Here is a 72,089-nt window from a genome sequence, read left to right as displayed (position 1 = left end):
GAGAGACTTATAATAAATGCAAAACTTAGGGGAACACCCACCCTTTTATACCTTGTCCCAGTCATTGTGCCTATGATCCAGCAATCTGATATAGTGACAAATGACTGACAGGGCTTTTTTCCTTATATACATGACTGGTGAATGGCTCTCTTGCAAAAACCGCTATCTCTAGTCCAGTTGTCTGTTTCCAGCACTAGCGATGTCAATACATTAGAAGCCTTTGAAATTGAATAGGACATTTCCCTTTGTTTCTTCTCTACAGAGAGGTGCCCGGGAAAAAATGAGGCTTTTGAGATCCATGCAAGAAAGAACCAAAGGAAATTCAGTTGGTGTTATAAGGTCAAGGTGATTAGTTTAAATACAGGTATCCGGCAAACACCTGACCTGCCCATATGTGCACAGCCAGAGGTCCTCACTACAGACTATAATATTGACTCTGCTCAGTTCAGAGTGAAAGGAAAATGGGTGCCTGTCCCTGTTTTCCAAAGGAGAGTAACAGTTGTTGTCCATTAGGAGGAGACATAAATAATACTTACGTTCCTCTCTGTTTCATTGGATTTAGGATTTAAGCACCTACCTTAGCAATTGCGGAGAATTATATGCCACTGTGTGAAGTTAAGAGAGCCAGGCTGATTTTGAGGCTACATTCCTTGCTTTTTATCTATTCCCTCTTCCAGTAATTGCTGCTAGCTTGAAATTCTGTCATTCTTCAGACACTAAAATGGGCCACAGAAGTTTTAAAAGACTGTAAAATTGTGCAGGCCGTGACCTCTTCTCAAGACAAACACTCCTCCTTAAAAGAGAGTAAAACCTGAGGAAAACTCTCAAAGACCAGTCTTCCTCTTGCTTGCACAGCACAGAGCGTGCACTTACTCAACAAGTGCAAACGACTGAGGAATTTCATACTGATGAAAGTGCATGCCCAGGGAACGGTTATGTATAACTTATGGGAAGGTGTGTGCACACTGACTGCTTTAAAGGGTTACTCTGTGTGCTGCTCTTTATATGTATGTATGTTTGTGTATACACACACACGTCTGAATTTTTTTCTTCAGCTACTTTATCCACTCAAAACACAGGAACCATTTTAAGTACATTAAGGTAGCTGATCTCTGTAATACCATTGTCCACCCATTCACACACTCTCATTCCAGCGCTCCTTTTTCATCTGTGTAGATTCATAATATGTACATAATTTAATCCATTTTATAGGATTTTTAAGCCCCATACAATAAAAAACCCAACACAAATAAAAACAATTTCAATCCAGCAAGCCAAATACAACACACAGCCAAGTGGGAGTTTTGTAAGAAATCTGGCATAAGGACAAACCGAGTGAATTGGGTAAGCCACCCAGATAGAATGGGGGAAGGGCAGGGAAAAGGTTCAAGATGGGAGGGAGGGAGGGAGGAGCAGGCCAGAAAGCAGGAGTACTGAGCAAAATAAAAGCAGAAGAGCCAGCAGAAAACTGGGAGTGGTTTTGTTATGTCCTAAAAAGAGAGGGAGAAAACAGGATGGAAACACAGAAGTTGTGTATAGGAATGACATTGCTGATGTCTGTGTTAAGCCTCCGTGCATGCCTGGTGTCCATTATGTCTTCAGAAACCCAAGCAGCTTCAAACTGAGCTGAGTATTCATGCAGTTAATAAAAGTTCTGGGCCTTCTCACCCACCTGCCTCCTGAGCACTCGCTGAATCTTATAAGGGGAAAAGTCTGTCTTCAGTAGACCTCAGCTGGTGCTATCTGTCTTCCTCTAAGCCCCAGCCCTGTCAGAGATCCTCTGCCAGTCTGCTCTACCCCAAACACCAGCTCTGTCTAAAATTCCTGGCCTGAGTGGGCAGCAGAGCTCTGCTGAACTGAGAACCCCTCTCTCTGCTTATTGCATAGTAGCACCTCTCTGAGAGATGCTGCATTCCCCGTTCTGGCCATGTCTTTCCAGGGTAAGCCAGTGAGCAGAGGGACTGAGGGAGAAGCACATATCAATGGGATTCACACTGGGAGGAGATAAATGAGCAGGATTGGAGGGTGCAAATTAGGGGAGAAGAGACAAAAAGAGAGACAACAACCAATAGGAAGAAGACAAAAGCAGAGACAAAAATCCAGATCTTCATCCTAGTCCAGTAAATCTCCTTCCAGCAGCAAGAAAATCTCCCTGCAGCCTCTGGCTACAGATTGGCACCTCCCAAAAAGGTCCATGGCCAGGTCTTCCACTGGGAGAAAAGGGAAGACATTCCATATGAGTAGTAGTTGGCATTGGCTGTAGTCATTCTTCCCCTGTAATGCAACATGGGTCACCATGCTAAGAGAGTGGTCATGGATGGTCCTTAAGGGATAGGCACCCATTCACAGTAATATGGCAGTGGAGTTACACAAGGGGATGGACTTTGGCCCATACAGTTAATTTAGATCATGTTATATGGGACACAATATCTGAACCCTACAGAACTGCAGAGCTCTACCCACCAGCAAACCATTTGAATCTTACTTTATAGCAACAAGAAAAACTAGACCAGCAGACCTTGTTATCCCTATTGATGAGGCACTAAATCCTTGTAAGTAGTGCAGGCTTGTAAGTGCTCCATCCATTACCTTCCAGCCAATCAACATGATGTGCGGAGAATGCACATCAGCCGTGGGCCCGGTTCAGTGAAGGTTGTGACTGCCATTTCATCATGCTAAACGTGATAGCTGTCACTCCTATGATTAAGTGACCTTTGTTCTCCATTAAGCCGTAGCATGATTTTTAGATTTCTGTATCTGACTTTACAGTTCCAGTCTCGACGAGCAGACTAAAATGTGTGGGGAAGGGATTACTCGACTGCAGGCCTGATGCATAGTACAAAAAATGCCTGTAACACCAACTATGGACACCTATATAGCCTATGCCAAACTCACTCAAATTAAAAGGCTCTTTTAGGATATGTCTATGTGTATGCCAGGTTCTATTTGGAGCCGCTGAATTTTGCCATAGTTTGATTAATGTCATAATCTTCAGCAAGTACCAGGCTAAATATGCTGCTCTTTAAGGGGCTGATTCAAAGCCCACTGAAGCCAGCAAGTATTGGTTTAGGCCTTAAATTCCATCCAATTGCAGTGAGTTACACAGCTATTTGGGAGACAGAAATTAACTGTGGGGTATCAGGATTCCTTGGCTCTGTTCCTAGCTCTGGGAGGGTGTGTGGGTCTAGTGGTTAGAACAGTGGTTAGCAATAAGAAGCACTTTGAATGGGCAGATCAGACTGAATATGTGAAATCTATTTCCTTTTCTTCTCAGCCTCAAAATATCACATAGGTACGTGACTGCTGAACCACACATGCTAAGTTCAGGTTCAGCCCAGATGCTTAATGATGCTTTCTCAAGCCATAATTAAACCTCTCGTATCTATAACATTTGGCTGGAAATCTCAAGAGAATAGTTTTCTTGTGACATTTCTAGTGTTTCTGCTTCTGTATGAGCTGGAAAATCCCTGGGAGAGCTTTCAGCACATCCATTTTCAGTCCTGATAGGGACTAGGAGATGCAGATGTACAGGAAAACTAAAGGGAGTTGGGAGGGGTGGGAAGGCAAAATGTTAACCAAACATTTCAGAACCTCCCCAAGGATTCATGATCAGGTCTATAAATGGGCCAAAATCTTGTGAAGGGAAGGACGGGGAAGTGAGAGGTTATGTTTTCTGTACCAGTTTCCCCATCCCTTCATAGAATCATAGCATATCAGGGTTGGAAGGGACCTCAGGAGGTCATCTAGTCCAACCCCCTGCTCAAAGCAGGACCAATCCCCAATTAAATCATCCCAGCCAGGGCTTTGTCAAGCCTGACCTTAAAAACTTCTAAGGAAGGAGATTCTACCACCTCCCTAGGTAACATATTCCAGTGTTTCACCACCCTCCTAGTGAAAAAGTTTTTCCTAATATCCAACCTAAACCTCCCCCACTGCAACTTGAGACCATTACTCCTTGTCCTGTCCTCTTCTACCACTGAGAATAGTCTAGAACCATCCTCTCTGGAACCACCTCTCAGGTAGTTGAAAGCAGCTATCAAATCCCCCCTCATTCTTCTCTTCTGCAGACTAAACAATCCCAGTTCCCTCAGCCTCTCCTCATAAGTCATGTGTTCCAGACCCCTAATCATTTTTGTTGCCCTTTGCTGGACTCTCTCCAAGTTATCCACATCCTTCTTGTAGTGTGAGGCCCAAAACTGGACACAGTACTCCAGATGAGGCCTCACCAATGCTGAATAGAGGGGGACGATCACGTCCCTCGATCTGCTCGCTATGCCCCTACTTATACATCCCAAAATTCCATTGGCCTTCTTGGCAACAAGGGCACACTGCTGACTCATATCCAGCTTCTCGTCCACTGTCACCCCTAGGTCCTTTTCCGCAGAACTGCTGCCTAGCCATTTGCTCCCTAGTCTGTAGCGGTGCATTGGGTTCTTCCGTCCTAAGTGCAGGACCCTGCACTTATCCTTACTGAACCTCATCAGATTTCTTTTGGCCCAATCCTCCAATTTGTCTAGGTCCCTCTGTATCCTATCCCTCCCCTCCAGCGTATCTACCACTCCTCCTAGTTTAGTATCATCCGCAAATTTGCTGAGAGTGCAATCCACACCATCCTCCAGATCATTTATGAAGATATTGAACAAAACCGGCCCCAGGACCGACCCCTGGGGCACTCCACTTGACACCGGCTGCCAACTAGACATGGAGCCATTGATCACTACCCGTTGAGCCCGACAATCTAGCCAACTTTCTACCCACCTTGTAGTGTATTCATCCAGCCCATACTTCTTTAACTTGCTGACAAGAATACTGTGGGAGACCGTGTCAAAAGCTTTGCTAAAGTCAAGAAACAGTACATCCAATGCTTTCCCTTCATCCACAGAACCAGTAATCTCATCATAGAAGGCGATTAGATTAGTCAGGCATGACCTTCCCTTGGTGAATCCATGCTGACTGTTCCTGATCACTTTCCTCTCATGTAAGTGCTTCAGGATTGATTCTTTGAGGACCTGCTCCATGATTTTTCCGGGGACTGAGGTGAGGCTGACTGGCCTGTAGTTCCCAGGATCCTCCTTCTTCCCTTTTTTAAAGATTGGCACTACATTAGCCTTTTTCCAGTCATCTGGGACTTCCCCCGTTCGCCACGAGTTTTCAAAGATAATGGCCAATACAGACTTCTATAGACTTCTTTTGGAATAGATATGCTATCCTTACCTAGTCAACTCCAATCACTCAGTATATTCAGTCCTGAGGAGTTAATGCCCAGCCTACCACGAATATGGGGCCAAAGCTGGAGTAGCAGCCTCCCTACCTCTGCACCGGTTGTCTAGTATGTTAGAACCACTACGTCACTGCAGCAGCCTGGCTATCCACAAACCAGCCCCAGTACTGCCCTCCACACCAGTCTATAAGGCTGGTGTGGAGACCTCTTCTGAAGTACCTGGGGTGCAAAGACCACACTGAATGGTTACTCTGGCCACAGCTACCCCTTGCGATGGTGGTGCAGCATGACACCCTTCTCATGATACCCTCTATGCTTGGGCAGCACCATGGGCCAGTGTGAAGGGGGCAAAGCCAATTTCCTCCCCAGCACCAGGGTCCTCAGGGAGGGAGTCTACAGCTGTGTCCAGCGTTCTATGAGGCATGCAGGCAAGAGGGGCTATTTACATAGTCACATAAAAAGCAGGAAGAGTCTGGCCTTACACATTTTGCGTGCCCTCTGGTGCTGAATTGTTCTCACCTATATTTAAAGAATGAAAATCCTTTCAGACAGATGTTTGGCATATATAGTGGAGTGGCGGGTTATGGTATAGTTTGGCAGTCTGTACACAAAGCCAGCAGTCAGGAAGTCTTGGGTTCTAATGCTGACTATGCCACTTGTTTGCTTTGCTTTAGGTCAATTTCTCAATCTTTTTGTGTGTTTCAGTTTTCCCGTCTGGACAGTGGGGACAATGATACTTAGAGGTGAGTTGTGGCGGTTAGTTAGTTAATATTTGTAACATGCATTTTGGACTCTAAATGCTTAATATCATTCAGCTTGGCACAGTTGTCTCTTTCTGCCAGGATTATATTTCTCTTACAGTGCTTACAAACAATGTGTATATAGTTTAAAATGGGACAAATAGCTGGACTTTGAGTTGCTACAAAACAGATCATGAATCCACACAGTTTGACATCTCATCTCTGTAAATCCAGGTTCTTATATCGACAGTTATCACTGCAACCATTGAGAGTCTTTCAATGTTGTCGTGAGAAGATTTAAAATTGTAACATACCTGGAAACTAAGGGGTAATATCTGGAATTCACAAACAGGAAGATGATACCACTATTTCTAACATAGATGAATTTTTATTTGCTTTTGAATCTGGAAGGATTTTTTTTAAGTATTACTGTTGATTTTGCCTGTTTGGACACAAGCAAGCTAAGATTCCAGGGTAAATATATAAATACAGTGTTTGTGTCTTTCCTTTGGAAACATAATGAATGCATGGGCTCTTACACCTCAACCTAGAACAGGACGACTCCTATTTGGTAGCATGATAGCTTCAGTCTCACAGGAGACAATAGTTATTTGCTATTTATTGTTAGAGACGGCTGCATTACCAGAGGGATTTAAGGACATTTAGCACAACACGTGCACTCTATCACTGAGAGAACATGCCCTTTTAAAAATACATCTTTCCCTCTAAGTGCTGCCTAGAGCTGTGGTACTCTCAGCGCTCCCTTTCTCTGAAATTGCTGACACCTGTTATGTGGGAACAAATAATTCTAGAGTCCCTGTCATTTTCTTCTCAGCCTGCCACCTCACCTTCTGGTTTCCTAAGGGCCTTGTCACCCTTAATCACAGCTTTCTTTGTGATGGGCACCAGAGTTGGAGAACTAGACAGGTTCCAGATTTGCCACAGCAGAATTCTCTTAACCTTATTCCCTCAGGAAAAGGAGGAGGAGGGGGAGTGGGTGAAAAATGCAGATGTACTAAAATAGACTACTACACCTAAAGCAATTAAGCATGAGCAAATTTGCTGTCCTATTTTCTGCTTCATGAACTAATTCCTTCCATGGAGGCCGGGCATTCTGATACCCCAAGCAATGTTCGAATGTCTCTGTTGAAATACTGTGTGCTGAGCATTTGTCTTTCTAGAACTGAGGAAGGAGTTTTTCATTCAAACATTTACAGATATTAGAGATCAGGGGTGATATCATGGTTCCATTCAAGTCAATAACAAAACTTCCATTGACTTCAGTGGAGCCAGGATTTCAACAGGAGACTTTATAAAAACCAAGCGCCAGATTCTCAGGTGTCCAGCACCAACAAAACCTGAAAACAGATTTCTCAAAGAATCCCAGCTCCCATTTGGGCACCTAAAAAGGGTCAGATTGTCCACACACACAAAAAAAAGTAGCTCCCATTGTGATACTATTGATCAGATTACAAGTACCCAACATGGTGAGCACTTTGGGAAATCTGGCCCTGGTTACTGACCCTTATGAAAACTCTGGCACTTACTAGCTCTTTGCCTTTATAATATAACCTACCATCTGAAGATATTGGAACGTTCTACAGCTAATCGAGCCCCACCACCTCTGGAGGAAGATACTGAGGTACAGAGAGATTAAGGCCAAGATTTTCTGAAGTGACCACTAACTTTTTTTTAATTGGGTGAGTTCCCTCAAATCTGACTATATCTGAAACCATTTCAGTGTGCAGGTTTTATACTAACTTTTTGGCATGTTCATTGTGGTGACCCAAAGTTTTGTTTGGTTGAACCAAAACCTCAAAGCAAGACTCGGCCAAAGCCACCAAGTTTCCATGGTGGTTCTTGCTACCAAACCATTAATTAGCTCAGGTTTGCTCAAAACTCAAATGTCAGCCCCCTTACCCTGAGCGTTGGGTTTGTAGTGAAAGTTTCACACCATTATGAGCCCTTGTTGCAAAATGCTGTGTTACTAGGGTTCATCAGTTACCTTCCTATTTTTCTCTCCAAGTCATCTTTTAAGGCTGCTCTGTGTTGGCATGGTTCACTAGCTACATGGAAAGCTAAAGGCACATCCAGCAATGGCATGCACCTTGTTAAAGGTACATCCTGTACCTGTGTGTGCCTAATTTCTCAGAAGTCACAGCGGAACCTGCAGTTCCCCCCAATGCTGGATCCACAGGTAGGCTAAAGCTACATCATCCACTTTAAGGGCTTGATCCAAAGCCTATTGAAATCAATGGAAAGACTCCTGTTAGGGTCTGATCCAAAGTCCATGAAAGTTAAGTGAGGGCAGTGTAAATAGATTAGGAGGAAGGTTTAACTGTGCACTGGCCATTTGATAACATCCCTAAACCAATATTTACAACACTTATCATGAAGTGATTCACATTTTAAATTGTTCCCAAACAGACTATTGACGAACTTGCCTTTTGCCTTCCATCTCCACACTCCTGGGTGGCTATTTTGGGCCCTCTCTCTTTTTTTTTATTGACACTTCAACTTTTTCAGCATGGAATGTATATTGACGAAGCCATCAAGAGAGCAAACACATTAAACCTAAAACAACAGCAAAAGCCCTAAATAATACAAAGCTAGACCTGCAGCCAGTATGCTGAAGAGCTTTATATAGCCCCATCAGCAAGTCTCTTCAAGCTTCCATTTGGCTGTAACTAGGGAGCAAATCTTGCAATTAAATTAAGAACAGACAAAGAGCAGGCTAAGGATACATCAGGCCAGATTCTCTGTCCTGATTCCGACCCCTACGCCCCACCTGCATGGCACAAAGGGGCCGGAATCTGGCCACAGCTGCCCTGTTGAAGTCCACCAGCAGAGGGAGGCTCTCAGCAGCTGTAAAATTGGTGTTGCTGGTTCCTCTGACAACCCAGGCCAGTACAGAGGCTTTTTAGGGGTGAGGCAGAACACACAGCTCTGCTCTGGGACAGCCTGAGAATCAGAAGGCCATAACTCCCTGATGTGCCATTTCCTGCTCCAAGAGAACTGTGGTTCAGAAGAGAATGTGGCCAGTCATTTGCGTTGGATTCCTCTAAATATCCTTCCACGCTATAAGAAAGAAAAGCATATTGCAGCTCAACTGTACATGGAAAAGCAGGGCAGCAGCAAGAATCATCTTGACTGGTGCATGCCACTGTGTGACAGAGACCTAAATCCCTGGATTTAAATCTCCCTTTGCAGCACAAGAGGAATGGGGAACCAGAGCTCGAGGCAAAAGCAACGGTTTTTGCACAAAGTCTGAGGCTGAGCAGTAGAGCTGGGTGAATAACGGATTCTCCAGTTCAGTGGCAGGTGTGAAATAGTGAAGAAAAGTTTGGTTCAGGCCTGAATTTTTTTTTTTTTTTTGAATTTTCAGTAAACTGAAAAAGTTAATTATGGGTCTGTGCCAGAGTGGAGATTCACACCTGGGACTCCCGCATCCTGGGTGTGTGTCCTAACGACTGCAGGAGTGGTTGGGGGAGGGGGGTCAAGCACCACGTCCTCCTTCTTCTCCTCTTCTGGACATTTTAGTAATGACCAAAACTCTTTCTGTCAAAATTGCAAATAATTTCAGCTCAATCAAAACTGCATTTTTTTGTCCAATAAACAAGTCAACAAATCCAAAATTTTCCCCCATGTCTACTGAACAGATGTTCACAATCCTCTGTCTGGGAATCTAGACTCTGATTCACCTTCATATTTCCCTTCCTTCACTTAGTTTGGCAACTGCTTTGATTTCAAAGCTCTTATGTTTCCTCTTTATAAATAACCCTTGTCTCAGGAGGATACAGCATTGCAGCCCAGTCATTTGTTTCAGGAAAAGTTTCCCTTCTCCCTGGTCTTCTTCACTCTGGTTTTTGGGACTGGATTTATACAATGATCAGTGGTTTACTCCCTTCAAAAAGAAAATCTTATTCTTGGGCTGCATGGCAAATTCTGGCCTGAACTTAGGTATTCCAGAGGGCTAAAATCACTGTTGGCAGTTGTAATAGAATTCCCCCCTGAAATTCTGAAACATTTTAGGATGATCTCCTCCTCCTGCCCAGAATGTACACTCCATATATCTGAATAGACAAAGGATTTTTGATACCTATTATTCTTATTGGGGCTTTAAAGGGGCCAAAGAGAGTTAAGCACTGGGTACCTATTGCCATTAGCCCCTGTTTTGTTTTATTTTTTCTAGAGTCTCAAATGATGCTTTAGGCTCTGCTGGGTTCTGAGTGTTTCCTAAGAGGTACTGAGTACTTTCCCCTTCCAGTGAAGCAGGTCCTTACTTGCTGGGCCATTTCTTTGGTCCAAGCTATACATCCCTTCTATCACTAATAGCAGATTCTCCCCCACTCCCACCCCCAAATGTTCCAATGTCTTGGTTTTATTTGTTTCCACTCTGTCCTCCAGTCTCTTCTTTCCCACTAGCAGTGTGAGTCACCATTCCTGACAGTTTCACCTTTGGCTTCTAAACAAATTGTTTAGTATGAAACCCCACTGAATTAGGAACTGAGCCTTCACGCTGCATTTCAGACGAGAGCACTTGGTGAAAGGCCTGCGACAAAATCACGTGTGATTTGAAAAAATTGGATTTGATTTTTGTCCCATTAGTCATGTTATAAAATGATCTTTGCCTGGAGGAAGGGGCTCATAGTGTTAAAGCACTGGTATCTAGAAAAGCCACCAGTCTCTGTTCGTGACTGGCTTTGATGGCACAGTAGCCCAACGCTATTGCAATCTCTGATCATGTGATCACAGACCATCATTAGCATGCAAATATTAACTGCCACCAGAAATCTCTGCCTGGTCATAGGCTCTAGTTGGGTCACCTGACTTGAACTACAAGGCCATGAAAAGAAATTTTTCTGACTATATCCTGTCCTCCAGAAAGATCATTGAGACTTGATTCCAGTTCCCATCGTAGGCTTTAGAAAACCTGCCAAATTCATAAGCAGCTCTTCTGTTTCTAAATTTACAACAAAACCCTCAAACGTTCTCCTTTCACTTCAGAAGATTCCATTAAGGATGAAAAAAGGAAAGAAAGGGAAAGGTATTTATGTGGCACCCATTACCATAGTATGTGAGCGCCTCACAGTCTTTAATATATTTCTCCTCACAGCACCCTTATGAGGTAGGACAGGGCTATTACCCCCATTTTACAGAGGGGAAACTGAGGCACAGAGACCAAGTGACTAACCTGTGGTCATACAGGTAGCCTATGGTAGGGAACTAGACCTGGGTCTCTTGAGTTCCAAGCTTGTGTCCTAACCTGTGGGCTGTCCTTCCTTTCACATCAGTAAGGGGAAGAGGAGACAGGGAAGAAAAATCTCCCAACTCAAGTACATGCTAAAGAGAGAGAGAGAGAGTAACCAGTATGTTTTTCCTTCAGTAGCAAATCAGAGACCCAGACCTGAGGCAAAATTACTCTTTAATTCCATGGGAATGAAATCCAGCCCTTGGTTCTGAGCAGTGTCAAGCTACATTTCCATCCCAACTCCCAAATCTTGAAGAGCAAAGGGGCTCTTCCTTCCTGTTCATATGGATAACGTTATTTGACTGCACTATATGGAACAACAGTGACATGCAGTGGCTAGCTGGGTTAATCACAGGTATGTGGTAGCTGGGGCTAGATCAGGGTGTGCCAATATTACAGGAATCAGATCTTACCTAATGGTTTATTTATATGTCCAAAGAGCTATAATGCTGTACAGAAATGACAGATTGGTGAAATAGTGAGTTACATTATACACATAAAAGCAGTCCTGTTACTAATTTACACTTTATCCTGATTCCTTGTATAACAGTGCTATTAAAATATAGCCACTGTAAAAATTACATTTTTGGCTCAATTCCCAAATTAATATTAATTTTTTATTGGCTTATAATGCTTGCCTTGGCTTTGACTGGTATAGCAGACTGAAAACTTCCTAGATTTTCTTTCCACCTGTTTGGAGTCCGTCTCTACCTTTGCCACCTACCTTTCCAACAAGTTAATGATAACATTTGTATGACACCTTTTATCCGAAGCATTTTCACTAGTGAGGCTAATAAATACTAGTATATCAGTTACAGATGGAGAAACTAAGGCATGGAAATATTAATTGAGATGACCACTCAGTGAATCAATAGCTAAATCAGGTATAGAATGCAGAGTCTTCTTGCTCTTATTTTGAAGGAACATACTACTTCCTGTTCTTTAACGTGCCTGCTACACTGTTTAAAGTGTAAGGAGCACTGAGTTACTAGCAGCCTGTGATATATGATTTGTTAAGAGATGATTTCCCTCTACAGGATTATTTAAACTTGCAAACCCTCTGGACCATGGACTGTCTTGTACCGTATCTTTTCTGCAGTGCACAGCCCAGTGGAGCCAATCACAGGGTGAGCTGGCCCCTTAAGGGAAGGGGGCATTAGGATTTAGCCTTACCTCCACCAGGTTTAGCTCACCTTCCCAGGTGGCTGGGATGAGTACAAGAGTCACATGACAGGAAAAGCATGCAATCAAGAACCAGGGCTGCTGGCAGTCGGAGGGAGACTCCAAAGACTGCAGGCCTAGGAGTCCGCACTCCATTAAAGAAAGTAAGACTGGCGAGGAGCAAGGCCAAGGATGGGTGTGTAGGAAGAGGCCCTGGGAAAGAAAGGCAGGGCACCTTGAGTGATGGGGCAGAAATAAGACAATTGTTAGTGTCTCAGGGCTACTCCGCTGCTGGGGTGCTGGAACAATTTGTATAGTGAGGGTGCTGAGAGCCATTGAACCAAACTGTAAACCCTGTATATGATGGAAACCACTTCAAGCCAGTTCTAGCACCTATGGTCAGCTGTAGCAGAGGCTGGAGCCCTTGTGAAAGGGGAGAAGGGATTGATTGGAGCCCAAGATCATCGACCCCCAGAGGAAGGGCTTTGCCTCGCTGTGGGGAGGACTGAGTTTTATGTTTTCTTGTGGACTCTAACTGATCAACTCCAGAAGGAATTAACTTTTGTAACTTAGCTGTAGGATTAAGTCACCATAGTGGGAGAGCTGGAGGAAGACAGTGAGTCAGCATCTGAGAGAAAAGTGAGGCAGCAGATGGGCCTGAAGCCAGACTGGCTAAATCCCTGCTTGTCACAGTGCTTGGTGAGGCTCTGGATGCACCTGTAACAAAGCATGTGTACAATTAAATGTTACAAAATAAACTGTTCAAAAAATCAGACTATGCCATTCAGTTAATCAATCCATCCACTGTGGCTGTTATTCACCTGGATTATCAATACTTACCCCCACCCCCAGGCCCATGAGCCCATTCACGGCATGTCACAGATCAGGTTAAGTGGCTCCATATAGAACTGGATCACTGACAATGCTCTATCTCTTCCACATTTCTGCAATGAAAGTTGGATTAGGCCCCCAGTAAAGTAAATGGGAGAGTTTCCACTTTAATGGGATCTGGATCAGGTCCTGGGTGCTGCTGGAGGGTGAATACTTCAAGAGTGAGAGCAATATGTCCTTCCTTGGGATATGGTTTAGGGTTTGGAATGATTCAAACAGAGGGGGATTATTTAAAGTTGAGTGTCATTTTGAAGAATGTAACTCAATGTTACCCAACTGACAGGGAATGCTGCTGTGTGCATGAATTCTAGAGACTCACCGCAGCAGCTCAAGGGATTAGTAGCAGGGAATGAAGCCATCCTGCAGGTAAAGAAGACGTGGATTTCTGTGACTGGGTCTGGGTTCCAAAGAAAGCATTGCAAAAGCCTTGAGTTCTACTGGCCACTTAGAGTTTTTCCACACAACATACATTTCCCAGTTCTAAATTTGCCATCTTTCAGTTTCATCAGATATCGCTCTTCTTATTTAGCAGAGAGGGCAAAGGGGAGTGTCCAATTTATTTGCTCTATGCTTTTAAATATCATAGACCCTCTCTCATGTCCTCTCCTATTTTCTCCTCTCTAAACCCAGTCTTTTGAATTTCTCTTCCTGTGGAAGCTTTTCCATGCTTTCAAAAACCCTGGTCAGTGGGAATTTTACCTTTAATAGGAATGGGATTTAGCCTAATAGAATTTTAATACAAGTCTCATTCCAGAAGCTGCTGTGGGCATGTTTGCTGTATAGATTAGGGTTTCTAAAGAGGAAGGCACATAATAGACCTTGAAAGGCTTTATTTTTGTGAGTCCTGCAAAGTTTGTTGTTTCCATGGGTTTGTGTCTGTTATAATATTATTTTAATGTGGTTTTGCATAATTAAATTTCCTCTTTGTATAATGCTAGTCAAATGGGAGTCATTACAATAAAAGGTTTATTCACCAAAGGTTTTTCTCAGTGCTGATGCAGTCAATTCCGAATTGTTATGGAAATGAAACTACTCCACAGCGTGGTGCAGCTTCTTCCCTCTGTATGCTGCGTGCATTCTAGAGAATATTACCTTGTAAATATTTGAGGAGGCCAGGTTGGATGGAGAAGCAAGTCTGCTACCACAGCAGCCAGCTGTGTACTCTAGAAGCAGAAAGAAGTCATTTGCAAAATGCTGTTTGGCTAGTGGCAGATATATTCCTTTCAACACCTAGGGATCATTGGCAGATATATTTGGCTTCTGGCAGATATATTCCCAACACCTAGGGATCATTACACTAGGCAAGACCCAGTGCTATGTGATAAGCTACCTTCTGGGCAAAAGAAAAAACAATAAAATAATGAAGTATTAAATCTCTGCAGGAAACAGCTTCCCTTTTTTTAAAACCTCAGCAGCTAATTCTTCCAGCTGGTCGTTTTAAAAATTAGAACGTCTCCCCTCTTCCACCACCCTTTGGGACACTAGGATCCGTGTCTGGTTAGCAGAGTAGACTCGGAGCCCGGGCGTCAGCCTGGGGTAGCAACACAAGTATGTGGCCTGGGTTCCTGGGTCCTTGCACAGCTTGCGCAGAAGCCCACACTGCCACATCCGTGCTGCACTGTTTAGCCGTGCTAGTGTGGATATGTCTATCCATGCTGCAGTTACACCGCGGACTGCACTTGTGGATGTAACCTGAAGGGCTCATTTAAGGTCTGGTGTATGGTGTCTATTATACAGCCTCATGAATTGCGTGTTGCTCCTGCTGTACTTCCAATGAGGTACAGAGTTTAATTGTCCTTCACTTCTCCACATAACTGTTGTGTAATGCAGCTGTAGGCTGTCAATCAGCTGCCATGTTTCACCCCAATGGGGGCTGCGTTTCAGTGGTGCGGAAAGAAATCCCAAAATGTTGCTTGTGTAATATCTTAATTTAAGGCCCTGATCCTGCAAAGCCTGGCGTCCTCTGCAACCACACGCATGCTGAAAGCTAAGCACATGGGTAAGTCTTTGCAGGATGAGGCTTACGTTCCTAAAGCACTTTTGGCTCATTGGGAATGGAAGGTGCAATATAAAAATGGATGTTTTGCTTAATACATATTGCTATTCAGGTTTTATAATTACTCATTATGGCCCATCCAGGTGCCTCAGCTTCTGAGGTGGGTTAGGTGAAGACTTACCCCATAGAAAGCTGTATTTCAGAATGCACATCATGAATACTTACCTATATTCTCTTCGGGGACTTGGAAATAAATAACAATAATACCTACATGGCAACTATTGGCATCCTTTAACTAATGTGAATAAAATACTTTGATTAAATACATACACTTCAAACAGCAACATAACAATAACACTGCATTAACTTGAGGGCCAAATTCATTGAGTTACACTTGTGTACCTGCTGAATCAAATGGGCCAACTCCTGCTCAAGTTATAGTGGTGTAAATGGAGCCCAGTGTAGTTCCTCTGCATTTGAGCAACCATGGTAAATAAGAGCAGAGTTGAGCCCAATGAATTTATTGGAGATTGTAGACCGTATCTAGAGATCCCTGCATAGAACTGTCACATTAGCAGACTCCTGTAGTGTCAATTCCTGCAGTGCATAACTTCACAGAGGCTCAGGAAAGATAACTAAATTAACCAAAGGTGTGAAGTTAAAGCACATTAAAGGGCCTTAAACCCCTTGGTGGACTCTCATTCAGAATTTAAGTGATTTTAGATCACTTCAGCGTAATCCCTGCAAAAACATGTCAATCTTTTATGAAATTTTGCATATAAAAAATTGAAACAAAGTATTTTGATGAGGTCAAAATGTTCTGTTTAGACTTTATTGGAATGGACTTTGATTTTCTTTAATTGACCTTTTGTTTGAAATGTGTTTTATAATGTAATATAAAAAATCCAAAATCAGAAGAAAACACTTCAATTTTATTGAAATGAAACCTTTTCACACACACCAATTTTTTTCAAAAATTTCATTTAGTGGGAAATTTCTAAACTTTTTGTTCTGAATTGGAACAAAAACAAATTTTGAAATATGAGAATTTTCATTAGAATGGCAATTCCAAGTTTTGACCAGTTCTTGGTTTTCTGTTCCAATATCCAAATTACAAGGAACTGCAGGAGAGATTTAGCTCCTCAGATGATCAGTAATCATGAAAGTCTTTCCATCAAAATGCAAGGAGGAAAACCTGTGCCTGAGATGTGGTACCAGTCTATGTAGCAACCTGCCACTGGATCAGAATGGACCCAGAGATCAAATGAGAACTACGGGCAGATCACATCTCTCTCTGACTGATGCCTTGGGTGGGGGTCTGTCTCTTACTTCGGCAACACTTGTGTAGCTTAACATGCCTAGAAAGTCTCATTGCATTGCATTGAAATTGCCCAGGTTTTACAGAATCCAGAACTTTTTATCTGAATTGGTCAGACGAAATCTTTCAACCACTACAGCAGTGGTCTCCAACCTTTTTATGCCCAAGATCACTTTTTTAATTTAAGAGCAGCCCAGGATCTATCCTGCCCCTTCCCCAAAGCCCCGCCCCACTTACTCCATCCCCCCCTCTCTCCGTTGCTCGCTCTCCCCAACCCTCAGTCACTTTCACTGGGCTGGGGCAGGAGTTTGGGGAGGCGGTGTGGGCTCTGTGCTGGGGCTGAGGGTTTGTCAAGGTTCCTCCCCCACTCTGAACTCTAGGGTACAGATGTGGGGACCTGCATGAAAAACCTCCTAAGCTTATCTTTACCAGCTTAGGTCAAAACTTCCCCAAGGTACAAAGTATTCCACCCGTGGTCCTTGGAATGGCCGCTACCACCACCAAACTAATACTGGTTACTGGGGAAGAGCTGTTTGGACGCGTCTTTCCCCCCACAATACTTCCCAAAACCCTGCACCCCACTTCCTGGACAAGGTTTGGTAAAAAGCCTCACCAATTTGCCTAGGTGACTACAGACCCAGACCCTTGGATCTTAAGAACAATGAACAATCCTCCCAACACTTGCACCCCCCCTTTCCTGGGAAATGTTGGATAAAAAGCCTCACCAATTTGCATAGGTGACCACAGACCCAAACCCTTGGATCTGAGAACAATGAAAAAACATTCAGTTTTTTACAAGAAGACTTTTAATAGAAAATAGAAGTAAATAGAAATGAAGAAATCCCCCCTGTAAAATCAGGATGGTAGATATCTTACAGGGTAATTAGATTCAAAAACATAGAGAACCCCTCTAGGCAAAACCTTAAGTTACAAAAAAGATACACAGACAGAAATAGTTATTCTATTCAGCACAATTCTTTTCTCAGCCATTTAAAGAAATCATAATCTAACACATACCTAGCTAGATTACTTACTAAAAGTTCTAAGACTCCATTCCTGGTCTATCCCTGGCCAAGCACAGCATACAGACAGACACAGACCCTTTGTTTCTCTCCCTCCTCCCAGCTTTTGAAAGTATCTTGTCCCCTCATTGGTCATTTTGGTCAGGTGCCAGCGAGGTTACCTTTAGCTTCTTAACCCTTTACAGGTGAGAGGAGCTTTCCCCTGGCCAGGAGGGATTTCAAAGGGGTTTACCCTTCTCTTTATATTTATGATAGGGTTCGCAGTGTCAGAGGGGGCTCTGGGCTGAGCCTGGGGCCGGGGGTTGGGGTGGAGGAGGGGATGAGGGGTGCAAGATCTGGGAGGGAGTTTGGGTGCAGTAGGGGGCTCCAGGCTGAGGCAGTGTGTTGAGGTGCAGGAGGGGGTACAGGGTGCTGGCTCTGGGAGGGGGGTCAGGGCTGGGGTTTGGGGTGCAGGAGGGGGTTCAGGGTGCAGGAGGGAGTATGGGGTGCTGGCTCCAGGAGGGGCTCAGGACTGCGGGTTAGGGTGCAGGAGGGTGTTTGGGGTGCTGGCTCCGGGAGAGGGCTCAGGGCTGGGAGTTGGAGTGAGGCCTCCTGCCAGGCAGCACTTACCTCCAGCGGCTCCTGGTTAGTGGTGTAGCATGGCTGCCGCTAAAGCCGCTAAGGCAGGCTCCCTGCCTAGGCCAGCTCCACGCCTCTCCCAGAATGAGCCAACACGCCCCTGTGGCCCCCAGAGAGGGGCACTGGGCACATGGCTCCACGCCCTACCCCTCTCTGCAAGCACCACTCCCGCAGCTCCCATTGGCCACAGCTCCCCATTCCCGGAGCTGCGGGGGCGGTGCTTGCAGGCAGGAGCAGCACATGGAGGGAGACCCATGCCCCGCAGGGCTGCGCTGGCTGCTTCCAGGTGTGGTGTGGGGCCGGGGTAGGCAGGGAGCCCTACTTAGTAGCAGCCATGCTGCATCACCAACCGGTAGTCTCTAGGATCGATCAGTTGGTGACCATTGCACTAGAGGGTGTATTAATCAGCCACTGAAAACATTTAAATCCTCCTCTCTCTCTCCTGCACACCCCTACTAAAATCTGTAGGGCAGATATCAGAGTCCATCCTACTCAGTTATTACTCAGTCAAACTCAAGATTTGGTCCTAGGGTGCAAAGCTCAGGGCCAGCTGGGGGATGTGGTGGTTTGCCCCAGTTCCCCTGTTTGCAGTGCTGCTCAGTTTGGGGTAGGGTTGCCAACTTTCTAATTGTACAAAACCAAACAGTCCTGCCCTGCCCCCTCTCCGAGACCCCGCCCCCCATTCCTCCATCACTTGCTCTCCCCCACCCTCACTCACTTTCACCAGGCTGGGGCAGGGGATTGAGGTGCAGGGGGGGGTGAGGGGTCCGGCTGGGGATGAGGGTTTGAGCTGCAGGTGTGGGCTCGGGGCAGGGGCAGCGTGCAGAGCATCCTTGCGCCTAGGGGCCGCAGGGACCTAGCGGCCGTTTCCAGGAGCCTCATGGAGCTAGGGCAGGCAGGAAGCCTGCCTTAGCCCCGGGCCCCCACTGCGCCGCTGACTGGACTTCTAACGGCCCGGTTGGCAGTGCTGACCAGAGCTGCCAGAGTCCGTTTTTGACCAGCCATTCCGGTTGAAAACCGGATGCCTGGGAGCAACCCTAATTTGGTGCCCTCTCAATCTGCCATAAAGGGTCGCAGCACCACTCAGATTTGGCCCGGCTGCCCATCCGTGATGGAGAGGCAGTTGGGCCAAACTTAAATGGTGCTTTGACCCAGTGCTTCAGGTCTCAATACCACTCACTCAGTTTTGGCCCAGGCACCCCTTGTGTCCAGGCCAAAGCTGAATGTTTCTGTGACTTTGTGTGCCAGGTGGCAATTCCATGGGACATTGGGGTAGGGAGCTGAGCCCAGCCCCATGGGACAGGAACCAGTGCTTGCACAGAGACTGGGGGTAGTGCAGAGGGGGCTCTTTCTCCAAACACACACAGCAGGCCTCTCTTCAATGGTGTTTTTTTATGGGAGGGGGGCTTAGTTTCAGATTTGAAATCATATAAAACTAATTCAGTCCGAGCTAATCAAATCTTATTTTATCTAATCAGTCTATGTAATTTCTGTAGCACACACCACTGTAGTACAGTAAATGGCTTTAATGAGTTACTATTGATCCATATTTTAAAAAATGCGTGACTAATTCTTCACTGATTCTTAATTCTTAAGTTGAAACTGGATGTCTTTCTAGAAGATCCGCTCTGTTATTGGATTCAATGCGGCAATCAGTAGGTGAAATTCTCTGGACTGTGCTTTTCAGGCAATGTAGGCTTATATGATCACAATGGCCTCTTCTGGCTTTAAACTTTATGGAAAAATTAAATGCTTATGTAACTATGCCCATTTCATAAAATGTAATAACTCTATATAGTGATGTACTGTTGCCACTAGATGTCAGTAGAGACCACTGTTCCTCTCTTGCAAAACAAGTATCAGGGGGTACCCCGTGTTAGTCTTTATCCACAAAAACAACAAGGAGTGCGGTGACACCTTAAAGACTAACAGATTTATTTGAGCATAAGCTTTTGTGGGTAAAAACCCCACTTCTTCAGATTTCAGAGTAGCAGTCGTGTTAGTCTGTATTCGCAAAAAGAAAAGGAGTACTTGTGGCACCTTAGAGACTAACAAATTTATTTGAGCATAAGCTTTCGTGAGTGAAGTGAGCTGTAGCTCACGAAAGCTTATGCTCAAATAAATTTGTTAGTCTCTAAGGTGCCACAAGTCCTCCTTTTCTTTTCACTTCTTCAGATGCATCTTATGCTCAAATAAATCTGTTAGTCTTTAAGGTGTCGCCGGACTCCTTGTTGTTCTTGCAAAACAATTGTACAATGCAAGAAAGAAAGAGGTGTTTAAAGTGAGACTTTTTCTGCTCTCTTAGATGAAATATTGAATGCAAAAAGATGAAGAGAGAAATGACACACAAAACCACTCCAGCAATTAAAAAAATCAATATAGCATTTTTTTTTTTTGTTACCCAAATGAATAAAATACAGTTTTAAGAGAGCTCAGATCTAAAGCAAATGCTTTTCTGGTGGCTAAAGCTGCAGTAAAAGTTGTCCGAATTTTCCTTATAGCTTCCTGTTTTCAATAGCTTTAAAAATAAATTCTCCTGTGGAGCCAAATATTCTGTGCAAGGACTTGAAGCTGATGGGAACTTTTTAGGAAAACTCTTTCCATCCTTGGAGCATGAAAAAATGCATTTGATAGTGTTTAAAATAAGTGAAAGAGATTAGAGGGAAGGAGGGATGACCTAGTGAGCAGGGCACTGGAACAGGACTTGGGAGAGACTGGATTTAATGCTGGGCTCTGCCACAGACTTCCTATGGGACCTTGGGCAAGTTATTAATCTACCCCATGCCTCAGCCCCCATCTGTAAAACTGGGATAGTACTTCCCTATCTCACCGAACATTGTGTGCATAAATCTATGAACAGCATTTTACTTTCAAAAGCATTTCCCACGGATGTTGACCCATCATCTCTGTCATTGAGACTGTGATGCTGGCAGTCCAGGTGCCAGCGTATGCCAAAACCCCAGGCCTATTCCCTTGAGCATTAGTATAATCAAAGGGATTGTTAAATATATGAGTGGATTTGGTGTTTAAACTTCATGAAGACTAATGGGATGTTAATTGCATTATGTTCACTTATCTGTATCCTGTTAACAGGGGGTCTTGCAGGGGCTCTAGCCACCCCAAAATTTGCCTCAGCCACCTGGCTCTGAAGGCAGAGTGGAGAGAGAAGCGGCTGCTGGCTGGTTGCCCAGCTCCAGCAGCGGCACAGGAGTAAACCCAAGCAAGGGTTTGGGGGGCCCCGAGAGCAGCCCCCAGCCCGTGTCCCCGCCCGCTGGGATGCACCACCCAGGATGGGGTGGGAGGTCTGGGGCTACCCACAGCAGCCGGTTCTGACCCACTCCAGCCTGGGCTCCTGGGCCTTGACCTCCACAACCACTGCCACCCAGGCAGCTATTACCATCTGCAAGCAGCCAGTGCTGTGCACTGCCTGAGTCTGGCTTCCCGTCTCTGACCTGGCCAAGGGTCCTTTTTCTCATGTGCCCCAAGTATGTCAGTCTTTTCCTTCATTTTAACCATGGCCATTTTACCTAGGCATGTTTACATGTCAGCAGGGGTTAATGGGACAAGTCAGTCTGCCAGGCTCAGTGATGCATTGTGGGGAAGCTACTGGGTATCAAACAGGCATTAATCTTGCTGGCAGAAAGAACCATGATGGTCACATTTGTCAGACTTTATAAAGCTGCCTCCACACTATTTCCTGTCTCTCGGCCTAATCCAACAGGTGCTGAGGACCCTTAATTCCCATGGACTGTTCCACCCAATCTCTCTCAAGGTATATGTGTGTTTTTTAATGCTGCATGTGGGAAATTATTTCAGAGAACTTTAAGGATTTTACATAAACTCTCAAGGAAGAATAACTCTGTTCCATCATCACATCCAAATAGTGTAGGAGGTTCTAATAAGGAAGTAGGGGAAGATTTTTAAAAGCTCCTAGAAGACACAGAAACATAATCCATTAGTGATTTATGGTGACAAATTCATTTGTTTTGTACTTAGTTCAGACCTCTTCAGCTCCTTTATATGAACGTATATATTTTATATTTATAAAAACTTTGTGCCGCTACAGTTCAGATGTTTTATAGAGGCACTTTGAAAGCATATCATATTAATTATAGAATAACTCTGCACAAAAAAATGCCTTATTCCTTATAGAAAACATATTTCTTAGTTCTCCTGTGCTTTTGTAAACCATGTTCAGCTGTGAGATATCATTTTAGGGGGTTCATCACAATTCAGGCCCATTTTAATGGAGTAGCGGTAATAAATATTCAGGTATCAGCATGAAGCTGCTGTTTACAATACATTTATAAGTAACAAAGATTTAGAGTTACAGTTACATCATACAAAGAGTTACATCATACAAATTTTGGCACAGCATTAAATTGCGATCTCACACATACAGAGACTTTTGTTAATAAACAGGTGCTGAGTCTAACACAAAACATTTAAAGTACCATACTCAAGTATGTGTAACTTTGGTAATGAAAGATTTCCCCTACTTCCATTTTAAAGCTGTTACTATATTTTTGCACTGGTAAAGTGATTGCATGTTGATGGTACACAGACAGAAATGTATCCTGCCTAATTCAAGTGCACGGCAACATGTTGAAAAATACAATAACACTGGAATGTGGTGGGTTGAGATTTTCAAAAGCACCTAAGTGACCTTGGAGCTCAAGTCTAATTTTCTATCCATAGGACTTGTTCTCCTAAATCACTGAGGAGCTTTAAAAAATCCTACCTGTATTTCATCCCGATGAAAAGGAGGGAGAGGGTTTTGTAGGTAAGGCACTGAACTACGAATCAGAAGATCTGGTTTGATTTCTGGCTCTGCCACAGGGTTCCTGCATGGCTATGGGCAAAGTATTAATCTCTTTATTCCTAATCCATTAAATTCCCTTCTTTCCTGCCTTAGCCTGTTTACAGTGCTGGTTCTTTGGAGCAAGGCCTCTCTCTCTCTCTCTCTCTCTCTGTCCATACAGCACCTAGCACAACTGGACTCTGCTCTCAGCTGGGGTCTCTAGACATCATAGTATAAGTAATGATGCAGTTTTTGAATACAAAAAATAATAAATTACTATAACATTTAACAGAAGCAAGTGAGAACAGTTATCCCCATTTTCAGTAATGGAGAAACTACCATGCAGAGAGGTAAAGGGACTTGCCCAAGGTCCCATTGCACATCAGTGGCACCACTGAGAAGACCGCAGCATCCTGACTCTCAATCCTATGCTAGATTTGCAGTCTCCTTATTTCAGAATGGTTTTCCATGTATCCATTGCATATGGATCACTACACTGAAGTCATATAGAAACACACATCCTTAACAGGAATATAGTGGAGCTGTTGACTCAATATGGACTTGATCCAAAGCCCACCTGAATCACTGGGAGTTTGAGGGTTAATGGCACTGGAGCAGGCCCTCTATTAGGCATTATTGGCCAGGATACAAAAAACAAGTACTCGGCATGTAAGGTAAATTTCAGCTGAGTTGTATGTATGATTTTATACAAGTTAAATACGTCCTGTCACAATGCATGATAAGAGTTCCCATTGAAATTACAAATCCAGATGTAAAAACACCTTGGAGAACAAAGTAAATGACAATGTTAAAGTATCATGCATCTCAAGAATGCAACTCGCAATGTGTAATAAACGGTGAGAGGTAAATATCGTCTACCATGTAAAGTGAGTGCTATGTTCTGAAGGAACTCCCTTGAAATTAGAAATACCTGACCTGGCTTACAGGTGTCTTGGGCTGTTTCATTTCTAACATTAGCTCTGTGTGTGTACATGCGCGTGTGTGTCACTAAAAAACAGAATCACAGGTATGGTATAAGAGATGACGGTCTCCCATGTCTGCAGTGAGATGTAAGGGAACAGAGAGAATCTGTAATTAGCAAAGATTCTTAATTACTAATCTGTGATTAGTAAAGTGTTAATACCATTGATACTGAATTGCACTTCAGACCAAGTCCTACTACTGTACCTGGGATATCACTCAAGTACGCTGGAAGCCGGGGTACTCTGGATTGTCATTTGCGTGGTTTACATCACCCTTCAAATACTCGGAAGTCCATGGCACTCTGAATCACTAATCTGCATCTCATTCTGCGCAGTGAAACTGTGCTAGGATATACATTTTTATTATTCATATGTGTTTTGTCTTTCTCAACCAGTCTTCAGATATATAGAATCTATATAAGAGCAGACATGAAGGTCACAATGTCTAAGGGCTGCTTAGTAGCTTATGTACAATAAATGTAGGATGGTCTTGGGCCAGCTGTTAAGGGATAGAGGCTTCCATCACAGCTAGCACTAATTGGCACCCTTGTTAGGAGTCTCAGCAGAGGCCCAGGATTAAGTGGGCTGTGGAGACAGGACTCCAGTACAGTCATGAGGCACTTTGTCAGGGGCAGTTGAAGGGGGAAAGAAAAGAGAAGTCGTCTTGTGTTAGACCTGTCCTGCAACAAAAAGAGGCAGCTCAGTCTCTGGGCTTGTCAAATGAGCATCCTTAGTGAGCACTAAATATACACAATTTATTTTCTTTTAAAGACACAAAGGCCACCTCATTAACATTTGACAATGAACTGTTGCCATAGTGAGCACTGCGCATTTGTTAGGAGAAGAGCTAGCTCAGCATCGTGGTACACTCAGGAGCAGCTTTGCCATTCTTATCCACATTGATCCAGTCAGTTCACCTTGTTAGATTCCACAGTATCACTGGGCTGCATTGCTTCTTCAGATCCTCTGCTCCCGACTCTGTTTGAGGCCTACCACTCGGGCAGCCAGCAGGAACGCTGCCCCAGTCAGCATCTCTGCAATGAAGGAGCCCCACACAAGTGCCAAAGACCAGCCAAACTTGATGTCAACTTCCTCCAAGAGGTTGTTCCTTCCCAAAAGGCAGAGAGCTTCCTTGAAGGCAGCCGCTGAGTATGCAATGTAGACACTGATCCCAGTGAGCGTAACAAGGCCTAAAGGAAACACAAATGCAGTATAGTGTTGGGGTCCACTTCACCTCAGTCCAAACTGCTTGGTTATGGCTCTGCTAGATCTCCTTTGCTATCCCTCCTTATATACTCAGGCAGGACTCTCTTCTGCCCTCTGGTTTTGTGTCTTGTCTCTAGTTTTGTTTTGGTCTCTGTATCACTTAGGTGATGAACCAAAATGTAAAACAGCATGTTTCCTGCAATGCACACCTAATGATGTGTGTTTCAGACACATAAGACATGTACAGCCCAACTTACAAAATTGTATCATTGGCCTGATTCTCCACTGCTTTGCGCCTTATATAGCTGTGTACTCATGTGAAAAGTGGGTGTGAATGGGAGTGTTTTATAGACACTTTGCACAGCTGTAAATGACTACACCAGGTGCAAGTAGAGAACTGGATTATACATTTCAGCTCAGTGATGCTGCTTGTATTTAGGCTAAAATTTTCAAGTGCGGTCTCTAACGTTGAGTCCTCAGCTTAAACCACGTTGGGCTTTACCGTTTGCAGAATTGCTGTAGCTGGGTTGGTCCCAGTTTATGAGGGAAAGGAGGTCGGTGAGGTAGTATTTTTTTATTGAACCACCTTCTCTTGGTGGAAGGCACAAGCTGAAGAAGAGTTCTGTGTAGCTTGAAAGCTTGTACCTTCCACCACCAGAAGTTGGTCCAGTAAAAGATATTACCTCGCCTCCTTTGTCTCTCTAGCCTTATTGTCAGCTCCTGGACTGGAACTTGAATCGTGGATGATCATCACTTCCAGAAAATCAGAGTGTAGGTATGTCAAGCTGGGGTCCTGAAAAATCAAGGCGCTCAGAATAAGCATCCACATTTTTCAAGAGTGGCTGCATAATTTGTTAATTGCTGCAGGCGGTGAAATCTAAATTCAAGATAGGATCGCAGTGTAAGGCTGTTTAAGAGGGGCATGCTCACTCCGGACAGCTCTTTTATTAGGTGCAGTGTATAGAGCCTGCTGTGGACTCAGCCTCATGCTGCTTTCCCCATGCAGATGCAGAGGGGACTTTTTGCCCGTGGAGAAGGAGATTTCCACCTCTGCAGCATGTCCCCCTAGCTCCATACAAGAACTCTCCCAACTGCTTCTGTTCCAGTGAGGACAGAAAGGGCTAAAGGCAGGGAGGCCATCTAGGCTCCTCCCAGATTGTCTCCTTGTTAAAACCCCAAGAGAAAACTCTAAAGTTAATACTTCCTGACTTCCCCAGGCTGGCTTGCCTCCCTCCCCGACCAGCAGTAGCAGTGAGCAGGGCATCTTTGCCCCTGCATTTGCAATGGAGTCATGCATCCGCGGAACTTAGACAAAGGGTGGGGCCTCCATAAATGGCTTGTTCTCGAGACAATTGCTAAGATCCATGATATCTGGGGGGCTGGACCCCCAGGCCTTTTCTGCACGAAGGTGGGAGATACCCTAATCCCACTCCCCTGATGGAGGGACTCCTAGAGAGCAGTGTAAATTAAAATTCTCAGAGCTTCCTGTCCCCTGCTCCTGCATAAGGGAGGATGAGGCCCTAAGCTGGTGCAAAGCAATTGAGAGTTACCAAGTCAGGTGTTAAATAGAGAAATTCCTCAGTACAGATGGCTAGCATGAGGCCCACCCATTACTGAAGTCCCACTTTCTCCCTCACTGTCATAGGGTAAGCGAGGCCTTTAGAGTCCTGGCTCTTCTCCACCTGGATCATGTGACTGTGGGTGGGCAGCAAGGCTGCTGGGAAGACGGAAACTGGATAAACGGTGGAAGAGAAGTAGCAGGAGCAGCCCACTGGACAATTCCCTGGTAATTAGAGTTTGCAGAGTGCTTAGAAGTGGCTCTCTGGCAGAAGAGAGCTGAGAGAGATCCAGGGAGGACAATAGCAGCACCCTAAGAAGCTCTCCAGAGGCAAGGGCTGGCCTGGAGCTGGTGTGTCTCCCTGCTGGCAGAGGAGCCTAGAAAGGACTGTATGGAGGATGTGTGAGAGGGTCTAGGATGCTCGCAAGTGTAGGGAATAGCCCCAGTGAAAATGTGGTGGCTAGAGCTGAGGAATGCTTTTTTATGTAGGCTCTCAAGGCTAACTAGCAAAAGGATATGGGCTCCTCTACATCTCTGCCGTGCCACCTGAAAGGGCTGCAATGATGTGACTAAGGACCATGGCCCAGAAATAGTGAAGTTATCTGTGGAGCACTTAAAGAGGAGATTTGTGGTGGTCTTGTTTGTGCTCCTTTTTCTCTAGGAAGGAGAGATCTAGTCTGACCGTGGTCAAATTGCCCTACCAGCCTGTGAAAGACCTCTTTGGTGGGAAACTGAGGCACGGATGCATCTGGACATCAGAGAGGTAAAACACATTCATACTCTTGGTTGAAGTAGTGCATGGGCCTTGCTAGACCTTGGCATGAGGGTGAATCTCTTCCCCCGGTACACAAACTGCCAAATAAAGATAAGGGGGATTGTTTTCATGGAGGTTTGGGCAAGATCTGCTAGATTCTGATGGTCTCTAATCAGCATGGGCGTATTTAAGAGGTGGCAAGCTAAATTGTTCCAGTACCTGGAACACACAAACTGTGCTGGCAAGGAAAAAGCCCTGGTGTTTGTGTCTGCAGCCTAAAGTATCTCTTTAGATTGTTCTGCACTGTCAATCAATAGAGAACAGCAGATAAAGTGGCACTCTATATTAAACTGTGTGTGTCTACATTAAGCTACAGCATGAGAATTTGTAGTTACAGCAGTTTACACCAGCTAAGGTTCTGGCTCAAGATTTTCCTTTCAACTGAGTTCTTAGAGTTACAGGAGTCAGTAGGCCAAATCAAACCCAAGTAGAAAAACTGCATTATAAATTACAAATCCTCTGTGTCTTAGCTTTTCACTTAACACTATCTTCAGTGGTTTCCCAATCCCCAAAATCTGTTGTGACACTGCTCTCATGATTTCTGTTGAATGGTGCTTCTTGAACAGCTGCAGAAACAAGGAGCTTACATGATGAGTTGGACTTGTGAAAGCACAAACAGTGATGTGCACTTCACTCTGCCCCGAGCTCCCAAAGCCCTGAAATAGTTGCTTGTTTGCTTCCAGCAACTCTAGTCCTTCTTCTCTTACCCTTTTAGAAACAGGATATTCTGATCCGCTGACCCATGTGTAACTGGATTCTAATAATGCAGACATGAACTAGTGACGTTCCTCCTAAACTCAGCCTGACCAAAGGGTCAGGACTTGGCAGACTGACAGAGGTGGGTGGCAGGCAGCATGGTCTGGGTCAGGTTTCAGCAGCATGCCACTGTTGGAACAGCTCAGCAGGTAGGTCTATTCCTGGCCCATTTATCTGTTGAGTGAACAGTGCTGATGTTACCATTGATTTGGGGGGAAGTAACAAGCAACTGTGGAGCAGCTGTTATAGAGCAGTGCTCTGCAAGAACCTTAGGCAGAGCGATCTAGGCTAAGATGGACTCCTGACCCCCACTAGCACTGGGATGGCAGGGGAGGGCATGAGACTGAGGTTTTATTGTTGGCATTAGTGTGACCAAGGTACTGCGCCTGTCTGACTGCGGGGAAACTTCTTGTGTTACTTAATAACCAGTTACAACTTGCTGTAAAATATCAAAAGCACAAAACATCAGAGTTGTAGGGGCAAAATTCTGTATACTTGGCTATTCCTTTCATTAGGATGTATTTCCCCAAACCCCTTTCCCTCAACTCTATCTTCTGCTTAGAGTATAAGCCTTCACCCTTTGCTGCTAAGTTCTGAGCACACCAATATGTGATCATTTTGCAATCACCAACCTCCACTACACTTGGTGTTAGCATTCTTGTGGACTGTTAAAAACAGTTACCAAGTACCACTGCAGAGGTGGCTGCATTTCATGTCACAGGTGAAATATTCCCTCTAATCCTACCACACAGGGCTGTTGTCAAGCTGAGTGTGTGTGTGTCAAGTTGTTGTACATTTGTGAATTAAAAAGGCTTACCTGGCCCTTTCCAGCCGTTTTACTTTTATTCTATTGGTGAAAGAAAGTTACGCCTAATCTAAGATACCTCATAGAGTGCTGTGAGATTTTAGTTAGTATTGTTAAGTCTTGCCCTAAGTAGCTTCTACGTCACTTGGATAGAAGATTGCTATTAATGCTCATGTGAGGCAAGGTGGGTATTTATAGGCTTTGTTGCTTTACCAAGGCAATGTATGTTATGAAAGAACATTGCATTAAAGCTGCTGCCATGTTTCTTCTCTCTTTTTCCAAGAGAGAATTCATTGATTCATCTGTACACAGTGAGCTCTGGCATTGCGTTCACAATGCTAACGTCATGCCTGTAGCAAATGCCTGGAAAGAAGTAGGACTAGGAAGTAGGGATCAAAATCTACTGGAGGTTTGTAAAATACAGGATTACACTCCTCATTTGAGAGATTCTGCTTGTAAATTTTTCTTTGGCTTGCTGCTCAGATTCCATAGTGAGCACCACTGTAAAACACTGATTGCATGCAGGTATTATGATGATCAGTCAGAAATTGTTAAATTAGATTAGATGTCAGAGCATCCTGGCCTGCATATCTCAACTCTTGCCATCTGAACCTCTCAAAATGTTTGTGTCACTGAAACAAGATATCGGGTTCCAGACACCTGGGCAGAAATGCAGAGTTGTTTTGCTGACTCATACTGAGGTCAGGTGCTAGGACCCTGAACAGATTCAATTACTCTTACTCGATGTCATCCAGACCACGTGGGTCCTATTAACAATTAGCTTAAATCCAGATGTATACAGAGAATTAAGTGTGTCTCTTTGAGTAGCTGCAGAAATAGAACCCTGCAATAGAAAACTGTAGGACCAACCTTGAGAGAAAGCTTAGTCTGAGGCTTGTTTTGTTGTTAACAATAAAGGAAAATCCCAGAAAGGTGTTTGGAACCGCTCCAGAGTGAATGTGTACTGTTAGGAGAAGAGTGGGAGCCCCATCTGCTTACATTCTGCTTTCCACACATGCTAGCATGGAGTAGGATTAGACACTGGAAACTCTAAATATGATTATGGAAATTCTCCTATTTATTATCATACAACTTGTATGATCCCAAACCCCTACTGGCAGAGTTTACATTAGTATCATGGGGGAAATATAAACTGGCCAAAATGGAGATGAGTTAAAAGTGGATGCAACTACCAGGAAGGAATGTCTGTCTCCTTGTGATGGCCTCACCTTCCAGCAGAATGGGCCTTGGTGCTTGGCATCTCTGAAAATCAGGCCCTTACACTGCAAGCCACTGCTAAGGATGTGGTGCTTTGGGATGCTCCAAGCAAGTGCAGATGACATGGTGGTTTGAGAACTTAGTGGCCCGCCTACAGTGGTTCTTCCACCATTGCTGGCGTTGATGAAGCTGCACGTGTGCTAGGGCAATGGTAGCTTTCCTTAAAACAGTCCATGTAGAAATGGCTAGTGGGAGGCTTGCGTAAGTGAAGATGGTGCAGGGGGGTCAGTTTCAGTTAGTTTTCAGTTTGATCATTGAAGTGGCTTTAATACTCATTCACACTGGCCCACACTGTGGCATCTTGTGTTGCAGTGGTGAGCAGGTCACAAAGTCAGTGGGAGCGACTGGGTCACAATCTGGCTCGCTGCTTTTTGATTCCACCAAATCAAAATCCTTACCATAGGAGAGGGGATAATTATAAAGCCAGCTCCAGGAATCCTCACCTTCCTGCTCCTAAGTATAAACATTCTCCCTAGAGTACTGATGGGGACACTTGAAGCCTTGAACCTGTTGCTGTTAATGCTATTTGTATTAACTGGAGCCATTCATGCATGGTGCTGAGCAGAGAACTGAGGGCATTTGGCACCTCACAGGGCTGGGTGGTAGCTTCCTAGCTCAAAGAAAATAGTAAGGATAAAATACATAAAATGCCTGGACAGACCATGTAAGCCCCCCTTTACTCATGATAGTCCATTGAAGTCAATGGAACTCTTCCCACTGATGGCTGTTTTTGGTTTTTTGGTTGGTTTTTTCCTTGGGTTTAAGATCAAGCCTTGGCATTATACAGCTTTGAACTGTATTGAGTTAAGTTTCAGAAACTCCAAAGCCACTTGCATTCTACTTAGATTTAAAAAAAATCTTGTCTCTAGAGGAGAAAAAACTGACATAACGTTTGCCGAAAGGGTATTTAACCTTTCAAAGATGAAGATACTGTGTTCAAGATGTCTCTCAATCCTCCACGAGACACAACTACATGTAACTTTCTGCTATTCCTTGTTGTAAATGTCAGCTGATTACCTCAGAATCCACATTACTAGCTTCTCAATCTGCAAGGAGCTGAATGGGAAAGCCCATGAAGTGAATAAACACTGGCACTCTGTCTGAAAGCAGACACTTGGCTGGTTCTGTTCTCATTGTCTGTTTCCCCTCTGGTCGTTGAAGTGCTACAGTTCGAAGCTGTCACCCTTAGTCTCATTAACAACAAATAGGACTCAGTACAATACCTCCAAAAAGAAAAAGCCATCCCGTCATTAGAAGCAGCAGGTAGGCCCTGGCAAGAATACTGATAAATCCAGTCATTCCTCCAAAAATCATCAGGATCAGGCTGAGAGGCAGCAGGATTACAAATGTCCCATGCATGTCTAGAGAGAAATGAAAGTTATCAATGTTTCATTATCACTGCCATTGATTGTATTGCAGTAGTGCCCAATCAAGATCAGGGCTTTATTGTGCCGGGTATTGTACAAACACATAGTAAGACCATCCCTGCTCCGTGGAGTTTACAGTCTAAATAGATAGGATGAAGGGTGAGGGAAATGAGATGTAACATATGAGATTTTGATCCCTTCACTTAGACTTAGTAGTACTTTATTCAGTGAACAGCTCTACTGATTGTGCTTCTCATTGTGAGTAAGGGTATCAGAATCTGGCCCATAAAGATCAAGGTGATGGGTTGCAAGCTTCATGTTAGTTCCAGGTCCTGGTTTTCTTAGATTCCATACAACATGGAATATTCTTAGTGCTAACTAACTTCAAAGAATCTGTAGGGATGAGAGGTTAGTGACATAATGGGACAGCAAATGGCTAGGGTGATATCAGAAGTGGGTGCTCACTGCCAGATGCATTTCAGAATTCCCTTGAAAAACTCGTGTCAAAGCTTTTAAATGACAATTCTGCACAAGGTCATGGTCAGAGGGCTGAAACTCTCTTCTGATTCAAGTTAATTTTTCACCCTGTCTCTCATTGCTGTTGCTGATTTCTTCTCTTCAAATGCTGGGCTTTTACCTCCTAGAATACTCTATTATCCCTGCTTTTTATTGTAAGTGCTGGGGTTGGAGAAGAAGGGGGGAGCGTAGTGTGATGGAAGCAGCAGACGCTGAGATCCTGGACCCCGGCATCTCTTCTCAACTCTACCATTGCCATGCAGGGACCTTGGATAAGTCACAGGTTACTGGTCTCTGCCTCAGTGTAACTATGTGGATGTGGATGATGTGAAGCTTAACTTGTTAGCTTGAAACCTTGGTTTTGCTCACACACCAAGCCTGTCTGAAAGGCTTTGTGCAAGAAACCAGCACAATGCTCTGAGGAGGACAAGCCAGAGGCAGAGTTCAGCACACCTGCAAATCCCAGGCTACCATTCCTGCCCATGGATTGCAATAGTGGCCACATTCCCATTGAACAACCACCACAGAGCCCAGCTCCAATGCACACTGAGTGCTGAAGGGTCTCAACTGATAGCTTCTGTTTCCCAGCATTTTCCATGTAGAGATACCACAAGGTTCTGCTGTATTTTGGTCCTGCAGCCACTGAAGGCCTAAGAGGACTTGTCCCTTAATAGTTTGTAATGCACTTTGAGATCCATGCATGAAAGGCATTCATCAGAATAGGCGAGAGCCCCACAAACCACTGGGGTTGCACAGGGTGTAAATCAGGGCAGCATTAGTCCACACACATATCAAACTGTGTGCATGCCCACATCATCATCTGGAACATAAGCAAGTCCTTTCCCTTTTACAACACTGACATTAGCAGGAGGTATAATAAATACTCTCCAGCTTCTGATGACACTGCAGGAATATTTATCCATTAACTTTAGTGAAGCATTAAGATTATCTAACCCAGCATGCCTTCCCTCTTCTGCTTAATATTATTTTAACCAGCTTCTTGCTCTTCCACCTTTTGTTGTGGTGCCCTATTCTACATAGGTTGGTTATGCTGTGTGTGAGACAGCTCTGCCCCTCTTCCCTTGTGACATGTGTGTCCCCTCACATACACACATTTCAGTCCTTTGGGGGAAGCAGTCTCTTTCATCTTAGTCATTCTCAGAACACTGAGCACTTCCATTAGCTCACTGAAACACCCTCTTTGTCCTCAGCCCCGCTCGCCTAAGACTTCATCACATAGATTCTCCAGACTTGGATTCATCTCTGCTGCTGTGCATGGAATCCTCTCCAAAGCCAAAGTTACTTTAAGTGGTCTGATAGCCTCCCACATGATCTCATAAGTCTTTTGTCCTTGCCTTTGTCCTACTTCATCCCAGCCATCCTCTCATGTACTTAACACAAGGCTGCCTGAAATTCAGCCCTCTTGTGCATAAACCTTATTATCATCTCCAATTATGTGACCACATACTGGGTTTTTTATCCCATCGCACCGCTCCCTCACTTAATGCCTAAGACAGATGATGTTCATCATAGGCACTGACTTCTAGTTTTTCCCGGGGTGCTCCAACCTTGCTCCACCCCCAAGACCCCGCCCTCGCTCCCTCCTCCTGCCCCTGCTCTGCCCTCCTCCCCCGAGGCCCCTACCCGCCTGCTCAGCTCTTGGGCAAATCAGACCCCAGGATCTGAAGTCAGGCCCTCAGAAAATGAGAAACCACAACTAGTGACTATTTGTGAAAACCTTGGTTGAAGTGACTTGCCCAGCATCACGCAGTCTGAGACAGAGGTAGAATCCAAGTCTTCAGGACAGGATTCAACTGCTTTAACCATGAGGCCATCCTTTATCTTCCTGTAATCCCCTGCCTCAGTCACTGCACACCTTCCAACTTCAACAGCTGAGGCAGGGGTCCTACAGACAACAGACTTCTACACTATACAACCATGATTCATCCCTAGGGTAGGTCCATCCTGGGCTCTGAACAAGGCTCCTTGTTCTCAGTTCAGGTGTCTAGACCTGGAGCCAGCAGAGCCCACAGCAGTCTTAGCTGCAATTTCAAGGAAAGGCCTGTCCAGCCCCAGGCTGAAACATGCCCAGTGCAGGGAATCTCCAGGGAATTCAATGTTAAAATGTAAGTCTCTACTGAGCATGTGCAGGTTGTATTATTTCCACCCCACCTTCCCCAGAGGCTTATGACTTGAGCAGCTCTTCACAGGGAAGGCAATAAGGCATATCCCTGATACAAAGGTCACCCTCTGCCAAATTTCAAGCCCTTGCTGCAAAGAGGGGCCACTGGAGATGTTCAAAAAAGAAAGGTCTTCAGAACTCTTTGACATGGGCAAAACAACATTTTTCCTAGCCGCCCTCTCAGAAACAGCTCAATCATTTTGGCTGGCTGAAATTTTCCAAGGAAATTAACCATTTGGGTTACTAAATAACTGCCTCAGAATGAAAGTTTGACAAAACTATAAACAACTGAAAGCAGGGTCTTACAACGGGAAATGTTGGGCAACCAGCCGTGGCTACATAACATTCTGACCAGCACTACTCAGTTTCCTAGGGGGAGCCAACAAATACTTTACTGTGTCTTCTGTCCTTCTGCTAAATTGACAGTGTCTTGTTTGCCTTTTATTCCCTGCAGCTGTTCACTGGGTTAATGGTTGATCTGAATTTTTCCATAACCTCGCATCTCTCTGGCTATCAGTGTTTTAGAGAGCTATTTCATTTAGTCCATTTGCCTTATCTTGGGTCCTTCCTCCCATACTAAATGTTTTACATTTGTCTGTGATGACCTTTTCACCCTGACCCACTTTGGTTGGGTATTATAACAGCTGTGTAAACAGAGTTGCTATTATTCCATTGCATTGCAGCTCCCTTCAAAAGCCTTCTTTATTCATATTCATCACTCCCCCTCCCATGATCAAGAAGCACCTATCTACCATGATCTATATAGCTCACCCCAAGATCAAGAAAAACACCCTTATTCCCACTCCTATGGTCCACCTGCCCCCGAGGATGGTCAGCAGCCCACTCTGACATCCAGATGCTGAGATCCACCTGCTTGCCCCATTGACACCTACCTGCCAGCTGCTGCAACCCACCCTGTCCCCTTAAACCTTACCTGCCTATTTGGTCCATTCTAAAGCATGCATGGGTTGTGTCCCACAGGAGAGAGCAATCTGATCTTTCAGGGGAGTGTACTCAGAGTAGGTGTCTTGGGGAAGATGAGCACATAGGAGGAGACAGGTATGTCTCAAACGTGGGGTGGGAGGAGCACGAGGAAGAAATGACTCTGCAGACTGAGTAGCCGCCAGCCCACCTTCACCACAAGCCTGCTCTCCCCACAGTGGGAGAGGGGAAACATTCCCTGGGTAGAGGCTGGTAGCACCGTCCTAGGGGGGCCATGATCCACATGGTCCTTCCCCTACCCCTCATCCATCTACCTTTATCTACATGACCCTATCCTGTGGCTTTCAGATGTGCTTCACATGATCATCCCCATAAAATCATTAATCTCAACCACTGCATGTTTAGGCTTCCTGAAAATTAAATGCACTATAGGGTTGCCAGTAGTGGAGCAGAGTTTAAACGTAATGGGCCAGACCTTCAGTTAGTATAAATCAACAGTTCTCCATTGAAGGCAATGGAGCTACCCTCATTACAGCAGCTAAGGATCTGGCTCTGACACTTTGGGGCCCACCCAGAGCAGTAAGGGGTTATGTCACCGCCGGCCCTAGAACTGTAGGCTCTTTGTGCAATATAGTTATGGGTCTGTTCCAGAGGTGGGCAAACTTTTTGACCCAAGGTCCACATCAGGGTGCGAAACTGTATGGAGGGCCAGGTAGGGAAGTCTGTGCCTCCCCAAACAGCCTGGCCCCCACCTCCTCCCAGGACCCCTGCCCCTAATTGCTCCCTGGGACTCCACCCCTATCTAACCCCCGCCATCCCCTGATTACTGCCCGCCCCCCCGAACATCTGCCCTATCCAGCTGTCCCCTGACTGCCCCCTCCCAGGACCCCCTGCCCCAACTGCCCCCCTCCCGGACCTCACCCCCTATCCAACTGCCCACCAGGATCTCCTGCCCCTTATCCAACCCTCGGCCCCCACTCAGAGCAGCATGTCTGGGAGCCGTGCCACCTGGCAAGTGCCAGACACGCTGCCGTGCTGCCCCGCATAAGCACACAGTCCCACCACACAGAGCACCACCCCTGCAGCGGTGTGACAGCAGGGGAAGGGAGGGGGGACAGCAGGGGAGGGGCCGGGGGCTAGCCTCCTGGGCCAGGAGCTCAGGGGCCAGGCAGCACGGTCCTGCGGGCTGGATGTGGCCCACGGGCCGTAGTTTGCCCACTTCTGGTCTATTCCCTGACACCAGTAGCCTGCCTATGAGCATAAGGTCTCAGCTTGGTTCTCACCAGCCTTGATATCAATTTGCAAAGCGTAACAAGTGCCCTTCTAGTCACAGGTCTTCCCAAATGCATCCTCCCTGAGATCTTAGTTACCAGACACTCAAACTGTTCTCCTCTGATTCGTCATCCTAAAGGCGTCATACCAGATCCCCATTATCAGCTCACTTTGGCTCTCACACGCTGCACACCAGATGAAAATAAACCAAGTTTGCAGAGGATGCTCTTTAACAGCCAGTGACCCTCTCTCTCCACTTGCTTTGATGAGTATGACCTGTCCTGGATTGACATACCCCTATTAAATGAACCTCGGATCCAATTCTAAATGCTGCATTGGTTGGAGAAGTTTAGGACTCCTGAAAATTAAATACACTTGTGTGCGTTAATGCTTTCTGGTTCTCAAGCTAAAGTTTACATGGGATGCAATCTTCAGCAGATGGATGGTCTCCCCTTATGGTTATTGATCCCTAAGATGCTCTCTGGAACTTCCTTGGACAGTAGTTTGATAGATTGGACCAGCCATTTGTTCTGTTGCCATCTGAGGAAACCCTAGGAATCACTGCAGAGCTAAGAGTGCCAGGTGTCAACAAATGTTAAAAGCCAAAGTATCTTCAGATCAACTCCCACACAAACTAAAGGATATGACTCGGTATGTCACTTAGAGTTAAACTCTAGTTGGTATTTAGTACGTACCATAGAACCTGAAATGGTGTGTTGAGTGGCAGTAGTAAAAATAGCTCCGACTTTGTCCTGGAACTTAAATTCAAATGGTATGGATTCTGGTCATGGAGCAGGGAGGAGTGATAGTCCTGTATTCCTAGGACACAATAAGAGCAGGATCAGGCCCAGCCTTGTGCTTCCTGTAGACACTGAGCCTGATCCTGCTTTCATACTAGTTTTACATCCGCATAACTAAATTGACTTCTGTAGGGTTATTTTACTCCTGTGCATGTCAGAGGAGAATCTGGCCTTTTGGGGGCAAAGCGTAATATCACTCCGCAACTAAATTAAAGGAGTAAAATTGTAATGGCTCAATTCTACCCTCAGAACTGACATTGCTGGGAGTAGCACCATATAAACAAAGGCTATCATTGGGCCTGTAGAATGACACCATGAGCAGCAAGGCTGACTTCGTTCCAGATCTGTTACCTGCTTTTCAAAACACTGTCCTTCGCTAGCTGATATAGCAGGATAGACAGGCTGATGAACCGTTGCTTTTCTGTCTCTCGTTTTACTTCAGTGAGTCAAGGCCTTAACTAAATATTGTGGATTTAAATATAATGCACTTCTTCTTGCAACATGCTTATCTGGATACAGTACATCCTCTTGTACTAAAAGACAGAGCCCACTACAGAGGGAACAGAAATCCACTTCAGGCTACCATTCTTCCAAATGGATTCACAAAGTGATGGAGCACTTCCCATGTCTAACCATGCAGGCTTGGCTAGCTAATGTTAATCTCCTGTGACAGCCGCATGCAAAATCACACTCTCTTTAATGCCTTCTCCACTAGAAACAAATTTCAGGGATAGCCTAGGTGAAACCCATGCATCCTCTCAGGATGGAGTACTGCTCTCTCTAGGTGTGGTATTGGGTTCCAGTGGCTTATGAGAAAATGTGGTGATTTGAAATCTCCTAGTTAGTTGTGCAGCATCAGGTTAAACAATGCATTTAGCATTTATACTGTGTGAATCCAAAGCCTAATACCCATTTTGTTCCACTTCAATACAGACAGTCATTGCCTGGGAAACTTTTTCTGAAATGCTGCCATGGAAACTGTTCAGTGATCCAAACTCAGGCCTTCCGGATTGTCATTAAGCTATTACACTGTGCCATAAGTGACCAAACTAGTCTGTGGAAGGATGCTATTTTAAATATCTTTAGAACACTTCTGGCCTCAGTGACCCATCTATGCAAGCGGCTCAGATGTGATTCCTGCTGATACCCACTCCATTTCCCGCTTTTCTCCGGTAGATTGAAACTCATGGTCATATGCGTCCTATAATCATGATCATTCTGGTGACATGGAGAGATTATATGGTTAAAAACCTATTGCTTTATTTAAGAAATTTCACCCTTAGTAGATTAGCAGTGTGGTTGGAACAGCCTGTTCTGGTTTTTGTTCATTTTTTGTTTTCACTCTTTGTTGGACAATCTCATCTGCAGTCAAACTAAATAATTCAAATGTTTCTGGAAAACAAATGCTGAAACTTACAAAAGTGGCCCAAACTAATTCATTTCAAACTTCAACCAAATGTTTGCGGGAAATTTCTTGCAGTATTTGTCCAGATCTGTAAATATTTTAAAGTCATCATTCAAGATGGAGTATTGGAAGTAGCCCCTACAAGCGTTTACTGAATTAATGAGAAAATCAGATGATGTAAATGGAGTTAGGCCAATTTAGGATCTGGCCCTATATTTTTAATTCCATTCTCTGCTTAATCTTATTGTGTTGACTGCAAAAAAACCTATTTATTTTAAGGAAAAAAAGTTTGGTTTTGAGTGTCTGGGAAATAGCCATGCGAAAGCTATAAAACAGGCAATAAGCATTACTGCCTTAGAAGGAAGAAGAAAATATCATAATAAAATATGTCCTTCCCATTCTCTCCCCCAAGTCCCATGTTCTGTTTGTTTTTTAGCCTAATGAAATTCTCATATCAAACCATTCATCTAGTAGTCTGATTCATTTGGAGTAATAGTCACTGAAGATCTGAGTCTGAGATAATCTCATTAAATCACTGAAGAACTTCTATGGGAAACCAAGCACAGTAGCTCAGAAACTAATAAAATCATTATAGCATACTAAGTACCTACTACATGATTTAAGATAAAAACACTTAGTTATATTAGTTTAGTTTGTACCACAATGAATTGGCCTTTAAGAAGCAAGGTCCAGCTCTGCACTGTTACTGATTTCAGCTTAGAAAGGGGGGATTTTGGAGACTGTAATTCCAAGGGATCATGGGTACTGTAGGCCTCAGAGCAAGGTATGCTGGGAAATGAGGCAGAGATATAAGTAAGATCCCTTAATTCATAAAGGGAACAAGACCATTCTTGGGACTCTCAAGATGAAATGGGGGCAGCGGCTCTGGGAGAGGCCTAAAGGGACAGCCAAAGGGCTGTGTGTAAAGTACCACATGGCAGGGGTGATGCTCTGACTAGAAAGCCAGAGCAATCCAATCCCAGAGCGGGGAATCAAGGGACTGGGCATCTGTTTATACTCCGGAGACGGGAGTAGAGCTAAAGAACTCTTTAAGGTGGACTTCTGTCTGGTGGCTGAACTGTCCTTATGCTGGAAAGATAGGTGTCTTAATTTAGCCAGAGGGCTAAATGAACTTAGTTTGAGAGGGAAATTGATAGAGCAGCTGCATTATCATAACTAGGAGATAAGCCATTGTAGCAAAGATTCATTGTCCCTCTACAAGAAACATTAAATTTCCCATAGCTATATAGTTCCAAGTAGGCGGATGTTAAGAGGTACTTAAGTGACTTTGGAATTGACAATGATTTAATCCTGCTTTGCAGGTGTCTAATGTATTTATTGCTGTGGTGCACACACTATGTGAAAGCAAACCTGGATTTCAGCCATTAAAAATGGTCTTCCCTGTAGACTTTTCTTTACTCTAATCTTTGTCATTTGTTTCCTTACACGCAATCACCCCAGCCCTGCGTCTGGATCCACACAGGTGCAGAGCTGATTGCAGGTTCAAGACACAAGATGAAAGATCATTATTGCATTAAAGCACCTCCCTGCAGGCCTGTGGCCGTGCTCATTGTGTTTGACCTCATACAGGGGGAAACTGGAGCTGCTGGCATCAAGAGCACCATCTGGTCCAAAATGGTCTTGTTTTGCTCAAGCAGCAAATAATTGTGCCCTTCTTTTCACTGTATTTTTAAACCCAAATCAAAATAGAATTGAAAAGTCTTTATCAATTTAGCGCGAGAAAATATACCAAAAAGCTACTGACTAAAAGATCTTGGTATACTAGTAGAGGCCCTTGATTTGAGAAGAGAATCCCGATCCATTTTCAGGGATCTGCAAACTATACAACACTCATATAAAACTGAAGTCACTTTTATTAAAGTGTGTGTGTATAGCAGTAGCACCCACAAGCCCCCGTCAGCATCAGGGTCCCATGAGGGTTGGTGCTGTACATACATAGGAACACCATGAACCCTGTCCCAAATTGATGTTAGTTCAGAAATCAGTTAGGGATCCTGTTTGTAGGATTTGGTCCTTAAATTCAGTTCAAAAAGCTATATGGGCTGGGCTATCTAATCAGTGCACAGTGGTGTAATACCGGCAGAGCACTGTACATCTTATAGTGGTATGAGCAGGTTTGCCCAGGATCAGATTTCCTTACTTCTTGAAAACTGAAATTTAAGCTTATAGCAGACTTTTTGTCAGAGAATGCTAACAGTAGGTGTGCAGTAAGGTGTCTGCTGGTGAATTCCCCCTGCAGGTCAGATTGGTTGTGATCTTCAACAAGGCCCAGTGTGGGGAGCAATTCTCATTAAAGCTGGTTGAAAGTTTTTGAAATTGTGTCTGTTTTGCAGAGTTAAAAACCATCTCAAATCATTAGATACTTTTTCCTTAGTGAAAACTAGGTTTTGGTAAATGAAAATGTATTTCCAATATTTTTTCATGGTAATGAGAGAAATTCCAAAAGTTAAATTTTTTCCCATTTAAAAAATATATTTTCCCTTTAGACTGTTTTTGGTTCCTCCCTCCCTCCCTCCCGCCCATGAACAAACTCTTTATTTCAAAACAAGGACCCAGCTGTCGTGCTGATATGCCCAGAATGCACACACTTCTCTCCCATTGCATTTGACTTTGGTCACTGCAGAACCTGACCCTTAATGTTATATTGACTTGGAGCAATGCCTCTCCTGCTCACAAATGACAGAACTACTTTCATAGAGCCTGATCCAGCTCACCTTCAAATCTATGGGGACCCTTCTGACATTTAGTGAGAGCTTGATTGGGTCTACAATGAAGGCAGCTCCTCTCTCTCTCTGCTCACCTCCCAAACCAGACACAGGAAATCATATTAGGAATTTAGGACAGACTTTTGTTTTGCTGATAGCTGACACCTTTTAAAGGAGGTTCTCACTGGCAAGTGCTGTTTAACCCTAAAGGTAACCACAGGACTCTAATTACTATCCGCATTATGATAAATGTGTCTTGAATGCTAGTGCTTTCTTTTGTTCTACTGTAAAGGAAAAGCAACACCACGTATTGCAGAACAACCTTTCCATTCTGCAGAGGGTGATCTTCCCTCTGAATCACTGTTGAACTGATGCCCCTGCATAGTATTAAGGTAGCTAACTGCCAGGAGTTCTGTCTTTCAGATTTAATGTAATTCTCACAAGTAGCTAACAGTTCAGGTTTAAAGATCCCTTCTGTAATAGTCAGGGTGTCCTGACTGGTTTGCAGTTATGTAACTATATCTTGACTAATGTATCTGATTTCCCCCTGCAATGCAAGTTGGCTACAATATTGGCTTTCATCTTGTGCTCCAGTAAACACCTCTGTTAGGTAAACCAAGTGATCTGTATATGAGCCACTAATAATTACTCAAAATTTTTGGATGCACTATATAAATATAAGCTACTCTGCGAATGCAAGCATGTTTCAGACCCCTTGTATGGAGGTATTTGTATCTACTGCCACATCCGGTGCTGCTGTTGGCAAAGTGCATTCTTGCAGAAATGGGCCCAAAAGCACAATTTGACCTGCACTCTCCTCATGAGGCCAACAAGCTTCTGTCATGCCCTAAAGTCAAAACTGTAGGAAAAGGAACGATCGGTTTCTCTAAAGTAGAGAAGAGACTTGAATGAGATCTTCTCTTCCATCAGCACCACCAAGTGCTACTATTAGCAGGGCAGAGGAAAACTCACATCTCCAGTTGAGAGGAATTTTAGAAATTGCTGTGCAGGAACAAATGACTGGTTTATCTCGTCCCATATCTGACAGTGGCCAGTGTTTTAGAAGAATGTATAAACATCCCATGAGGCGTTTGATCATGGGGTTGGAGGGGAAAATGAGAAAAGTGGAAAGAGAGGAAATGGAAGCCTAATGTAGAAGAAAATGTAGCTTGTGTCAATTCCATTAGAGAAATTGCTTGAGTAGCTTAACCATGTGCAAAATGACTTCTCCTATTATCAAGGCTAACAAGATGTGAGGCGATTACCTGAATAATGGCACTGGTAGCACAGACAGCTTTGGCTTACACACCCGATCTTTCCAAGTTGTCAGGACTCAGCGGCTCTATCTGAAGCAGACAGTAAACTGAATCCCTTTGTAAAGGAAACCAGCAGTTAAGAGGTGTGAGCTATTAGAAATCTGGGGGAGGGAATGCTAAAGCTTTTAACATGTCCACTTTCACCAGTACTCCTGCTCTCATTCATGCCCAGGGCACAGACTTTGCCCAGGCCACCTTGACACATCTAGTTCCATACCCAGCCAGAAACCAAAGGTGCCAAAAACGGTATCTGAACACTTTGAGACCAGTTGTGTGTGTAGCTGCAACTTCAGTGTGCTGCAGCTTTCTGTGTAAGAATTCTGCCTTCTAGGGCTCTGATCTGTGTGAGGGACTATTTGAGATGGAGGATCACAGAGGGAGACATCTCTACTTCCTCTCTCCTGGAGGATTTATAGTCATTATTTGTCTTGCTGAATCTGAAATATGTCTTCCATATGGAGTGGGCATGCTGTGCTCACTACCTATGGAAGACATAACCCTTGCGGGGGGGCCTGCTAATTTCAGATCCAGAACCCCACATTGCCAAAGCTCATGGGTGTTCATATCTGGCTGCAGCTCTAATTTAAAATGATTCTGTTAGAGCTCGGCTCTAGAACGGGCAATGGCTGAAAGGCACTACTTCTCTGACCTTTCTTTTCTCTAGGTCTAGCTAGGTGTTTGGAGCTATTTTTTAGCATTGTGAGGATCCCTGTGATGAGTGATGTATATGGAAAGGGACTATGTAAGGAGTGGGGTTGAACTGCGCCTGTATGGTTTCCACGTGGTAACTGAAGCCTGACAATGATGATTAAAATGTCATTGTTGATAAATATTTCACTTTTGCTGTACGCACATGAAGGATGATCCTATTGGCCCTGATCTAAAGCCCATTGAAGTGAATGGGAGTGTCTCAGTTGACATCAATTGGCTTTAGATTGGGAAGTACTTCTTAATAACCCAGTCATCTGTGCATGGCATCTGGCTTCTGAGGAAGCAGGTTTGTGGATGGAGCTTAGGAGAGCATCACTACTTTATTTTTATCAGTTCAGCCCTTGACACTGAAAGAGACTTTGATAACCAGAGACTTATTCAGAGCGGGGATGGGGCAAGCTCAGGGGACGGAGCAGAATCATGTCTGGGGCTGCTGGCCCCGCTGATCAACTCCTCCCCCTTTCTCCAAGTGCCTCCTGCACACCCTGGAATAGCTGTTCCCTAGTGTGCAGGAGGCACTGGGAGGGAAGGGGAGGTGGGGAAGAGGAGGGGCAGGGGTGGAGTGCGGGTGAGAAGAGTGGGGGCTTTCGGGGAAGGGATGGAGCAGGGGCTGAGCAGGGCAACTTGGGGGTCTGAAAAATTTTAAATCAAAATGGGGGTCCTCGGGTTGCTAAAATTTGAGAACTGCTGCTCTAGCTGATACCTCACTGGTGCTCCCCTTAAGGCTGCTTGCCTTTTAAAAAACCACACATGAATCTGTATCCAAATGTTTTCCAATTCATTTCATCAGCTAACCTTACCAGCTTAGAGTAATTTAACTGTAAGTCCATTCTGGACAAACGGTTATATTTATTACAGCCAAGTTCTAGCATCTGTGTGGAGCCCAAGTAAATGGATTGAATAAAGGCAGGTATAAAGTCTAATTGTGCTGAAATGCAAAACCTGTAAACTCAGTTCATATTCTGTTCTAACCAAACCTTTACTGGAATGAGTCCTTCTAACTGGGCTCTCTTTCATCAGGCTAGCCAATGAGCATGCCATTTCTAAATAAACTGCTACTGTCCAAGCAAATATGTAAGCCACTCCGTAAGTTAGTGGCCATTCTACATTTTTTTTCTAGAAATGGGATTTGAATTAGAATGAAAACAATCTTTTATTCTTTTAGATACGCAAATAGACACTAAGTCTAAACCATCATATAAAGCCAATTTTATTCTCTATCTTAGACTCTATCCCCTCTTTCTCTCCCGTTTCCTGACAGTTTTGAAGACCTGTTTTTCTTGTTTCCAAGCCAACAAGACTAGTCTAATCATAAGCAGAACCCCCTTGTATCTTACGACTCTGTGGCTGCAGAATCCTGTTCTTGCTGAAGAATTGTGCTTTGAAATCTAAGCTTTGTTGCCTAAATTATACTTCTAGCCCTCACAATGTGAAAATAACTTTCCAAATGTGAATTAAGTGCCAACCACTACACTGCTTTTCTGGGTCTGAAAACAGCCTAAACTAGCTGAGACACCGGAACTGAAGTGTTAACCGTCCAGTTCATTTCACTGAGAAGTTTCCTGTAAACCCTCATTTAAATGCCAACAGCCAATCACTTTGTTACCTGTGTTTTCCAAAGTGTGAAGACCCAACCCCTCCCCACATCTCCTGCTGACTAAACGTCCTGCTTCCCCCTGCCAACTGCAGTGAAAGCCTGTTTTGTCCCTATAAATTTCTGTGCATACTGAACATGCAACATGTAGAGGTTTTGGGTTGGGACTCAGTCTGCCTGCATGCCTGCATTGCACTGGACGTGGGTTCTCAATCCTATCTGGGTGCTCTGACTGCTATTGCAATACCAGTAACAACAGGCTAGTGTAAGCTCAATAGCACAAGGCTTACTGCGCTCGGTGCTTTATATGTTTTCATGGTTAAATCTAACTCCAGCTTCTGCTGAATTCCCAATCTGCTACACTGGAGACTCACCACAACCAGAATCCTTGCTGTAGGATTTGGGTCCAGCTTGCCAGGGGATACCTGGGTTCTTGATCTCTGGCTTTTAGAGTGGTTCATCTGCACCCAGGACACAAACTATTGCCTTCAATCAGAAATGGAAGGACCATTGGTAGGGCAGAGGGTATCATCCTAAAATAGTCAAAAATGAAACCCTGCTTGACCAGTTTGTTCGCGGTTTCTGGCATTTGCAGAGGGAGCAAAGACTATGGTTACTTGCTGAATCAACTTGAAGTGTGCTCAGATTTCTGAGGTGGGGTACTTGCTACACACTGAGCTTTGAGGCACTGCCCTTTATTAGGGTCCCCCAACCTGCTATAAGAGCACCTAGCATTTTTGCTGTCATGTTCCCATGTACAGTCTGTATTTAAACTTATGAGCAGCAGAACTGCCATACAAGAAAAACTAATGAGCCACTCAGTGAGGTCTGCTGAGGACTGGCCAGAGGTTTTGAAGGACCTTATGCAAATTAATACGTGCAAGGCCCATCCAGCTTCCTCATACCTGTGACCAGACCTATACCTCCATGTACACACTCCCTGGACACCCCGTGCCTGCCTGCTATCCCTTCCCATCTAAGTAAAAGCTTCTGCAGTCTGTGGTGACACAAACATAGCCTGGGAAGGCAGGAGGTGAAGCCAAAAGTCTTGTTGGCCATAAGTCAAATGGGCACCATGGGACAATGGATGAGGAATGGGATCTGGACTGAGAGGTTGCTTGTGTTACAACAGCTGTAGGAATGGAGCCTTACCTGCATAAAAGCTTCACCCTTAGGGTGAGAGAGGAGCGTACTGAACAGTTGCATTCTCCTACCGTATGATCAGGTGGCCACTGAGTACCATTTTACAGGTCTTGATGAGTGGAAACGGCTATAGCTTCTTATTATGGCCTGTGTATCTCATTATAGTAGATCATCTGGTTGGACTTTGCATGTCACTGATCTACTTTTGTATTGTGATATTTTATAAGGGGAAAGACTTGTTGGCACCACATTGATATTTCAAGTGGTTGCAAAATAAAGATGGCTGCTTCTATCTTCACCCTGTCTCCTTCAGCTTCTGCATATGAAAGATAACCATGCCCCACTTTTTAAAATAGTGTCTCCTAGACTGGAGAATGCAAGCCATACATAAAATTCCAGTTACACAAACTTGTATCTCAAAGACATATGGTACCTGTTGATATGTTTCTATCTGTTCTGTAGCTTGCAGCTAGCAGGGGCTTGGGAGAATTGAAATATTAAGATCCCCAAAATATATTCTTAATCTTAATGTGCATGCTGCAAAATCCATGCAGCAGCATATAGATGCTGGTTGAACATTTTGCAGAAGATGCAATATGGAGCCCTGTGAAATTATTGATTTTTTAGATTTTTTTTTCTGGAATTTTATATTACTTCATTTTATGCATGTAGGGGATGTGGGGCTGGGTCCTGCCCTGGTGCAGGATTGCAGCATTAGTCTTCCATGGCAGCTCCTTTCCAACCCAGTGCTATGGGAGTTGCAACCTGGTGCATGGGGTCTCAATGCTACTCAAGTTTGACTTGGCTGCCCCCTGTCATCATGGCAGAAAGACAGCTGGGCCACACCTGAGAGAGACTGTGACCCCTTGTGGCAGGCTGCAATGCCACTTACTCAAATTTGACACAGCTGCCCACCACTCCGAGTGATGCTGCTGCTGTGGGGAGAGTTTTATATTTTTAATACCTTTTTTGGTTCTATTTCATGTTGTTTTGCATGTCTGAAAAATACAGAGCTCTAACAGTATGCATGTCTAAACAGTATGCAAAAAACTCTCCCTGACGTCAATGGGCTTGATACTCCACTACCTTGTACTTTACATAATCATTTACGTCTATGAAAAACGATGAGCATGAGCAGTACCAGTTTACAACTGATTTGAGCAGGTATAAATTGCTACACAAGGTGAAAAAAGAGAATCCGGCTCAGTGGGACTGAAGAACTGAGCCCAAATACCCACTCACAAGAGGACTTTAGTGCAAACTGGAATGCCATGCCAAAATATAGAAAACTAATCTAGTTAAGATTGTCAGTCTGTCTTTTTGTTTGTTTAAAAAAAAATCCTATGGGAAATAGACATCCTGCCTGAGTCTGCTGTTTAATAATAGCAACTAACGGCTTGTGAAGAAAACTGCACTTTAGGGTACAGTTTAAATCAAACATCAGTAGCTCAGAGGCAGAAACATCTGACATTTAAAAAAAATTCACCCACAACTTATCTTTTGACAGGTTTCAGAGTAGCAGCCGTGTTAGTCTGTATTCGCAAAAAGAACAGGAGGACTTGTGGCACCTTAGAGACTAACAAATTTATTTGAGCATAAGCTTTCAAAAGCTTATGCTCAAATAAATTTGTTAGTCTCTAAGGTGCCACAACTTATCTTTTGTTTGCCAATCACCAGATGTTTGTCTGCCATATATATAGGCCTGTCCCCTTTGTCTTAAGTGCCATGATGTCGACGTCTGATGATAACAGTCAACAACTTGTGGTAGGCATTTCTGTATGGTAATGAAAGCAATAATGCTGTCTGCAATTGACACTATCAGCGACAAGTTTCAGGCCCTATCCTGCCCTCCCAGCACACCAGGAAACAGGCCAAAAACCTTTCATTTTGTGGAGTTGCTTTCCACTCATTGTAATGGATGGGAAAGAAGAGGGGCTTTCCAGCTTCCCAGCCTGCCCAGGGCCTAATCTTGCAAGGTGCAAATGAAGTTGATGGGAATTGGAGCCATTTGGCACCTTGAAGGATCAGGCCCATAAGAAGACTAGACAGGCTGCATGGCCTTCTAAACCTGCAATATGCACAAGATTCACTAGGAAACCCTACGGAAGTCAGGCAGAGGTGAAAGTAAGGCGGTACAAGCCGGTACGGCATACCAGTAAAAAGTGGCCGCCTGTACCAGCCTGTACTGCTGACTTAAGGGACCCTGCTTAAAGCACTGCCATAGCAGTGCTTTAACGTCGCTGCTCCTTTTGTGCCCCCCAGCGGTGGCCCTGCCAGGTGTACTTTAACATCCCTGCCCCTTTTGCCCCTCCCAGGCCACCAACAGCGGGGGTGAGGGGGCAAAAGGAGCAGCTACCCCAGGCCCCTTCAGTCGCCCCTGGTGGCACAGGTGGGCTGGCTGAGGGACAATGCCTCCCAGCCCCACCCCTTCCGCCTGAGGCCATGCCCCTTCCAGGGCAGGCAAAGCTGCCCCCTCCCCCGTAAGAGAAATTTGACTTCCACCCCTGATGTCAGGCCAAATAAAGCTTGTGTGCAAGCAAAGTGACTCTGCACTGCTGCCCAACCTTCTTTTATGGTAGCATGGTTCACTTGGGAGCCATGCTGCTATTCGTTGCTCTCCGGTCCCCGAGGAAACATTGGGGAGGTTTCAGTGTGGAGGGGCAGCAGCAGAAAAGAATTGCTGGTCCAATCAGCCTTCTCCTACAATATCTACAGTATCTCTAAGGATTGATGGGGCCGCCAATGCCAGGTACAAGAACACAAGAGGTGGTGGTTTTTTGCTGAATCCTCCTTATAACTCTGTAATCCTGTGGTGTGGTTTTATTTCCATGTGTAGTTCTCAAAGCACTTAACAGGAGAGATTAAATGACAAGGAAACTGATGCACAGAGAACGGATTTATCCAGGATCAGAGGTTAAGAAATAGTTGCTAATAGTAAAATATCACTAGCAGATCTTTCATCCTGAGCAACAGCCAAGTATTTACCTCATGCGAAGTGCTCAGCAGCTTGCAATATCAAGCCCTAAATTGTGCACATCCCATTGTCAGTACTGAAGATATTTTCAGGTCATACACTGATGCACAATCACCTGGGTCCAGTCCTGATCCTATTGAAGTCCTTTAGGAACACACTTGACATCAGTTGAGCTATTAATATTAATTCTATGTGGCAGCCCCTTACAGCCTTGCTCAGGGATGAGGACCCTACTGTGCTAGGTGCTGCGTACACACCTAGTGAAAACCCTGCCCCAAAGCGCATACATCATATCCCAGACATAGGTCATTGTTTTCATCCCATGTGATGCAGGGGGGTGAAGACATGCAAATAATAGAAAAGTTACTCACGTAAGAGTTGTTTGTGCGAAGCAGTCATGTTGTTGTTCTTGTACCAGAAAGGGTTCATCAAAGGGAAGCATTTGCTCCTACCTGATAGAGAAGGGGGAAAATAGTATGCTAAGTTTGTATTGCAAATGCAAATAGAAGACTTTAGCGTGTGTTTTCCTCAACATGCACATACAGCTCCTACTACATCCTCCCCTTAATCAGTTATTTTTGTGTGAGGGTGAGAATTTCAGTACTTGCCTAAATGTGTTCCCACTGGGTGAAATCCTTGTCATTGACTTCAGCAGGGCTAAATGCTCATTGATTTCAATGGGGCCAAGATTTTGCTGAATGGGAGCAAAGGTCAACCCTGATGCTTTTGAAAATCCCACCTGAATGCTTTTTCATATCCAGGCAACATCCTTTCTCCTCCCCACTTGATACACATTAATCACTGTTTGGGCTTAATTCTGTGATTCTTATTTTTTTTATTTAAATTAATTCAGACATCATGGTGATTTGAATGCCAGGAGAAGGTAAATAGAATGGAAAATCCTATCACAGCATCAAAGGAGTTTATCAGCCTTCCATTCTAGACCAAGGCTGTAAAATATGCTCCAAGATTAAATTTAACATATACCTTCTTTAAAATATCGCTGTTGGTCATTTTAAATCTCACCATTTGGGGTTAAAATTCAAATTATTCCTTTTATCTAAAGAAAAAGACAAAAGTGGCTTAAGTATTCCCCCCCCCCCCGCAACCCCAAGCATTTAAACCCACACAATTTTACATTTTAATCTAGAGGGCATGAGATGCCTTTGTTAATTTGGGTTGCATTTATGATGAAAATGTATGGGGTTTTTTTAAGTTTTAATTACATAAAAATACATGTTTGCACTTCTTTTGAAAAGTATTCTTGTAAATCCTACGTCTGGGGGGGAGGGGGGAATGAATTATGTTAAGAGGATAGAAAGTTTCATCGCCTCACTCTCTTATTGACTATTGTGCCTAGTTAGTGCAGTTTTTCTGGTACATATTCCACCTAATCAATTGGTGAGATTTCTCACTTACCTAAATACAGATAAAGAGATGCAACTCCGGCTTTTAATCTTCCCCACGGTACTTATTAGTCCGTGTAATTGTCATAACAATACCTAGGCACTGTGTGCATTTAATAAACCTACTCTCATTAACAAGGGGAAAGCCCCTGTTTCAGGAGTCGGAGAAGCAGTGCCGGGGAGATTTTTCCAGGCAGCGTCAGGGATGGGGACACGCTCCATCCAGTCGCGTTGTTCATTGTGACTGGAACATCTGTCCCCAAGGTCCCTGCCCTGAGACCTGACTCCCAGCCGCTAAGGGGCTGTGCCCCCTGGAAGGACGCTGCGTCTAGCTGCCCTGCGGATCCCGAGAGGGCCGCAGGAGGTCGAGGCGTACTCACGTCTGCAGGTCCGCCAGAGTCCCGAGTGGGAGCTCAGCGTCGCGGAGGAATTGTTTAACCGCTCCAGTTTGGAGGCGTCGATGATGTACCAGAAGTCGGTCCCTATAGCCACCACCAGCAAGATGAAACTTAACACGCCAGCCAGGACCACGACCACGGCGAGGCCACTTAACTTGATCTTCATGGTGCCGCTGCCTTGGGTCTCCGGCTGCCTAGCGCCCGACGGGGACACCCCCAGCGCTCATCCCCGGCACGGAGCGCGGCCAGCCCTGCTGCGCCCAATCCGGCCCCCTTCTCCCCGGCTCCGGGAGCTTCCCCGCCGCTGCAGCGCGAGTCTGTCCGCAGGACCCAGCCACGTGCACCTCCCGCAGCCCCGGCTCCGGTCCCCTCCAAGCCACGCCGGGCGGGAGGCTCCCTTTGCCAGCGATCCCAGCGCCTCTTCCCGCCTGCAGCCCCAGCCCTTCGCCTTCCCCCGAGCACGGCCGGCAGCCAGCGGGAGCGCTGCTTCCTCCGCCGCTGCTGTGTCTGCGCTCCGGGCAGCTCCCCGGCCAGCCCGCCCTGGGCCAGCCCTTGCCCGACCGGCCCGCCGCCCTGGCGAGGTGCGCTGGGGCTGGGCGCGCGGGTCAGCACCACGGACAGCTCCCCCCGCAGAGTCCCGGCCGGAGCACAGGGGCGTGTCGGCCACGTGTTGTGAGACACGGGGACCAAAGCCCTGGGAGCGCGTAGCAGCCTGATGCAAGGGCGGCAGCTCCCAGCCCCGCCAGCTTTCTTGCTGGGAGCAGTTCCCGCTGCTGGGGAGGATCCTGCAAACACCCCTCCCCTCTGCACTGGCTCTCTCAGCCCTGCCGGCGTCTCTTGCTCCCCTTTTGGCAGTTACACTGTAAGCGCGTCTGCCCTGCTCTCCCTCCAGCCTGTCCGTGGCAGGCCTGGCATGGCCCTCCTTGAAGGACCAGTCCAGTGTCCTCACGGCAGCATTAACGGGGGAACTCCCCTGCCCCTGTGCATGACGCCAGGAGCAGAGGTCCTTTGCACCGCAGCAATGCCCTGGGGAACTGGATAACTGCAACTGAGAGCAATCTTAATCGTGAGGCTCTGGTTCTTCCTTAACAGGTGAATGCCTGCAGATGTTGTTTGATCGCTAAGTAGCAATTACTTAGCGCTTATACAGCCCTTTTCATCAGTACGTCTCAAAACAGTTTTAAAGGATGGATTTGTTGGGGGGGGGGACGAGTCATCCAAAGCCTCCCTAAGGGATTTGAATACTTCTTAGAAAATAATCGGAATTCAGTATCCAGATCTCCTAGGAGCTTTGAAAATCTCAGCAGAGTTGTCTCATGCGGGAATGGAAAGACTTCCCTTTGTGCAAATCAGACTCTTATTTATGGGGAGGATGTGGGAGGACAGACTAAGTGTTTGAAAATAAATGTTTTCTTACATTTGAACACTTATTTTTTGTAGGTCTCTCTTTTTCCAGCTAATTCATGATGAAGTGTACTTGTGGGTTTGGGTTTTTTTTTTTTTTTAACCTTTCCAAAATGTAGGTCTGAGTGGCATGGGTTTCTTTAATCCGTTTCAGAATGGGGGGGGGGGGAGAAAGGGGAAGAACTGCTGCAATACATGCCTTTCAGGTAGTGTATGGCTCAGCTATATGTATCTTGCGGGTAGAAAAAAAAGTCACTGAAAATATGAGCAATGAGAGCAGCCATGACTACACATCTTGTAAGAGAGAGCATATTTCTAGTGGTCAGAGAGCAAGCCTAAGAGCCAGCTCTTCTGGTTCTGTTTACCGTTCTGCCATCGAGTCAAGAGCTACTGAGCAAATGGCTCACTTCTGTGCCTCAGTGTCCCCATTTGCAAAATACTGGTTGTGGTTACCCACAGATGTGTTGTGTGGTTTAATGTCCATTAAGTGCTTTAAGATGGCCAGACAAAATATTCTCACTATGTGCAAAACATTTGCTATTTCATAATATATAGACATTCTAATGTTACCAAAATACATTGATGGGTAACAGTATGATATATCCTGTTTATCATTCTGCTCTAGATTATGTCCAGTAACAAAATAATCAAATTTAAATTTAATGCCAAGAATTAAGCATTTTTTCTACCTCATGAGTAGGTACCAACTTAAATATGGATTAAACACTGACCGTGTTTGCCAAATCATCGCTACTTCTGGCTATCTCCTTCCAATAGAGCACAAGGTGCAGTGAGCATCTGATTATATAAAGTTGTAAACTCAACGTGCTTCAGTGGGTTTGGCATCTGAGAGCATAGATATCTCAGATGTGTGCATCTCTTTCCCGCAAAAGATTTCTGAAAGACTAATGTGTATGTGAGTCACTCAGAAGCACGCACTTTTGTATCAATGCATTGGCCATGCTGCCACCTTATCTTCTGCTTATGGATCTGAGCCAATGACTGAAGTCAACTGATTTCAGTTGCTTACCAGGATCAAATCGTACCAGTGCAAATTTATGCTTAAACCAGTGCAGGTTAACTACACTGGAGGCTCTCTCTGGTGTAGTTACACAAGTGTGAAATGTATACATCTTATAGACAGGACCTATGAGGCATTTTCTTTTCTTGCTGAATGTAGTTCACGTTGAGTTTCAGCAGTCTTCCTGGGTCAAACACCAATCAGTCTTGATTTACTTGCTCTCTGAAAGAAATCTATTTTAAGAGTGCCTATCATGCAGACACAAGGCAGAGTTTGTGACATAATTATCTATTCCATGTAAATGGTCTGTCATAAACCTAAGATGATGATCAGAAGGAAAAGCTGCCCTGTGCAGAGGAGAGTTCTTACTCGAAGTCAATAATCTTCAAAATCAGACAGATACAACTTTGTAGCATGCAAACATATATATAGATATATTTTGATAGCACCCCAATAATCTTTCCTTATTAGACAATGTGTTCAAAGGTTACAATGAATCAAGTAGTCATTTTTATTTGCTCAATCAGTCTTTTCAGACATACAAAAGGAAGTGCCATATAAAATGTATACGAAAGAGGAGAAATGTTATTATCTTATTTTTCATAAATATAAACCAGAAGTATACACACCCCTTCATACCAGCAAATCCTTCATTCAGAGTCACTCTAACAAATGCCCTCATTCTTCTCCCAGTGAAATCCAGAGGTGTAAAGGATGTCAGAGGATATAATTGCTGAAATGGCTGATCCAAACACCATGGGCAGCAGATATAATAGACCAGGGGAGGCTAAGTTTCCCTTAACCCAGGCTGTGGCCTTGCCCACCTCTGCCCCAAGGCCCCACCCTCGCTCTGCCTCTCCCCTGAAGCCGGCGGAGGCTCTGCTTGGGCCAGTGGCCTGGAGCTTGGGGCTTCGGCTGGCTGGCAGCCCAGTGATCGGGCCAGGGCTTGGGCCGGCCAGTGGCCAGGGCTGGGTTGGGCTGGCCAGTGGCCCAGGGTAGCTCAGGTCGGCCCAGGGTTCAGGCCAGTGCTTGGGCTGGCTGGCGGCCAGGGGCAGCTTCAGCCAGCCGGCAGCCCAGGACTCAGGGTGGGCTGGTCTGGGGCTCGAAGTGGCTGGGGCTCCTCCGGCCGCTGGGGAGGCTTGGGGCTCTGGTGTACGAGGGGGCGATAGGGGCAGAACCTCAGGCAGAAGGGGCAGGGGCTAGCCTCCCCGAAGGGGGCGGGGGTTCACACGCTGGTCATGCCAAACACACTGGAGCTGGACTACACTTCAGTTGTTTGGGGGGTTCCCCCATTTTTTCCAGAAAGAGGGAGAAAAATACTCCCCAAATTTTTCATTTCATTTTGTTGAAAAGTTCCATGAAAATCTTTGTACAAAAAGAACATTTTAGTTTCTTTCTTACTAACTTTTTTCTTTCAGTCCTAAAACTCATAGCAGTAGCAAGTTGCGCCATTAAATGAAATAACTGCATGTATTTCTCCCATATTTTCACAGTGGAGGAAGGCGGATTCAATTCATGTCTCAGAACACTATGCCAAGCAATAATAAGTGGTTTTAAAAAAAAAAAGTGCATGCAGGATTATTTAGTCTTTGGTGTCTTTCTCAGCAGCTCCTGATGAGGAGTGTGACCCAGTTGCTTTGGGTGCTGTACAATACATGATAAGAGTGAGTCCCTACCCTGAAGAATTTACTGTCCTAAGGCCCTAATCCAGCACATGTGCACACACTCTCCCACACACAATTTAGGCATACAGGGAGTCCATAGGGTTAACTGTAAAGCTAAATCACTGTGTATGTCTTTGCAGAATCTAGGTATACATAAACATAGTAATTAATATCTTGATGAAGTAAACACTTACTGCTTGTACAAATAGGCCATAATGATAGATGAGCCAACATACAAGGATATATCAAAGGAAGATTAATTTTCATATCAATATGGTCTAGTCAAGTGTAAATCCTTGTCCTGAGGGAAGATGAAATCACAGAAGAAAACTGAATTGCTGCACATTTTTAAACAGGCAATTCTGCATCAAAACAAAATCATTATAAAGATCCCATAAAGATCTTCTTCACCCAGCGCAGAGTCAACCTGTGGAACTCCTTGCCTGAGGAGGTTGTGAAGGCTAGGACTATAACAGGGTTTATATATACATTCATAAGCATATTTCCATAAAGCCTTATGGGGGACACCGTCACATTATGTTCTTATGTTTTTACAAAGAAAATGGGGAAATCAAAAATGGTAAAATTCCCTTTCCAGAGATTAATTTCTAATTTACTGAATTCTTCCAAAAATCTTCAAAAGCTAAGACAGTAGAGTTATAGGCTCTTCGACCAAGGAAGCCTCTGATTTGCACTGGCTTTCGTGGACGGGGGAAATAGTCATTTGTGCTTGGTCACACTTGCCTTTACTGAATACGTAAGTGACAAACATGTATGGAGGATGCTGCCAAATCTGCAACCACAAGGATCCCTAGACATAGTGGTGCACAGAGGCCAGAAAACAGCTGGATCTAGTCACCCGAGCATTCCCCCCAGTGTGAGGGAGATCACAGCTGGCCTAACTGACTTCTGCCCCACACTTCCACTTCTCAGCACATTGGGCATTGAGGGGCATGTGGCTAGAGCGTACTGTATTCTGACAATCCCAATCTGATTGACAGCTCCCTGGGAGCCATCACTGGCTGGTGTAGCTGAGAGCAGGCTGCTCTAAACTCCCCAGGGTTGTAAAAATACCAGCCTGAGCATTTGAAAGCCCATAACTAGCTCCCTGACAGCTGTGCTGAAGGCAGCCCTGGTTGGTTCAATTACTTTTAATTTATGTTTGCATAGTCCACATGAGATCCTTGAAGTCACTGTGCTGCAGAAGTACTACAGAGATTAATATATTATTAATGGAGACATGAATGCCTGAAATTGATTTTTAGAACTTTGAGTTCATTCATTCAGGAACGTCCAAATTGTTTACTGAAATGAATGTTAAAAGTAGGAAACAGCACACAATCAATTCCATTACAAACACATATTATTGCCAAAATATCACTGTTTGCCTGGATTAGAAATAGCAGTTCTTCTGCTCAAGGCCGGCTCTAGGCACCAGCAAAACAAGCAGGTGTTTTGGGCGGCACATTTCTAGGGGCGGCATTCCGGAGCCGGCCATGCAGCCCCTGGCTAGAAATGTGCCCCCGCTGCCCCAGCTTGCCTCCGCTCCGCCTCTGCCTGCTCCCCTGAGCGCGCGGCCTCTCCCTCGCCTGAGAGGGCAGGGTGAGAAGCAGAGCGGCAGCGTATTCAGGGGAGCATGCGGAGTGGAGGTGAGCTCAGGTGTGGGATTGCGGGGGGGGAGCTGCAGGAAGCAATGGGGAAATGCGGCACGCCCGGGGGAGAAGGCAGGGCCGGGGATTTGGGGAAGGGGTTGGGAAGGGGTGGAGTTGGGGTGGAGCCGGGGGCGGGGCGCATGAAAAAAAAGCAGGGGCAGCGGAAAATTTTTTTGCTTGGGGTGGCAAAAATACTAGAGTCAGCCCTGCTTCTGCTAAAGCCAGAGTTCCTCCTTTCAGATGGTGTAAACAGGTTAGTTTATCTAAACTTGTATTAATTACTGGTACCCAGCAAAATCTGTTTTTAAATCTCCAAATCAGTTGGGTTTTGGTTTTGCTTTTCAGTTTCTTCCACCATTCATATAATTTCTAGGGCTGTAAAGCGATTTAAAAAATTAATCACGATTAATCGCACTGTTAATAATAGAATACCATTTATTTAAATATTTTTGGATGCTGTCTACATTTGCAAATATATTGATTTCAATTACAACGCAGAATACAAAGTGTACAGAGCTCACTTTATATTTATTTTTTATTACAAATGTTTGCACTGTAAAAAAACAAAAGAAATATTTTTAGTTCACCTCATACAAGTACTGTAGTCCAATCTCTTTATCATGAAAGTTGAACTTATAAATATAGAATTATGTATTTAAAAAAAAACTGCACTCAAAAATAAAACAATGTAACCTTTAGTGCCTACAAGTCCACTCAGTCCTACTTCTTGTTCAGCCTGTCACTCAGACAAACAAGTTTGTTTACATTTGCAGGAGATAATGCTGCTGCTTCTTGTTTACAATGTCACCTGAAAGCGAGAACAGGTGTTCTCATGGCACTGTTGTAGCCAGTGTCACAAGATATTTAGTGCCAGATGCGCTAAAGGTTCATATGTCCCTTCATGCTCCAACCATCATTTCAGAGGGCGTGTCCATGCTGATGATGGGTTCTGCTTGATAACAATCCAAAACAGTGCAGACCGATACATGTTCATTTTCATTATCTGAATCAGATGCCACGGGCAGAAGGTTGATTTTCTTTTTTGGTGGTTCGGGTTCTGTAGTTTACGCATCAGAGTGTTGCTCTTTTAAGACTTCTGAAAGCATGCTTTATACCTTGTCCCTCTCAGATTTTGGAAGGCATTTCAGATTCTTAAACCTTGGGTCAAGTGCTGTAGATATCTTTAGAAATCTCACATTGGTACTGTCATAAATATAAAGGGAAACGTAACCACCTTTCTGTATACAGAACTTATAAAATCCCTCCTGGCCAGAGGCCAAACCCTTTCACCTGTAAAGGGTTAAGAAGCTAAGATAACCTCGCTGGCACCTGACCAAAATAACCAATGAGGAGACAAGTTACTTTCAAAGCTGGATGCGGGGGGGCGGAAGGGTCTGTCTGTCTGTGTGATGCTTTTGCCGGGAACAGAACAGGAATGGAGTATTAGAACTTGTTAGTAAGTAATCTAGCTAGAAATGCGTTAATTTCCTTTTGTTTAAATGGCTGGTAAATAAGCTGTGCTGAATGGAATGTATATTCCTGGTTTTGTATCTTTTTGTAACTTAAGGTTTTGCCTAGAGGGATTCTTTATGTTTTTAATCTGATTACCCTGTAAGGTATTCGCCATCCTGATTTTACAGAGGTGATTCTTTTACTTTTTCTTTAATTAAAATTCTTCTTTTAAGAACCTGATTGTTCTTTCATTGTTCTTAAGATCCAAGGGTTTGGGTCTGTGTTCACCTATGCAAATTGGTAAGGATTTTTATCAAGCCTTCCCCAGGAAAGTGGGGGTAGGGCTTGGGGGGATATTTTGGGGGGAAGACATCTCCAAGTGGGCTCTTTCCCTGTTCTTTGTTTAACACACTTGGTGGTGGCAGCATAGGATTCAAGGACAAGGCAAAGTTTGTACCTTGAGGAAGTTTTTAACCTAAGCTGGTAAGAATAAGCCTGGGGGGGGGGTCTTTCATGTACCCTAGAGTTCAGAGTGGGGAAGGAACCTTGACAGGTACCTTCTTTTCGTTTTGTGAAATCTGAGTGAAATTGTTCTTAAAACGAACCAACATGTGCTGGGTCATCATCCAAGACTGCTATAACATGAAATATTATGCGGGCAAAACAGAGCAGGGGACATACAATTCTCCCCCAAGGAGTTCAGTCACAAATTTAATTAACACGTTATTTTTTAAACAAGCATCATCAGCATGGAAGCATGTCCTCTGGAATGGTGGCCAAAGCATGAAGTGGCATGCGAATGTTTAGCATATCTGGCACATAAATACCTTGCAATGTTGGCTACAAAAATGCCATGCAAATGCCTGCTCTCACTTTCTGGTGACATTGTAAATAAGAAGAGGGCAGCATTATGTCCCATCAATGAAAACAACCTTGTTTGTCTTAGGACAGAGGTGGGCAAACTCCAGCCCATGGGACCGTCCTGCCCAGCCCCTGAGCTCCTGGCCGGGAGGCTGATACCCCTCCCACACAGCCACGCTGCTGCGCGGGGCTGCAGAGCCCAGCCTGACCCAGTGCTCTGTGCTGCATAGCGCAGCGTGGCTGCCTGTCCTGGTGCAGCCGCGCTGCCAGCCACCAGTGCTCCAGGCAGTGCAGTAAGGGGGCAGGGAGTGGGGGGGGTTGGATAGAGGGCAGAGGACTTCGGGGGGTGGTCAGTGGCATGGATAGGGGTTGGAGCAGTCAGAGGGAGGGGAAGGGAGTTGAATGAGGGCAAAGGTCCCAGGGGGGGCAGTCAGGAAGGAGAGGAGGGGTTGGATGGGGCGGCGGGGGGCAGTCAGGGGACCGAGAGCAGGTTGGGGTGGATGGGGCAGGGGTCCCTGGGGGGCTGTCAGGGTACAAGGGGGGTTGGATGGGGCAGGAGTCCCGGGGGGGCCATTGGGGGCGAGAAGCAGGGGGTCGGATAGGGAGCGGGGGTCAGGCCACGCCTGGCTGTGTGGGGAGGCACAGCCTCCCCTAACCGGCCCTCCATACAATTTCAGAAACCCAAGGCGGCCTTCAGGCCAAAAAATTTGCCCACCTCTGGTATAGGACTTCCAGTAAGTTAAAGATCCTTAAGATGAAGTTGGACCAGTGTAACTCTGTTGCGGTTCAAATACAAGACAACACAGAGCTTTTAGCAAGCAAGCAAGCTGGTCTGCCAACCGACTTCTGCCTGTCAGCATTCCCCCTTCCCCTTTATTCTTTCTCTCCCCCTGTGCATTACATTCTCCAACAGATAAAAGGAATACACTGGCTTTGTTTAACATTCTTATTTACCAGTTTCTATCTACCGCATTCCTTGCTCTCGGGCCTTGAGCCCAGTCCTGGGAGGCTTCCCACGGTTCATGTCATCTGGGCGAGATTCCAAGGTTCATGCCCTTGAGAAGAGCTGTGTGTGCACAGCTCCAGCATAACACTCCGGGTGTGCCCTGAATGTTGCCAAGCGCATGAACCTTGTATGAATCCTACATAACTCCATTTAAATCCATGAAGTTAACTCTGGGATACATTTGTCCAATTGAAATGAAGTTATGGTCTTAGATCGGGGTGGGCAAACTTTTTGGCCCAAGAGCCACATATGGGTATGGAAATTGTATGGCGGGGTGTGGGCTCTGCCAGGGATGTGGGCTCTGGGTTGGGGCCAGAAATGAGAAGTTCAGGGTGCAGGAGGGACCTCTGGCTGGGACCAAGGGGTTCAGAGGGCGGGAGGGGGATCAGGGTTGGGGCAGGGGGTTGGAGTGTAGGAGGGCGCCAGGGGTACTGGCTCCAGGTGGCGCCTACCTCAAGCAGCTCCCGGAAGCAGTGGCATGTCCCCCCTCTGGCTCCTATGCGAAAGTGCAGCCAGGTGGCTCGGCATGCTGACCCATCCACAGGTGCCGCCCCTGCAGCTCCCACTGGACCCGGTTCCCGGCCAATGGGAGCTGCAGAGGTGGTGCTTGGGGTGGGGGCAGCATGCAGAGCCCCTGGCTGCCCCTACACATAAGAACCTGATGGGGGATATGCCGCTGCTTCTGGGAGCCACGCAAGCCCCCAGCTGGAGGGCCAGAGTGGGGCAAGCCCCAGACCCCACCCCCTAGTGGGAGCTTGAGGACTGGATTAAAACACCTGAAGGACCGGATGCGGCCCACGGGCCATAGTTTGCCCACCCCTGTCTTTGATGAATGCATACTTGTAAGATGAATACATCAAAGCTAAAATATACCCCAGGAACTGGAATTAGTTGATCTGGTGGTGTTCAAAAAAATTTCCCAGGAAATGTCACTTTCTTCTCCCTGTTTTTTCTTAATCAATTAAAGAATGTAAGACAAGACCTGTTTACCATTCAACATTCCATTAAAAGCCAAAGAGAAAATGTTAATGAATTCTAGAAGGTTTTTTGTTTTTTTTAAATAGCTGTTTCAGGGTCCCATCTGCATACCTTTACTAAGTGACTCAAAAGAGAATTGGTGGAAACTACAGTACAGTAATCAAGATCATATGTTCAGGTTCATTCTCTTTGTAATTAATAATTATTGATTGACTGGGTTGCCTGAACTCTGGCTGTTCCTCTTCAGATATGATTTATTCACCGTGGGACTATGTCTGAACACTTTCCCACAACCTGCTGTATTGCCAGGAAGGTTGATGAGTCAATGCAGGGACACCTTGCATCAGGAACATGGTAAATATCCTTTATCTATGAGACTGCACCGGGTATACAACACAGTGGGCCAGCTCCTTACAGTGGGGCTAATTACGTTCCTTGGGTTCCGGCTGCTTTACCTTAGATCAGCCTTTAGTAATTGTTGTTAGTTTAAAGTACAAATAAGCACATCATTTTGACCCTGCTCTAGCACATGCCTGCTCACATGCTTAAAGTTAAGCACATGCTTATTTGTTATAAACACACACAATTTCTGTAACCACTTACCAGTGAATGAACAAATCTCCCTATCTGTGTATTCAGTGTGCACCTATAAATGGAACTACAATTTCTGTCTGCAGGCGATACTAGAATAAGGATGATCAAACCAGAATAGGGTCATTAAGTCATGCAGATGTTACATTAGGAACTAACGGATCCTAATGAACAGAGGTTCTTTCTTTTCTCCCCCTCCGCCCTGGTCCCCAGTGGTTCTGAAAGCAGCTTTAGCAAAAGTATTACTAAATAATACTAAAAATACCAAAAGGTATTATTAATGCTTAGAACTCAGACCTGCAAATACGTTCAGATTTATTTAGATATTTTTTACAATTTCATAGAATATGATGCCAACAAGAACATCTGTGAATAGGAACATTTTTAATTCAAATAAACTGACAGGTTAGTACTGAAATATGAACACACTCTGTGAACAGAAAGGGAATGGCTGTTATTAGACAGCATGTATCTCCAGAAGAAGAATGTACACATCTGAATATGGCTGAGCAGTTTCACTGAGAGAAATATGCAAAACTTTCCCTTTAAGTATGCTTCACAAATTAGTATGTAAACCATAGCTTTCAAAGGCAAACACAATAATTCCTAAATGCTCTCTCTTCTCCTACTGGAAGTACAGGGACTGATTCTGATCTCACTTCAGGCCCTGATTCAGCAAAGCACTTGAGCATGCACTTAACTCTAAGAAGGTGAGTAGTCCCCTTGAAATCAAGTGGCTGGAACGTAACTGGGACTACTTGCATGCTGTCAGCCTATGCTTACACGCTTTGCTAGATCAAGGCTTTTCACCTGTGTAAATCAGGAATAAACACTACTGATGTCCAGTGTGAAAGCAGAATCCAGGCTATTCTAATTATGAAACAAAAATGTAACACATCTGTGACCCAGATTTATTCATACTTCGAGGTAAACAATATTGTCATGCCACCTTGATTGTGATCTTGTCAATCTCCCAAGCTACATGATGGCATGCTGGATCAGTCCTTGAAGGGGAGACCTCCAGGGTCCTGCACAAAGTGACTGTGATTTGGAACCGAACTAACAATGAAGGATACAGTATTATTGCAGGCATCACTTTTCTGATGAGCTACAAAATGAAGTCTGATTCCTGATCGCTTATGGCCACGGGAGTTCTCTTGGCACTTTTTATCCAGAGTAGGGATGTTAGTCACAATGTCTTGGTCAAATTATATTTAAGTACATTAGATTGTTTGTTCCCAAATGTTGCTGTACTCAGTAAGGAAAGCCAATATGGCTCACTCGTGGCAGCCATCACAAACTCATGCTATGGTATAAAAAATTGTATCAGCATGTCATGTAATATCTCTCATATGCATATACACATGAAGGGTAGGGTGTGTGTGTATGTAACGGGCCAGATTCTCTCCTGTGTCCAAGTTTGTTCATTGCAATGAAGGGTGGGAGCCAGTCACAACTCCCTTCTCCTGTTGGCTGGTATGTGCCACACCCAGCATGGTGTGAGTTACAGTAGCCTAAGGCACTATGCGTCAGGGTAGGACTGGCATAACATAGCTAAGCTCTGTCATGCCCCCCCCCTTTTCTTAGTATACCCCCTACGCTAGGCCTGAGGAGGAGGATGGTGGGGCATAGCAACTAGCACAGGAGTCAGCTGCACCAGCTTTAAACCAGATGTGAGTTTTCCTCCACCAAGGGAATTCTCCACTGGCCAGCTACAGACAGAATCCAAGTCCTTTGTGGTGCTCAAATGGTGCATGGGGGCACAGTGGAAACCAGAATTTTGACTAAAATAGTTAGCATTGATACGTAGGTAAGCACACACACACAACTTCTGATATGAAACACATATTCTTTTACTTTAGACACTTAGAGACATTAATGGCCCATGAGTATTTACCAGCTACTTCAAGTAGCAAAATAACAGTGATGTCATTACATTTTTCTTTTTCTGCTCTATGTATTCTAGTTGCACTAAGCGGAAATGTGCTATGTGGGGTTTTTGGCTTGGTTTGATCCCATTGCAATAAGTCAAATGGCTTTCCATCCAACCTACACAAGATAAATATGTTGGTTAAGGACGCCTGGACAGCTCTCTCTAGGAAAGTCATCACTTTTAGATAATGGTCCCTGAAAGAACCAATTCATCATAACAGTGTGAAAATTGGGAGACAACTATAATTATCAAACTTCTTGTAAAAAAAGAAAACGTTAGGTATTTCTGGACTCTCAGCAGAAATACTTGATTTATGACATTTGAAACATCCTTTGTTCTGCTTTTTACAATGTAGGAAAATGTACTTGAAACCAATGTAGACGGGAAATGCTTTATACAGAGGCTCTGTCCGTATGGCTAGAGCTAGACTGATCCAAGACAAGAGAAGGAATGCTTACAACCATTTGCAACTGGTGGTATTTGCTATGTGGGTAGCACTGAGAAATTCCTGTTGTGCAGATGTTTAACTCAAACACAACAAATTATAGTGAAGGCTTTTTTAGCTATTTGCTGGAAACACAGCTTTAACCCTGCAATTCAAAGTAGTGTCATCAGAGAATTATTTAAATTGTATTCATGAAATAGACATCTCAAAACAAAGTCTAGTTTGAGGCAATGTCGAAAAAGAGTCACTTCAGATTATCCCTGTTCAGTCATTCCAAAGCTTCATTGTTGAAGCTAAAGGAATATGACCATTGTAGCCCATGTGTTCCCATTTGCTCTGAACACTGAAAAAGGATAGTCATGTGCTACAAACAGTGCCTCAGAATCCAGACATGAGCCAAAAAATCTATTTGCCATCATATCTTACATCACAAAAATGGTTTTATGTGGAAAACTAATGATGTGCATAAAGCACAAATATGGGCTGTGGATGAAGTGCTAGAACAGCCCCACTAGTTGTTACGATAGCCTGGAAATACTACGTAAGTCATTACACAAGACATAGCAAGATAGGGTTGCTCTGGGCAGTGATCACTTACAATTGACAGATGTTTGCATCAGGAGATGAAATGACAGAAATAGTTCAGTGGACTCTTGAGTGTATATAGGAGGTCACCTGCAAATGCTGAGATTGTTTGGGCTTCATTATCCGTCTGCGAAGAGCTGTAATCATTTTGCTTCTTAGTTACAAACCCCCTTCCCAACCCTACTATAAACATTGCCGCATGTGCTGTTCTCTGCCCTGCATCTTCCCTTAAAAACTGTCCTTATGCAATTAGTTGCATTATCATCACAGATAATATTTGACACTTCTGTAGCACCTTCCACTAGGGGATCTCAAAGTACTTTAAGTTAGTAATAAATTGGATCTCTCAATGTTTCAGTCTTATCCCTGTTATCCAGGAAACTGAGACCCAGAATAGTTAAGTAACTTGCCCAGCATTTGGTGGGAAACATGTGGCAGAGTTGGGAATTGAACCTAGAACTCATGATGCCTAATTTTGTGCTTTAGCCACAAGAAAATCCTCCCCACACTTTAAAAATGCAATAGCTAAACTAAAAAAGAGCCACTGATGGCCATTTTATTTGTATTTGTTTGTTTATTTTTGCACCAGTTACCCCAGGAAAGTGGCTTATTTAATCTGACATTTCTGACCTGCAAAATTTGGAATGTCCCTTTCCCATTAGCCTCCCCAATCACTAGGTACAGCATGCTAGGAAGTACTCATCAAAGTGCAAAGAAAGGAAGAGAGACTTACTTGAATTAAATATGTTTAGTGATTTAAGGTCCCAGTTCAACAAACTTAAGCCGATGCTTAACTCTAGGCATGAAAGTGATCCCCATCACCCCATCAATGCTGGTCAATGCACTCTAAGCATGTGCTTATTGCTTTGCTGAATTGTGGTCTATCTGCTCTAGCTTTAGTCCTGTGAACTGCATATAAAACATGCCAGGAAATCAATTGGTACAGATTGTTCAGAATTTTTCAACAAAACATGTTTTTGTTAAATGCAGATTCATCAAAACTGAAAGTTTTCATGGGAACGGCTCAATTTTGCTGAATTTCTTGATGTGAATTGTTTTTGGAAAAAGAAGTTTTGAGATTTTTTTTGAAACCACATTTTGACATTTTCTAAACAAAAAATTCTGTCTTTCTGATTTGAAATGATTTTTCATTGTTTAAATTTAAGCTACTCACCATTTTAAAAAAATGAAATGGTTTAATCGACTAGAACAGAAATTTTTGGGGCTTTTTAGGTTGTGAAACATTTTGAGATTTTGACTTTTTGTTCTGATTTGGGATGGGAAACACTTTAGAAATCTCAAAATCTTTGCAGGATGGGAGAAATGTTTCCCATCGAGTTTAGCTCCAAAACATGCTAAAGAAAACTTTCTTGCATTATTCCTTGCTACTTTATTCAGTTAAGTGCACTTATTACTTGTACGTGTATTTCGGGGGAAATTCACCCCATGCAGAGAATCAGGACTGGGCCTAGATATCATTTAACTCCTCCTTTTATCCTATTTGACCAGGAACATGGGAGAGAGAAGCAAATGTGGGAAAACTTCACCTTAGTTTTCTGTGGCTTGCAAGTGGTTAGCACTCTTCATATTCAACAGTTTGTGTTAGGAGAGAAACTGACTAAAGCAGCTGGTTTAGGTACGCTTTCTATTTTTAAGATTCTCCAAATTCTTTTGTAGGAGAGGCAAAGCACAGAGCTCCTTGAAGTGATCAAATCATGTATTTTTTGTGAGTGCTAGACTAGAGCCAAAAAATCCTATATTTTTACCTTCCTCTTTTTGAAAGGAGGGGTGAAGCTGATAAACAATATAACATATAGCTGGTAAAGTCTCTGTCTCATCTGTACAATAGGGATGATCCTTACTTATCTCCTAGGGGAGTTGTGAGGATTAGTAAGCACATGTAAAGTGCCATCCCAGCGAAAGCATCATTAATGTGAAATATAAGATTCCACCCTTCCCTCACCCCCACCCAACTGCTTTCAGTTTGTGTAGCTTTATGCTACTCCTCTCCATTCTGATACTCCCCATTGCCATCTAATCATGATCATAGAGAGAGATGTATATAACAGATCTTTGTCTCGGGATTAAGGCTACAGTCACAAGTATTTTTAATAAAAGTCATGGACAGGTCAGAGGGAGTATACAAAAATCCGTGGCCCGTGACCTGTCCATGACTTTTATATATGACTATATGCCCCTGATTAAATCTGGCGGGGGGGACAGCCAAGGGGGCTCCGTGGATGCTGGGGGTAGCAGGGGCAGCACGCGGCCCAGGGGGCACCACCAGTACTGGGAGGGTGGGCAGCAGCCCAGGAGGCAGGCAAAGGTGCACAGCCAGGGAGTGCCGTGGCTGTTGGTGAGGGGTGGCGGGACTAGCAGATTCCCTACCCGGCTCCATGCCTCCCCAGAAGCAGCGACATCCCCCTCACTCAGCTCCTAGATGGAGGCGCGGCCAGACAGCTCTGCGTGTTGCCTCCACCCAGAGCACCAGCTCCACAGCTCCCATTGGCTGGAAACCACAGCCAATGGGCGCTTTGGGGGTGGTGCCTGCAGGCAGAGGCAGCACGCAGCGCCCCCTGGCGGTGCCTCTGCCTAGGAGCCAAGGGATGTTGCCGGTTCCAGGGAGTCCCCCCTGAGATAAGTGCCATGCAGAGCCCTCACCCCCTCCCATACCCAACCCCTTGCTGTGAGCCCCCCACCCAAACTCCTGCTGCTGCTGCTAGGGGAAGGGGACGTGGTGGTCTGAGACTGCCCCAGCAGTGGACAGTGCGGCTGGCACAGGGGCTGCCTGAGTTACTCAGGCGGTCCTTCAGCCAGCCTCACTGGACGCTGCAGAAGTCACTGAGGTCCTGGAAAGTCACTGAATCCATGTCTTCCATGACAAACTCGCAGCCTTACTCATGATCTCTCTAAAAGAAAATTAGATAGTAATTATTATATAAAAATAAGCTCATTGTTCCCTTCCATCTTGTTTGGGCCTTGGTTTTCCCTTCTCACACCCACATTCTGATGTATGTCTTGTGTGTTAACTTTCTAATTTAGGACTCAATCATGCAAGCCTGCTGCATGACATGCTCCCATAAGTAAGAAGGTGTCTTGTCTTTCATACCTTTGTCAAGTGCCATGCTATCTCAAGTGCTATATTAACAATCACAATAAAACAAGGAAAACTAACTTCCACCTCACACCCCTCAGAAACATTGGAAAAATCCCAGACAGTAAGGAAAATGAGTGTTGAAAGTAAAAAGCAATCACTTTCCCTACCTAGTTCCTTCTTGGGCAAGTTGTGTGCTCTTGAAATCAATTTACAGAGACAGAGCTAAATTCTGCCCTCAGATGCATACGTGGGATTCCAGCTAATGAGCTCTGGGGGGTAGAATTTGGTCCATTGATAGCAATCAGAGGATGCACACAGTAGTACAGTCTAGACTCAAGTAAGTTTTCATAGAACCCTTTAAGAGAGAGATTCACAGCCAGGAAGAGTTCACAGACCAGGTGGAACAGATGCTGATAACCTGCAGCACTAAAAGGTGACAGCTCTGACAATGCAGGTGGAAGCAATTCGGGGGAGGGCGGGGAATAAAGCGCAGTGAGTCCAAGGTGTAAAAGCCCTGCAGATAAAACAGGGAGGAATTGATGTTGCTGTCAACACAACCAAACAATTTTTGCCTTGCAAACAGATATGGAGCAAAAGACCCTTGAGTCATGTCCTTAGAAAATGCACTTGACCTTGTGGTGTTTCATTCTCCTTCGATGATGGTGGATGAATTCATCAGCACAACCTCCAGGATCACAATGTTTTACTTTTGGTTGGGCCTGCTGAAGAGGCTGTGTCCTTTTGTCAGTGAACAATGGTGTGTGCTCCATCAGGCCTGGCTGCCAGCCAGATTCACGCAGGAGAAGGGAAGCATGCACCCTGCAATGCTAAGTTGCTAACATTCATTTTAAAACCGCTTCTTAGAGATGACGAGAACCTAAAGAACTTGGTGCATGGGTTAAGCAGAGTACCAACTGTAGGAGTAGGGACCATGCGGGACCTGGATTACCTATCCAGCTGTGTACACTGAGCCACTCTTGTATCCACAATCCTAATCTAAAATAGAGATATCCTGGGAGGAAATAAAAGGAATGTGCCAAGGAATCTCCTAAAAGGGCCAAGTTTAGCAGTGAGAGGGTAAGGTGGTGGTTAGTGCAACAAAATTGCCTGATTCTCTGTTGCTCTGCACCTTGTGCAGTCATTTACACCAGGGTGGGTATATAGAATGGTAGCACTGAATATCCACTCAACATGGATGTGAATGACTATAACTTCATCTCCGTGGCCTTCATTTGCAGCCCAGCTGAAAGAATGAATAGGATTTCCCAAGGAAATAAGGATGGAAAGGAAGTGGCTCGAACAGTAGCCCACCCCATCAAAGATACTTGCTCTGAGGACTAGAGTACATGGAAATGTAAAACCTAAAGGGCCCAATTGTGTTTCCATGGAAGTCTATGACAAAACTCCCATTGATTGCACTAACTCTAGTCACAAGTTAAGAAGGAAAGAATGGTACACTAAAAAGGGGGGAAATCTTTCAAGTTTCTAGACAGCTGAAACTGTCTGAAGAATAAGGGTTGCCCAGATGTAAATGAGGGCAGAATTTAGCTCAGACTCCACTAGCCCCATTTGCAAATTGGTCAGGAAGCCTAAAGTGGTGTATGCTTACATGTCAAGCAACCAGAAAAACTTGTATGTTAAAGTTGGGAATGGCCTACTTTAATTATATACATTCTTACACCCCTTTGTTAGCTGCTTTTCTTGCTGCACTCTTCTCCTGGAGCCCCTTGGTGTGTGAATTACAACTGTTTACACTCAGTGGACCAAATTAGAGGAGATGCATGAGGGAGAGGTGTGAGTTACCCACTAGTAAGTTGGTTCAAGACTTCAGAGACTAAAATAGTGTAAAATACATGAGTGGAGAAGGCTGGAAGAAGGCGAAGTTATGCCAATTTAAGCTAGAGTCTGCTCTGAATTTGGCCCAATCTTTAAACAATGAGTAGAAAAATAAATATCAAACCAAAGGGGAATTGCTGATGGTCAAATCTTCTGTATTTCTCCACCATGAAAAGGCCGTTTACCACAAGTAGTGGCAAAATACCTGAGGGGCCAGTCTTACGAAGTCCTGAGAACCCGTGACTCCCATTGAAGGCACTAAGCCCCTCAGTGGATCAATCTATTACATATGAATAGTAGCATCTGATAGCTGAAAACTGTGCCACCTATTTCAGCAAATGTGTGCACGGTGATTAGCTGTAAATAAGGAGCTATGAAAACGGAGGAATCAATCCTGGCACCTCTGCTCTCAGGTGCTATGTATGACATCACATCCAGGCTATTAATGTGGCAGGGTTCCAGTTGGAGAGAAGCAGTGATGTGTTATACATGCTGATTTGCTGAAGGGAGAACATTCATTAAATGAGAGTGAGAGAGACTCGAGATAAGGAGTAAAAATGTCCTGGGGAAACTAGAAGTATACAGCACTGGAGACAAGAGAAGACTCCCATGGAAATTATTCAATGCACAAAGAGACTCCAGATATGAACTGAAGAGATGAGGCTAATAGTAATCTCAGCCTGTATATTTAAAATTTGACCCTCATCTTCCTCAGATCAACAGCTTAAATGTATTGTAATAGGGAAAAAAACAGCACATTTGCCCTGGAATAAGCTGCAATACGTAGAGCTTTCTCAGGAATGACTTTAACAGGAGGCTTTTCCTGAACTAGAACTGAGGGTCAACATTTCCCCTCCAGTTTTCTGTGGATCAAGTTCATTCCTGTGCAGAGTGCCAATGTACCACTTTAGCTCTGTTTTAGCTGTTTTTGCAAGTGGCTTTGTTCTTGGCTTCTGCATTGAGAGATCCCTGGCTGTGCCCAAGGATCTCAGCTGGAGCAGGAAAGAAGTGCCATCCCTGTGGCACATTTTCACTCCTACCTCTCTTCTCTCAGTCAACCTTATGGACTGTCCTATGGGGCAACCAGAGTCACAAATACAACATTCCAGCAAGATCTGTACTTCCAAGCTCAGAAGTGATGTTCAATGGGAAGCTCAGAAGGCCAGTTATGTCTGGAGGCTGGAACCTTCCCACCAAAACCAGCGTATTGCAGATCTTGTCCACATATCCAAGCATGGTGGAAATTTGAGAACTGATCAAGTTACTTACAGAATATAAGCGGGCCCAGATACCTACTTTAGTGCTATTCTTGGGATGTCCAATAGAAAATTATTCTAAAGGGCAGCTAGATGCTTAGCTGCCAACCCTTAGGAAAGGAAAGCTACTCTAAGCAGATGAGCGCTGGATAGTAAGTTTCAGGATGTCTCCATAGTAGAAAAACAACTGCATCTGGTTAGAATTGGCAACAGACAGCTACTGTTTAGAAAGGAGCCTCTCCATTAAGCTCTCTGCCAAAGAGTATGTGCCAGTGTAAACCAGAACACCAACCTGTGCAAATCTTTTGAGTATTTTGTTCTGCCTAATTTGAGACTGTAAATCAAGGACTTTTCCAAGACTGTGGCAAGCAGGGCCTGGTCTTCCTATGTCAAATGAAAGTCTGATTAGACAAGGTTGGGGTCAGACTAAATGATCTAATGGTCCCTTCTGATCTTAAAATCTGCAAACAACTGTAATTTCTATCACTGTATATTGCCTGTACTAAATTGCTCTATTGGACTAAATGCATCCCTGGTGTAACTTCATTTACCTCCATGAGGTTATGCTAGGGATGAATTTGACCTATTCTAGCTGTAGGATTGGACAATCCTTTAACCTCTACAACATGCCATTATGTTTGCTGGAAGATATGTTTAGATTGTACCTTCTTTTTAAATGAAACTTGACACAATATTTTTGAAATACGTTGCATAGCTTATTCATGCTGAGAACTGCAGTGATTGGCTAATCTTTCAGTCTGAGGTGCTTAAAAATAAATTGGATTGCAGAGCTGCATAGAATGATGAAGTTGTCTCTCACCTTTTTACAGCATGACTCTATATTAAAGAGAGAGTCTGCTAAAATCCTGAGACTTCTCTCATTTACAGAGCAGGTACACTCCAGATCAGCCCAAAGAAAAGTGTCTCTGCACTCCCTCATCATCATTTAGCCTAGAGGGATCAGTTTATTTAGGGTCAAGAACCAATTGATTCTCTCTAATTGCAGAAGGATATAAAACCGCTATTAGCAAGTATTATGCTACGATAAATTGCTTAGTGTTTTACTGATGTAGTGTAGTGGAAATGAAAGAAGATGAAGACAAGATTTTATGCTCTTTGACATGACTATTTTCTTAC

The 72,089-nt window shown here is 44.6% G+C and overlaps 1 protein-coding gene across 2 annotated transcripts; it reads right to left on the bottom strand.

Annotated features, from left to right (window-relative positions):
- Window positions 1-24,959: 24,959 nt before the first annotated feature.
- TMEM114 (transmembrane protein 114) lies at window positions 24,960-51,337 on the bottom strand. 2 transcript variants are annotated; one of them, XM_077829241.1, is made up of 4 exons: window positions 51,150-51,337; window positions 49,739-49,815; window positions 31,643-31,780; window positions 24,960-25,192 (listed from the first exon to the last, which is right to left on the bottom strand). In XM_077829241.1, the coding sequence occupies exons 1-4, from the start codon at window positions 51,335-51,337 to the stop codon at window positions 24,960-24,962; spliced, it is 636 nt and encodes a 211-aa protein (XP_077685367.1). The 2 variants fall into 2 exon arrangements, with proteins under 2 accessions (XP_077685367.1, XP_077685368.1); XM_077829242.1 differs by lacking the exon at window positions 31,643-31,780.
- Between the last annotated feature and the right edge of the window lie 20,752 nt (window positions 51,338-72,089).

The sequence above is a fragment of the Eretmochelys imbricata genome, chromosome 10, assembly GCF_965152235.1.
Source record: "Eretmochelys imbricata isolate rEreImb1 chromosome 10, rEreImb1.hap1, whole genome shotgun sequence".
NCBI classification, from domain to species: Eukaryota; Metazoa; Chordata; order Testudines; family Cheloniidae; genus Eretmochelys; species Eretmochelys imbricata.
The sequence above is the reverse complement of the archived record's forward strand: the minus strand, read 5'-3'. Positions and strand labels throughout refer to the sequence as shown.

What these genes read in the sequence shown, in the direction of transcription:
- TMEM114 (XM_077829241.1), bottom strand. Translation starts at nt 51,337, where the DNA reads ATGAAGATCAAGTTAAGTGGCCTCGCCGTGGTCGTGGTCCTGGCTGGC. An exon ending in TTCGCACAAACAACTCTTAC is followed by an intron (nt 31,781 to 49,738) that starts GTGAGTAACTTT and finishes ATTTCTCTCTAG; the next exon opens with ACATGCATGGGACATTTGTA. An exon ending in ATGGCTTTTTCTTTTTGGAG is followed by an intron (nt 25,193 to 31,642) that starts GTATTGTACTGA and finishes TGTTTCCTTTAG; the next exon opens with GCCTTGTTACGCTCACTGGG.